General features: G+C 37.3%; 4 protein-coding genes, 1 non-coding gene and 1 pseudogene across 6 annotated transcripts; 4 read left to right on the top strand and 2 right to left on the bottom strand.

The window, feature by feature from the left end:
- The first annotated feature begins 11,754 nt into the window (after positions 1 to 11,754).
- Positions 11,755 to 13,284, top strand: LOC145089774 (AAA-ATPase At3g50940 pseudogene; annotated as a pseudogene).
- A 12,287-nt stretch (positions 13,285 to 25,571) lies between these two features.
- On the bottom strand, positions 25,572 to 25,678 carry LOC145091148 (small nucleolar RNA R71). The gene has a single exon (XR_013702036.1). It is a non-coding gene; the product is annotated as a small nucleolar RNA R71 (small nucleolar RNA).
- Positions 25,679 to 42,791: 17,113 nt separating this feature from the next.
- Positions 42,792 to 43,310, top strand: LOC145089773 (uncharacterized). The gene has a single exon (XM_079028170.1). It carries the CDS (start codon positions 42,792 to 42,794, stop codon positions 43,308 to 43,310), a length of 519 nt encoding a protein of 172 aa, XP_078884296.1.
- Positions 43,311 to 50,462: 7,152 nt separating this feature from the next.
- Positions 50,463 to 52,506, top strand: LOC145087340 (AAA-ATPase At3g50940-like). Of its 2 annotated transcripts, none has more exons than XM_079025284.1 (2): positions 50,463 to 51,491; positions 51,574 to 52,506. In XM_079025284.1, exons 1-2 carry the CDS (start codon positions 50,463 to 50,465, stop codon positions 52,012 to 52,014), a joined length of 1,470 nt encoding a protein of 489 aa, XP_078881410.1. In that variant the 3' UTR covers positions 52,015 to 52,506. The 2 variants fall into 2 exon arrangements, with proteins under 2 accessions (XP_078881410.1, XP_078881409.1); XM_079025283.1 differs by having other exon boundaries at positions 51,571 to 52,506.
- Positions 52,507 to 55,644: 3,138 nt separating this feature from the next.
- On the top strand, positions 55,645 to 57,946 carry LOC145087339 (AAA-ATPase At3g50940-like). The gene is made up of 2 exons (XM_079025282.1): positions 55,645 to 56,747; positions 57,338 to 57,946. The coding sequence occupies exons 1-2, from the start codon at positions 55,713 to 55,715 to the stop codon at positions 57,812 to 57,814; spliced, it is 1,512 nt and encodes a 503-aa protein (XP_078881408.1). The 5' UTR covers positions 55,645 to 55,712; the 3' UTR covers positions 57,815 to 57,946.
- A 2,752-nt stretch (positions 57,947 to 60,698) lies between these two features.
- On the bottom strand, positions 60,699 to 61,073 carry LOC145089772 (uncharacterized). The gene has a single exon (XM_079028169.1). It carries the CDS (start codon positions 61,071 to 61,073, stop codon positions 60,699 to 60,701), a length of 375 nt encoding a protein of 124 aa, XP_078884295.1.
- Between the last annotated feature and the right edge of the window lie 11,016 nt (positions 61,074 to 72,089).

The raw sequence follows: 72,089 nt of genomic DNA, 5'->3' as shown, positions 1-72,089 counted from the left end.
TTGGAGGACATCCCCTCCAGATCAGGTTACTTCGGATACAGTAACTGTAGCATGTATGTGTAAGATGCAGTAGTGCCTTACTACTTGCGGAAGGCGTTAGTCGGGTAATGATCAGTTATATTTTCAGTAGTGATAACCCAGAGTTTTTAGTGGAGTAGCTAGCGGTCAGTAAGGAAGTGGGTTGGGGATGTGCACCCCAAACGCAGATTCTCGGGATGTAATCCCTAAAGCAAATACATTTAAGGATCGAAGGGTGCTCAGTCAGATAGCAAGAAGGGTGCGGATCTGGTAAGAGTTAGTTGGAGCGCTGGCAAGGGTAAACGTAGGCGGACAGCATATCACCCTTTTAATGGAAGGAAGGATGGAAATCCTTTCGACCAGTGAGCAGTAAGGATCTAGCCGAATCCAAGTGGGGGAGAACCCTCCGAGTATACAAGGATAAGAGCCACGTAGACTCAGAATGAGTGCGCGGCCTCCGAGAAGAAATGATAGTAGCACAGTGATCGATGGATTGAGAAGTTCAGAATTGGGAGTTCGAGGACCTTCCCAGCAGTTAGTTCATGTAATCGAGATGGTTAGAAGCTGGTTGAGAATCCAGGATTGGAGGACCACCTGTAGGGGCTCAAGTGAGTCGGAATGAGGATCCTATGAACGGTTAGCAAGAGATGTTTTCGTATTAGTAGCCAATGACATAGTCAACATGCAGGATTGTGTAGATTCAGGAGTTGGGAGTTTGGAAACTTCCCAACAATAGCTTCTTTTATCCGGATTAGTAGACGGTTGGTTTGGGAACCAAGCCGAAGAGTTCCTTGACAAAGCGCTAAGTATATCAAGGATATAAGATGTCGAGGATGATGCAGTATTCAAAGACTGAGGGCTGGTTTTGAGAAATCAGGATGAGGAATCACTAGCGGGACTAGGGATAGTCAGGATGTCCTCGGGATAGTAGTAGTAGTGTTGTAAGTCTGCGGGGGTAGCCGTAGCATTCACTAGCAGTCAGATAGTAGTAGTAGTGTTGTACGTCTGCGGGGGTAGCCGTAGCATTCACTAGCAGTCAGGTAGTAGTAGTGGTGTTGTAAGTCTACGGGGGTAGCCGTAGCATTCACTAGCAGCCAGATAATATTAGAGAGTTGTAAGTCCGCGAGCGTAGCCGCAGCCTTTATCAGATTGGTAGGCAGCATGAGCGCGTTGTTGGACGCGGGAAAGCAGTAGTACCCACCAGTTCGGGTGCAGTAGTGAGGATATGGGAATCCACGGGTTAGATTTCGGATTTCCAAGTATTTCAGTTATGGTTAAGTCGGCGATTTGTCAGTAGATCGTCACCTCAGTTATGAGATCAGAGTAGTAGTGGACCGTTGGGGTTCGGGTATGTTAAGGGCCACCGTCAGTTTGGGAGCCATCATATTGTTAGTCGTGGAATTGATGATGTCAGGATGTGACGTAAGGACCTGATCGGTGGATCGGGAGGTTGTTAAAGTTACAGTGTCAGGATGACTGGTGGAAACTAGTTCCAGAGGAAGATTTCGTTTAGAAGTTGTGGGAAGCAGCCATTCAGCCAGTTCAGTGATTCAGTCAGCTCAGTGTTTCAGCCAGTTCAGTGTATCAGGCAGTTCAGTGTTTCAATCAGTTCAGTGTTTCGGGCAGCTCAGTGTTCCAGGCAGTTTAGAGTTTCAGGCATGTTCAGTATTGCAGGCAGTTCAGTGTTTGGATAGTTTCAGAGTTTTGGACAGTATTAGTATTTGTGTTGGAATGCAGGTGTTGACGGTATAGTTGGTTTGGAAACGACAAATCCCTCTCAGCAGGATCAGTTGAGCCCTTTTGCCAAGTATAAGTGATATGTAAGGATAGCTAGGCAGGTAGCTTTTCTATCAGGATGAAAGGCTTGAGTTAGTAGGAGTTGAGTAATCAGGTGAGAGATAAGCAGGCTGGTTCCAGCAGCATCGATTCAGTATGGATGGCAGAATGGATAGAACAGTTGTAGATAGTCGAAGTATCTTCCGGAGTCGCTGGGAGCGACTAGGAGATTGCGATGGAGTGTAGTGACCGGTGGGAGTCCGGTAACTCAAATATTGGCAGAATAGTTGGACCAGGGTGGTCTCATTGCATCCGGTAGGCGGTTGAGGGGTAATAAAATTTTCAGTCAGAGGAAGTAACATTGAGAAAATTATGGAAAAGAGAAGGATTCAGTATGTACCAACAGTAGCGACCAGCATTCTAAGTGGCTGGAGTGATGGACAAAACGGTGTTAACTTTCCCAGACAGAGAGTTAAAGGCAGTTCGCAGGACAGTTGGCCATAGCAAACTTCGAGGACGAAGTTTAGTTTAAGTGGGGGAGAGTTGTAACACCCAAGATCAGAAAGGCCAAGAAAAAGAAAGAAACCCTAAGTCAAGGAGTGGACTCGTCGATCCCGGGGAGGAACTCGACGAGTCGGAGCGGGATCCGGGGAATCGAGTAAGTGACCAACTCGGCGAGTCGGCTCGTGAACTCGGCGAGTTGGGTCTGAACGAGGAAACCCTAATTTCAGGAATTGGTACCCTATTTAAGCAACTTATTCTCTTCCCTAGGGCTCATTTGCGGCCCTATAGTCCAGAACCAGAAACCCTAAGCCTCCATTGTTGCTCATTCAAGCTTTCTTGCCATTTTGGGTGATTTGAAGGAAGAAGGAAGAAGGCACTCATTGGGGATTCAAGAATTGGCAGTAGATCCAGAGTTGTGAGGTCTTCCAGATCATTTGAAGGTAATGAGTCGCTACCTTCCCTCTTTTGCATATAGATCAACCTTTATCTTGGGATTTGGGACTTTTAGGGCAAGTTTATGAGCTATTCCGAGTTAGAAGCCTAGATCTGAAGTTGCTACTTCAGATCTATGTGTATCTTAGCCTAGAGAATCATAAAGCATCAGTCTATGGGTTGATTGTTGAGCCCCTTTGTCTCAAACCCTAGTTTATAGTGATTTGAGCCTAGATCTCGTTAGCTACACGTAAAGTTTGCCACTTTACGTAAGGAATAGGCTTTAGAAGAGTGGATCTATAGTTTGGAGTCCATGCATGACTCTAAAGTCCTTTGCATGTATGTAGATCTGTTGGGACTCGGCGAGTAGCTTGAAGATGAGGAGGAACTCGACGAGTCGGATGAACAGCTCGTCGAGTCGGATGAAGTTAGGCATGAACTCGACAAGTTGGAAGAACAACTCGACGAGTTGGTTGAAGATTGCCTTGGGCTCGGTGAGTCTATTCTTGGACTCAGCGAGTCAGGTCGTGAAACCCCAAACCCTTCGAGTTGAAACTCGAATCAGTGAGTCGGGTGGAGACTCAGCGAGTTGGACAGGTTAGGACTTGGGAATAGTTGACTCGGCGAGTCATGGACTGACTCGGCGAGCCGAGTCGCGAATAGAAAGACCCTGAGCATATGAACTCGGCGAGTTATTAGGTGCACTCGGCGAGTAGGGTTGACCTGGAAGGTTGACTTTGACCATGATTTTGACCTTGACTAGAGTTGACCTAGTTGACCTTTGTAGGTCAGTTGGACTAAGTGTTATATTGACATTGGTAGCTCGAGGAGCTAGTGGAGCAGCAGTTCGGAGTCAGAGGTCAAGTAGCAGTCAAAAGGATTAGCAACATCTGATCAGCAGTCTCAGGTGAGTTTCCTTCCAGTAGGAACGGGTCTACGGCCACAATGCCGACCCGTTTAGCTAGTAGTAGTTTCCGGATTTTGATCCGATGCAGTAGTTAGTATGTTTGATGCCTTCGTTGCTCAGACAGGATTTATGTGTTATGTGTTCCGGGCTACGACCCGATGTAGTATGCAGTATATGTGTGTTCATGCTAGTTGATATGTTTATGTTATGTTCTGTTCAGTTAGTTCCGGACTTCGGTCCGATGCAGGGGGCAAGGCCCCAGTTAGTCCGGACTTCGGTCCGATGCAGGGGACAAGGTCCCAGTTAGTCCGGACTTCGGTCCGATGTAGGGGACAAGGTCCCAGTTAGTCCGGACTTCGGTCCGATGCAGGGGGCAAGGCCACAGTTAGTCCGGACTTCGGTCCGATGCAGGGGACAAGGTCCCAGTTAGTCCGGACTTCGGTCCGATGCAGGGGACAAGGTCCCAGTCAGTATCCGGACTTCGGTCCGATGCAGTGGGCAAGGCCCAGTATGTGCTTTATATGTTATTGTATGGTATGTGGTAGATTGGGGGAGCTCACTAAACTTCGTGCTTACGGTTTTCAGTTTTGGTTTCAGGTACTCAGTTTTCAAAGGAGGAGCTCGGGAAGATTGCAGTGCACACACCATAGACAGTTAGCCTGGGAATGTTTGACTCTGATAATGATGATATGTTTTGAATTAATACTCAAAAATTATGTTATGACTTATGATACAGTTTTTATAAATATGATTTAGTAATGTTTTTAAAGAAATTTTTAGTTGTGATTTTTGGGTCGTTACAGAGTCGTTCAGGATCCACAACACGTTCCATATTTCGCAGTTGCAAAAGTGAATCATGGACCAGGAGGCAGTAGTATCACTGGATGATATTCAGGTCGATGAGCGCCTGAATTACGTGGAGAGGCCTGTGGCCATCTTGGAGAGGAAGAAGAAGATTTTACGGAACAAAGAAATACCTTTGGTGGAAGTGCAGTGGGAACATCGGAGGGGATCCAAGTGGACATGGGAGCTGGAAGCGGAAATGCGAGAGAATTACCCGGCGTTGTTTATTCCACCAGACTTCGAGGGCAAAGTCTAGTTCAAGTGGGGGAGAATTGTAACGCCCCGATTCTCATGTATTAATTAAATATGAATCTCTTTGATTTTAAGGTCTACTCGACGAGTTGGTTGTCCTACTCGCGGAGTAGCAGCGGGTTGGGGACGCGTATTTAGTGGCCTACTCGCCGAGTCCATGAAGGGACTCAACGAGTAGGAGATGGCAGATTAAACCCTAAATCCCAGGGTTTTGCACCCTATTTAAGGAGGCTTAAGCCTCCTTTAGCCTCTTTACAGTTCTAGAGAGCTCTTAAGAAACCCTAATTTGTGTGGTGCTCTATTGTGTGTGTATTAAGCTTGGGAGGAAGATCTTTGGAGAGAAGCAACTTGGAAGGCAAGGGGATTGGAGCAAGGAAAGTGTGGGAGTCAGAATCTACCTAAGTTAGCATCTTCCAGAGGTGGTGGAGTTTGTGGCAGTGATGCGAGGGTTGAAGTTTATCTACCGAGTCGACATCTGCAAGGTGAGTTATCCTCACTATATCAATAGGGTCTAAGGCACCAAGGTCGACCCTTTAGTTGTTATGGTTATGATAAGATATATGTGGTTATGATCTGATAGATCGGAATCAGGATAGACAGTATGTTATGCTTTTATGATCCTTAGGGATTGGTATGTTAGTGGCCTGCTAGGTTGGTGCGCTAGTTATGAGAGATTGCTATGATTGATGACCAGTAAGATATATATATATATATATATATATATATATATATATATATATATATATATATATATATGATGTCCGTATATGCTAGTATATGTTAGTTAGGCGCACATGATTATTTGATCGTTGGTTGGGTTGAGGCGGTCCTGTTTTGTGCTGAAGGCCAACATACCCTATGAGCGGTCCGGGGAGACTATAGGCCCATATGGTGGTCCATTCATGTCGAAGGCTCGGTATAGATTCAATTAGACTGTAGGCCCTGTAGGGCGGTCCAGTCAGGCCGATGGCCCAGTATGCATGATGATTTATTGATTATTACTGATATGGTTTTATCAGTGTGGTATTGGTATTTTGGGGGTAGCTTACTAAGCCCTCGGACTTACGGTTTTTAGTTATTGTTTCAGGTACTTTAGGAGATCATGGCAAGGAGAAGGTGTGACCGTACCGCTCCTCATCCTTATGATCTGGTTATTGGGACACTCTGATGAATAATGATTGAAAACATTTTTCTAAACAAATACTATTTGGCGTTATTTATGATTAAAAAAGTTTAAATTTGGCATAAAATTTTGGATGTTACAGAAAATAACGGTAGAAAATGTTGTGCCATCACGTCGGGCCCTTCCCCTTAGTACCTGAAGTACATGTAACTATAAACATAATCTGTAAGAAAACGTTTAGTAATTTTTCCCCAAAGTATCACATACAAACATATAATTCATTGTTATGGGCCAAATCATAATCTTACGTATAATGCTTGCGGAGGGCCAAATCCTGGTATTCCATGTGATTGCTAGGGGCAAAACCCTAGTCTTTCATTCAACTGTCAGGGGCCAGATCCTGGTATTTCATACAGGTGCCAGGGGCCAAACCGTGGTCTTTCATTCACATATCACACAAGTAATCCTTATCCTATAATACAAATAATGGGTCGGCCTTGGTGCCTTCAATCCATTGATGCAGTGAGAAAACTCACCTCAGTCTGTTGGTAACATAATACGCTCGGTTGCTGAACAAAAAAGTCCCACACTATCATAAACAAATAACCCTAATAAGCATTAGGTCATAATCCCAAATCATGGGCCTAAACCCTAAGTCCAACTCCTAAGATAAGGGCCCAAATGCATTTCCTATAATGGGCCTAACCGTTCTTGGCCTAAACAAAATAATGAGCTCCAAGGCCCACAAAGGCCCAACTACAACACTTAAGGCCCATAAGTAGAAGTCAAATACCCGCCTAATCTAAATAGATCAAGGCATAAAACCAACTAAGGCCCAATGACCCAAAAGCCCAACAAAAGTCCAAAATCTCACTTGGATCGTACGCACGACGTAATCTAAGTACGCTCGACGTACCCGGTTGCCATGTAGTACGCGTTGCATACACCTTGGTACGCTCAGCATACTAAGTTGCTCAGCACTCAACCATTTGGTGCTTAATCCGTGAATTCACTTCTTCTAACTTCCAGATCTCGGTCATTAAGAGGGTCCTAGGGCATAAAGTTGGCAATTTTATGCCTTAGCATGTCTTATGAGAGTCCAACATCCATTTTTGTTCATCCAAGCTCACATAAAGGACCTAGATTCATGCATGGATTCATATCAAACACCAAGATAACATTTGTATGCATCTAACATGCCAAAGGGACTAAGATCTACCATTTCCAACTTCTGGAGTTGCCCAAACTCCCAAAAGAGAACCAATGGACCAAAAATGAGCTTATAAACAAACCCTAACTCTAACTATCAAAAGGATCAACAAGGTATGAGCTTTTTACCTTCATCAGCTTCCTAAGATGATGTAGATTCAGTATCTTGAAGCTCAACCACGTCCAAGGCTTGATCACCATCTTCTTCTTCTTGAAACCACACCAGAAAGGCCACCAAAGTTACTTCCAAGCTCAAATATCACACTCAAAGGCAAACTAGGATTTTAGGGATGTTAAGAGTTGTGGAGGCTGATAAGGGTGAGGGTCTAAAGGTCGTAAGTGTGCTTAAATAAGGCTCATGCCCTAAAATTAGGGTTTTAGCATTTGGCCACATACACCCCACATACATGGCTCATGGTCCCGACTCCGCATGCCCATGTACACTAAGCGTACATAGACGTATGCTCAACGTATGAAGGGACCTCATTTGTAATTATAAATTTAATCCAAGGAGCAAAAGGAAAAATACATGAACCCGAGTGTTACACAATAGAGTCAGTGGAGCAATGATTATTACTTAAAGTTTGATTTATAAAATAAGTACTTACAAATCTACTCTTAAAATCTTTTTCTAAAAAATCAACGTTATAGAATGTTTGTTTAGTCTCAATAATTTTTGCTAAGGAAACAACACCTTCTATATCACATCCAAGAGTTTTCACACATTAATCTGGAATCTGAGAATTAATAATTCTTGTAACATTATAGTGAGAAGAAGCCCAGTTTTTTTTAAATAAGTTGAATGCTTCTAGCATGATCAACAACTTTTTCTTTTTCAGAGTGAAGAAAACTGTTGGTCAGCAAGATACACGTATTTTCCTTCTTTAAAAGAAAAAAAGATTTTTCGAAAGAGGAGAGTTTACCTCTGAGTTTTTTTTTAACTCAAGTCTATGAGAAGATCTTTCTTTGTGTTGAAACAGATAAATCGAAGCGTAAGTGATCAATCATGTTAATTTTTTTTATGTTATCAAAAGAAGAGTAGTTAACAAGATTTTTTACCTGATACGCTGAGGTTGCGTCCCATTCCTTAAGGTCTGTATCAACTTGAGAAGGATCAATATCAAGAGTTCAATGTTGTCATTTGATGTTTCAACATTAGATTCAATGATCTGGGTCATGAGACACTTACCTTTTGAAGCTACGTCATCTGAGAGGTTTTCTTTTTCAAAAGCAGGTGATAGTGTGATCATCATCTCTTGAGCAGATGAGTAGTTTTGAATCAAACGATAGACATATTAAGGGGGTGAGTTTCCAATGGTAACTCTCGCCTTTACATCAAGATTTATCACCCTTTTTTATTCCTTTTTGTATCACGTCACAAATTTCCTTTTTAGCTTATTATCAGATTCACCATCATTGGATGATTGATGCATAACAACTATGATACCTTTGTTGATGATGTTGAGCATGTCAAAGTCCATGATCTCAAGAACATCAATGGCCTTTGATTTCCAAGCAGTGAAGTTAAGTTCATCAAACGAAGGAATCTTGTTGCAAGCAGTCGGTTTTAGATTGTATGAGGTTGTCATGATTATTTGAGTGTATAAAAAACCCGTTCTGATACCAATTGAAGGTTTGTATCGATCAAATACACTTCAATTATAATACACAAGAACAGAATAAACAAAGAAAGAAAAGAACAGAAAAAGTAATTAAAGAACACGAAGAATTCACCAAATTGTCTTTCATCAAGAAAAGGGTTGTTTTCACTAAGAAAATAAGTTTTCACAAAGATGGTCACCATGACGTTCATATTAGGGTTTCACCCTAATGTTGAATATATACTAAACTATACAAGTATATCCTTTGATTCAAGGGATTGTATCTAATCTATACTAAGAATCGATCCTCATCACAAAGATATCAGATCTTCTATCTATTCTATACATATCAGTATAATTACCTAATATACAAAGATCACATAAGATAACTATCTACACACTGATGCTGATAAGGCTTCAGGCGCTGGCGTTGATGTTGATGTTGGTGTTGGCGTTGGTAGTCAACGTACAGAGTGTTTGACTCATCAGATCATAAGGTGTGACCTTACAGTCTTCTAGGGTTTCTAGAAGCCTCCTAAAGGATAATTAGGAACTAGATAAATACTAGATTTGAATTAATATTATTTATTTCAAATTAGGGTTTCTAGGGCTTCATGATCATCTATAAATAGGACCCTTGAGATCCTTATTTTTGTGCACTCTCATAACCTAACGATAGCCGACATTTCAACATGCATCTCCTCTCTCTTCAAGCCTTCTTGTTACTAGGGTTTGGGTACAAACCATCAAAGACATTAGATTTTTGGTTCTTGGTTTCCAAGATTTTTGAGGAAGGATTTATTTTTATTATTTGCTATAATAATCAAAAGGTATGTAAACCCTAACCTTCTTGTAACTTCTAACTTACCTAGGGTTTGCTAGGGTTCTTGATGTTCATAGTTTATTGCTATCAATAAAGAAAACATAGATCCAAAGGACCAAATAGGTTGCATTTGAACTTAATAGTTAAGTGTTTTTCCACCTCATGCATAGATTTATAATCTATAAAACCCATCAAGCACTACTTTAAAATGCTCTTGAATGGGGAATGAATTCTCGAGAGTTTAGAGATAAAGTATGGAGAAAATAGGCAATAAATGAAGGAGGATTCGACTCTTGTTTATAACACTTTTTGACATGCACGTCGCACCGTGGTGCTATAGATTTTTCTCATTGGTGTCACATGTTGCTTTCACCCTAGGCCACGTCATCGAGGTTGGTAGAAGGATTGTTCTCTAGCTCTACCACATGGCACACTCTGGTTCCACCATTTCATCCCTTTGCAATTATTTTTTGTAATCTTCGAAAAACCATATCTCTTGCATGCGAGCGACGTTTTAGATGCTCTTTATATCCACATATTCGTATCAACAATTACTACAACTTTTTTTTTTAAATCTCAACAGATAATTCACATTTTATTTCCATTTTACAGTTTATAAAGATTACACTCTAAAAGACTTTGAAAAATTCATATCTTTTTCATACGAGCTGCGTTCTCGATGTTTTTTATATTGATGGATTTGTATTTACGAGGACATACACCCTCGTTTACATTGTATTGGATAACAAGTAACCTATTTTTTTCGTATTTTATTAAACACACTGATGTACAGTATCAAACACGAAACTTCAAAAAATCATAATTTCTTCATACGAAGTCAGATTTTGACATTCTTTATGTTAATAGGTTTATAATTTATGATTACTACAACTTTCGTTAAGATTATTTATCCTAAATAATCTTCTATGTAAAAATGTTATTTTATCGTTTTTCGATAAATTTAAAAAAAAAAGGTTTATACAAATATCATATACACGTAATATTATCCACATAAAACATATATAATAAATAAGTATTTATATAACTTGTAACACATACAAAGAACAATTATCCTAATCGAGGATTTTAATTATTTAATAAAAATTGATAATCATAACCATTATCCCTTAATCGTTTAGCCCAAATTCGTAGGCATTACACAAAAAATACCCTAAATCGATGCTCCTGGTAGCAAACCATCTAGTCCTACGGAGGGTGTAATTGCAAGCCATTACGAATAAGACAACAACAATTAAACCGTAAATTAGTACAAAAATATATGTATATGTGTAAAGGCATTAGAGGTTTCTATGAGGTGTAGCTCTAATAGTAAAATTGAGAGAGATGAGAAGAGGTCAGGTCGTTCGAGGCGATCAGTGATCAATGTGTATATTATGCGATAATCATTATCAAGTTATCAAAATCTCAATTACATCCCTGATTTAATGGGATTACAATAAATTAGATTAAAATTGACACATAATAAAGGTTTAGGTTTGGGGGGAAAATATTGAGGAAGGCTAATAAACTGTCGGGTGACATAAAAATTATTCTTTTATTAGAAAAGAAAAAAGAAAAAAATAAGAAGATATTTATGATTATTTCGGTATCTAGCAAAACCTCAATATAAATCGTTTTTATTTTTATCAAATTTTAAGTCTATTGCTCTATTTATACATTTTTTTTGTAATTAATATAAATACATTAATTTAAATACTTAAAATATATGTCTTAATTTTAAAGAATGCATTGTCAAAAAGATCTCATAAATAAATTCAGAATATATCAATTTCGCCTATACCTTCATAGTTATGTAAAAATATTTTATCATTAAAGGTTATTAAAAAATTGTATTTATAAAATTTGAAATAGAAACACATAAGTTTATATTTTGTTTTCTGATTTTCAGTTCCGTCATTTAGTATTTACCAGGCCCTTATCTATTATTTTATTTTGTTTGGCGAAACCTTATATTTAAAACGATTATCACAGTGATGAAAAACGAAAAATGGAGTAAAATTGTTGTTATACAAATGATAAAATAAATTATATTTTAAATAACAAAATATACCAAAAATCCACTTAGTGAAAAATATATTTTTTGAAATCTAAAAGTAATCATCACACACATTATATTTAAAAAAGAGAAATATATTTTTAAAATATTAATGATAGAATCCTTTTGTATTAATCAGCTATATAGGGAGCTTTTATATCAGGCGTGTTAGTAGTCGCCAGTCGGTGTAGATAAAAACCCCATGCAATTAAACCTTCAACACTTGAACCCTTCGTTTCTAAAATGCCCTCTAAAGTGAAGACCATCATCTCAACCATCGGCTCTGTCGCCGCCGCCACTATGGTGGTACGCAAGATGGCCCGTCGTTACTTGCCATCTGAATTCCAAGACTACATTTATATCGGTTTACGAAACTTCATAAAGAAAAAGTTCTCCAAACACTTGACCATGGTAATCTATGAATCCGATGGGTTTCACGAAAACGAAATATATAATGCCTTTCAATCCTATGTTGCTGCTAGAATGTCCACAGACATCCATCGAGTGAAGGTCAGCAAAACTCGTAACGACAACAACATCGCGGTTGCCATGGAAGTCAACGAGGAGTTCACCGATATTTACAAGGGTGTCCAACTCTACTGGTCTTCGGTTTCCAAGAAGACACCGACTAAACAATATAGCAGTCATAATGACATGAAATCTTCTTCCCGAAAAACTAAACATTCGTTGGAACTCACGTTTCATCAAGATTACAAAGATCTGGTGTTGAACGACTACTTGCCGTTTGTACTTAAGTCTGCAGAGATGATGAAACAGGAACAAAAAACCTTGAAGTTATTCACGGTGTCGTTGTATTCAAGACCACCGAATTGGATGTCGGTGAATCTTGACCATCCGGCGAACTTTACCACGTTGGCAATGGATTCCGGTATAAAGGAGAAAGTGATGAAGGATTTGGATAGATTTGTGGAGAGAAGAGAGTATTATCGGAAAATAGGAAAGGCATGGAAAAGAGGTTACCTGTTGTATGGTCCACCGGGGACAGGAAAATCAAGCTTGATTGCGGCCATGGCTAATTACTTGAATTTTGACATCTATGACTTGGAGTTGACTGACGTTAAGTCAAATTCGGATCTACAGACGTTGTTGGCGACGGCTAACCGATCTATACTAGTGGTGGAGGACATTGATTGCTCGGTGGCGTTGCACGATCGGGGGGCCAGAGAGGCGGTGAAAGACTCATCTCTCATGAGGCTTTACCCAAAGGAAAATAAAGTTAATATCCAAAACCATTTAGCTTTTTTCATTTTCATTTTGATTTAGATTTACATATTTGTGTATTATGTCAATTACTATGATCAGGTAAACTTATCCGGATTTCTCAATTTAATTGACGGGTTATGGTCAAGTTGTGGAGACGAACGAATCATCATCTTCACCACAAACCGTAAGAACAAACTTGGTCATGCTCTTCTTCGTCCTGGTCGTATGGATGTTCATATACGCATGTCTTTAACACCATGTGGATTTCGTCAATTGGTTTTTAACTATCTTGGAATCACACAACATAGTCTCCTAAAACAAATAGAGGATTTTATGTGTGAGATAAAAGTTACACCCGCTGAAATAGCAGAGCAATTACTCAAGGATGATGATCCAGATATCGTTTTGAGTGGTCTCATCGAGTTCTTTGATGTTAAGAGGAAGGCAAAGGCGAAAAAGGGAAAAGAGAAAGAATTGGGTGTAAAAGAGGACGAAAGCAGCCTACAAAGTGCTTAAGATTAACTTTTTCTTGCATTAAAAAATTAGTAACTTCGGTGTTTTATACTTATGAGAATAATGTGTGTGACCACTTTACATATTCCTACACGGAACATTTCTGGAATCTATAACAATAATCTGATATCATAAAAATAATCCATGTTAAATGTGAGTAAATGATATATACTTAGTGGCATTTGTTGGTTTTGGGGTTGATTTGACATCTCTAATGGCCTCTACATTTTTTACTGATTTATAGCAGATGAGGATGTTGTTACTTCTTCGTCTATTGTTATAAATTTAGTTTTAGATTTTAGTTTTTTTTTTTTACAGTTTGTTGAAATCATGATCTTGATTCAAATACTTGTTACAAATAATCTAGACATTGCTCCTTAGTTTCAGCAAAGATCAAAATTATGTACAAAACTTCAAGTATTAGTACGCAACATAGGTTAAGATTATCCATGTTCGAAATTGAGAGCAAAAGAGTAGTCTTTATAGCATCAACATATGTAAATTTTAAAGTCGCGTAATATTTCATAAGTGAACCCTCGATCTTCATCACATAAGAGGACATAAAAAGTTGAATAGAGAATATGCTAACTCTTCTGTATACCGAATTAAAACGTAAAACAGTTGTCAGAGGGGAGGGGGGGTTGCAGAGTCGTTAGATATGTCAGATTGGACTGTGCAAAACAAGTTACACTAACAATAGTTTTTTTTTTAACCTTTAAATTTTATTGAAAAAGGTTAGCAAAAAGCTAACAAAGAATTAGATAAGAATCAATAAAATAGGGTTTAATAACCAAGACAATCTACTAAGAATTAACTTCATATTCCTATTTACAAACCAATTGTAGGAATGTTCAACCAATCTATGATTAACAAATTCCTTTTAGTATTTTGGTCATTAAAAATGTTGGAATTTTTAAAATTCCAAAGAAATCACCACAGCGTATAATTAAAATGACATATGAAACACTAATTTACTCATATATGTCATTAACCCTATGTACAAGGTAATAAAATCATTGTACTTAGGTTGACATTTTTTTAATTAGAAGTCATACCTAATTTCATTCCTAATAAAACCATCCTTGAATTTTCTTTTTATTACCAAAAATATTAGTCTCGACATTAGACACTTTTTACCACATGCCGACTTAGTATTTAGTTTTGTTGATGTGCCCAATTAGGTAGAATCCTCGTTAATATCTTCACTAATTAATGAAGGTTTTTCGTCACATGTCAATCTTTTATGAGTTTTGACATTTGTCATTTTGTGGTATTTTTAAAATAAATATTATTCACTTGTCAATTTTTGGTTTGTTTCGATTTTTAAAATTAAAGTCTTATACTTATATATGTAAAGTATTAAATATCATATATATATATATATATATACATATATATATATATATATATATATATATATATATATGATATTTAATACTTTACATATATAATTATATGACTTTAATTTTAAAAATTGAAACAAACCAAAAATTGACAAGTGAATAATATTTATTTTAAAAATACCATAAAATGACAAGTGTCAAAACTCATAAGAAATTGACTTGTGGCAAAAAACCTTCCTTTATTAAGGATGATATTTAATGTTTACATTTTATGTTTAATCTTTTTTTTAAATCAACTCGTGTAATACACAGGTCTCACACCTAGTATGAATTATATTTTCTTCTTCGATTAAGGAAAGGAATGTGTACTATTGGTTCATTTTTATTCTTATTTCCATTGTTTTTGGTTTCACATTTGATGACGTAATCTTCAAGTAAAAGAACTACTCAACTTAAAAGCCTAAATTTGTCGAATGTGTTTGTGGTGTTGAGTGTAGGTATATGTGTTCGAGCTCGTCTATTAGTTTAAGGGGTATGGTCACATCCAACCTACACAATAAGTGACGTCATATTAGTGCTACATTACCTCCACTACCAACCCACTAACCCTTCGAAATAGTTACCACTCCACATCATTTTTTTATTTTTTATTTTTTTGACAATATTAGATTAAATTTAAAAAAAAATAACTCAAATAAAACATACATTAAAAACACTAAATGAAAACACATTACATTAATTTTAAAACACGCAAAATCAAATCCTAAAATATTTAAAAAAAACAAAAAAAAATCCTAAATTGCTTATTTTTCCTAAAATACTTTTAAAAAATCCTAAATTATTTATTACATATATATATATATATATATATATATATATATATATATATATATATATATATATATATATATATATATATATATATACTAATTTAGAACTATCCCATGAATAGTACTTTGGTTTAACTTTACCCGTCTACTTGCTTTGAGAGTGTTCCTGTACACGTGTTGGCATCTGGATACCCAATAGCTACGTGTTTTAGTGTTATCTGATCCACCACCTCAAATATATTTTTTTTGTTCCTCTTTTGTCTACAATTTTCCACCGCTTCGTCTTCCAATAACAAAACAACACTATGACATCCACCGCCTACCAGACGAACCCACCACCGATCCATATGTTGGTCGATTTCATTCTCCATTTTTCATTGTCTTCCCCCTTCTTCGCTCTGTAAATCGATTGAACCCTCGACTGACTTCATCCTCTTTGCATCGTCGCCTTTGTTGTGTCTACTGTTCCTTAAATTGATGATTCACCGCCTTACTAACACTTTTCCGTCACTGCCTCTGTCGTTCCTGCAAAGGCAGTTGCTTTGGAAGTACCCCTTTTCCACCACAGTCTTTCTCTGTTTCTGCCTCGCTTCGGACCTCTCATGTTCCTGCTTCTCTTCTCTTCTTACTGTCGCTTCCTTCGTACCACCAGACTAAGTCATGAACACCGTTATTGCTCTATAAGTCAAATGCACAACGGATCGATTCCCATTTTTGTCACTTCATGGAGTCGCAGACATGACTTATGTTTGCTTCAGTCAAATCATATATGACTCTCACTTCATTTATATAGAAAAGAATAAAGAATGAAATCAAGGAATCATAATCAAACCGGAGCCTCCATCTCCATTCTCAACTAAAGTCGATGAAGGTATGTCTGAATTGGAAGCGGAGTTGGCGAAAGAGGAAACAGTCTGGTTTGGCGGAAGAGGCGGCGGCTATTAGGGATTTGACTTCTGCTATTAGGTCTACTGAGGCCCCTACCATGATGTACCTTTAAAGAGAAATCAAGACAGCGTTCGTGTCTTTGTTGGAACCTACTGAGGAGGTAAGATAATGCTTCGATTCTGATTCGACCAGGATACCGATTATGTTTTGTAATTTTTTATATATGTGAATCTATCACTTCTTTTGTTGTTATTCACCCTCTACCTTCGATTTATCTAAAATTAGAGAATGAGATTCAATAATTGTGCTTGATTAGTGGATTTTCTAAGAAGATTTAGAATGTTTTGATGTGGGTGTTGTTTCATTGTCTTCATCAGGAGGTATAGCTCACGTGGCGCGTTATTGGCCCTCACTACCTCCATGTCATCGCAAACGAATATAATATATTCTTCTACTATGAACCAGTAGAATGTAGATCAAAAACACCCGTTGCTTTTCCCGACGACGTTTACAAACCCTAGATTTATGCTTCATCTTATATGATTTCCTTGAACTCAAAAATATTTTGTTCTTTTGCATACTGTTGAATTTCATCAGAATTTGTGTTTATGATAGTTGTTGTGAGGAGGATTTGACCGAATTTTGCGGACTTCAGATTTGAGTCAAAGATCTGTTCTTCATATCTCCGTTATTAGCGTAAATGTAAGTATTCCTGAGAAAATGAGTCAAATGAAAGTACAATAAGGTTTTGGATAATTGTGGTGACCTTATTTTGCTGATGATTCACTTGGTTTTGAGATAAATGATAGATTTTGTCGCAACTAGGAATTCTATGCTTTTGTAACAATAATGATGATAACATTTGTAACTAAAACATGAAAGCATGCATGATGTTTATTCAATGACAACAAAATTCCATCAAACACTCTATACAAACACTTCAAATAGTCAACAAAGGATTGGAAACCCTAAAATCCCGGTTTAAGTCCAATATGGACTAGGATTTTCTTATTGGGCCTAATGGACCAATAAGTCTCCAATTTGACTAGTTTGGGCTTAGAACTCTTAATTGGGCTCTAATTCAATCCACCTTCATGAGATTTAACATTTTGGGTCTTATTGGGCCTAAAATGGAATAAACTACTCCAGTAGTGGAATCATAGGGGTAAGCTTGGATTTTCAGTCCATAATGGAGTTTACCACGTTTACTAGACGAGTTCGGAAAAAAAGGAGGGGTTGGTCAAGCTAAGTTTTTATAAACAAATTTTCGTGAAATTATTTTAAATAATATATTGTTTTCACAAATTTAATTCAGCATATCAACAGAAAGTATCACTACATCGGACATAAGTTTGAATTAGGTCATCTCCTAGTGAAGTGAGTATCATTAGTAGACAATCCTACAGATCCTTTCATGAAGGCTCTAAGTAGGGTTAAACACAACCATCATGCTAGGAGCATTGGCTTAAGAGATGATGTTAGTTTTAGTAGTTAGTTGATAGTTTTGAAACTTTGTAATTAAATAAATGTAAATTGTAACGACCATAAAAATTCAACCAATTTTAACTTTTCAAAAACAACCCATTTTCTCAATGTTATTACAAAAAGGTTTTCGATACAATTATTATCAGAGTCTTCCCAGAATCACATCATAAAACGTAATCATGAGGAGCGGTACGATCATGCCTTTGCCTTGCTACGGTCTCCTGAAGAACCTAAAAAACATTAAACCACAACTGTAAGCCCGAAAGCTTAGTGAGATACCCCCAAAATACCAACCACATATACCATACACACATAACATGCCATATCATATCAGAACACAAAACAGCCATGCACTTCGGGTCTACTGTGTGACTGGTCCGCCGCACCGGCCAACAGTCCACATGGTCCACCCTCCGAGTCTAGCCATATATATCGAGTCTGCAGTGTGATTGGTCTGCCCGCATCGGGCCTTCAATCCACCTGGTCCACTCTCTGAGTTTACAATATGACTGGTCCGCCCGCACCGGGCCTTCAGTCGGCTTGGTCCACTCTCCGAGCCTCGGCACGTCTGGTCCGCCCTCTTGGGGCCTACAGCCTATCCGGACCGCTCGTTGGGCCTTCGGGACAACCGGTCCGCCCTAGGTATCTTGGCCTACAGCACAAAGCAGGACCCGCCTCCACCCAACTCCAGTCCAAACAACCATGTGCACATAAACATACAATCATATAACAATTCACAGTCAACAAGCCGATCTAGCAGATCACATAACATATCCTCATCCTAACCAGGATACCGACCTAACCGGTCACTAGCATAGCATCATCCTACATAACAGGATACCGACCATAACCAAGTCTCTAACATATACCATCCTAGCTACCAGAATGCAACCATATCAAAGCAATAACATAACAACATTACCCGGATCTCAATCTGATAAAGGGCCGGTCTTGGTGCCTTAGACCCTGTTGATATAGTGAGGATAACTCACCTTGCCACTGCCGAAACTCTGAACTGAAGAAGCAAATTCTCGAATCACCGACTCACCGAAAATCCCGAACTAGCCAACATAGCACAAATAATCATTAGGCTAAACACAATACCCTTCCAAGGGTAAATTGACCATTTTACCCTTAACTCAATCCGGCCCAACACTAGGTAAGCTCTCAAGCCCACTGATGGCCCAAAGACCAAAAGTCCGAAGCAAAGCCCACTATTGGCCCAATTTACTAAATTGGGCCCACCACACCAAATGGGCCTAGACCCATGGTCCATAACAACTAATGGGTCCACAATACTCCATCCATAATGTCCAGTCACAGCCCAAATCCAGCAGCCCAATAACAGCCCAATCCCTAAGGCCCAAAATGAAAAACCCAACAGAGGGAGTACGCTGAGCGTACCCTCCTTGGTATGCTGGGCGTACACGCTGATTCACAACTGGGGATCGGGGCACTGACCCGCTACGCGGGGCGTAACTTTGCTGCTCATTAAGTCCTTATAACTTCTTAATGGCTTAAGCTCTTAAGCCCAAACTTCAGATCCTTAGACCAAATATGCCTAAGATTCATAAAGTCTCAAAATTTATCACTTGGGACGTCCATAAAGCTCTTAATCCAAGGTCTTAATCCATTAAGACCTACTTATCTCACACATGGAACAACCACAGCCCTTGGGACCTCATTTTTCTCACTCAAGACCTCTCCAAAGGTCTGAAAGGACAGATAATCTCGACCAACTCAAAACATGCATCAAGATGAGGACTTTTGGGACAAGAATGATGCCAAAACTTCACAACACTTAGATCTATGTAATATAAATGACAAGCAAGAAGCTTTATACCTTAGATAGGCTCCAAAGGATGATATATTTCCAGATCTATAAGCTCCAGCCACTCAACTCCTTCTTTGACAACTTCCTTTTTCTTCTTCTAGCCTCTCCTTTGCCAAAATAAGCTTTCCAAGGCCAAACACACCCAACGATGGAGGTAGAACGGCTAACAAGGGTTTATGAGGTTAAGAGAGAGCTTATGGAGGCTAGGGTATGAACCAACATGTTCCTTATATAGTGGTGGGCCCTAATTTTAGGGTTTTAGAACTCTGAGAGTATGCTGGGCGTACTCAACCTTGCACCCGCGTCCAATTACGCACTTACACTGGGCGTAATCCCAGCTTACGCTGGGCGTACTCGGCGTGTCCCAAATTTTCATATTTGGCCTTCTTTTCCCACTTTCCCATAAAAAGGACCAAAATACTCTTCCTCTTAAATCTCGGGGACTCACAAATAAGTACTTTTAGGAACGGGGCGTTACATAAATGAATTTGGTGCTTAAACAATAGAGAACTATTTATGAGTATTGTACTGCCTTCTTTAATTATTTACTCTTATGTTTCACTTTTCTTGTTTTACTTCCCGAATAATATGATTATCCAAAATTCCTGATATTAGCATATTTAATCATATAATTCATGCATTATCTTAATATTGTAACACTCTAAAAATTTCAACCAATTTAAACTTTTCAAAAACACCCCAGTTTCATTAAGTTATTACAAAAAGGTTTTCAGTACAATTATTATCAGAGTCTTCCCAGAACCATAACATAAAACATAATCATGAGGAGCGGTACGATCATGCATTTGCCTTGCCACGGTCTCCTGAAGTACCTGAAGCATATAAACCACAACTGTAAGCCTGAAAGCTTAGTGAGATACCCCCAAGATACCAATCACATATACCATACACATAACATGCCATATCATAACAGAACACAGAATAGTCATGCACTCCGGGTCTACTGTGTGACTGGTCCGCCGTACCGGGCCTTCAGTCCACCTGGTCCACCCTCCGAGTCTATCCATATACATCAAGTCTACAGTGTGATTGGTCCGCCTGCACCGGGCCTTCAATCTACCTGGTCCACTCTTTGAGTCTACAGTATGACTGGTCCGCCCACACCGGGCCTTCAGTCGGCCTGGTCCACTCTCCGAGCCTCGGCACGTCTGGACCGCCCTATTGGGGCCTACAGCCTATCCGGACCGCTCGCTGGGCCTACGAGATAACCGGTCCGCCGTGGGTATGTTGGCCTACAACACAAAGCAGGACCCGCCTCAACCCAACCCCAGTCCAACAACCATGTGCACATAAACATTCAATCATATAACAATTCACATCCAATCAAACCGATCTAGCAGATCACATAACATAACATCATCCTAACCAGGATACCGACCTAACTGGTCACTAGCATAGCATCATCCTATATACCAGGATACCGACCTTAACCAGGTCTCTAACATATACCATCCTAACTACCAGGATGCAAACATAGCAACGCAATAACATACAACAATACCCGGATTACAATCCGATAAAGGGCCGGCCTTGGTGTCGTAGACCCTGTCGATATAGTGAGGATAACTCACCTCGCAACTGCCGACTGAAGAGCTAAGATCACGCTGCTCCAACCCCTGACACGAACTTCACCACTGATCAAATACCAAAACACTGAACTCAATAAATACCAAAATACCCCTGGGAAACAACTAGTCAACTCCTATTCAAAGCCAAAGTCCTCAGTCAAAGTCAAACTTCCTAAATGACTCTACTCACCGAGTCAGCCCGCTGACTCGTCGAGTCCCCATGCTCAGAAAACTCCCACAACACGACTCAAATCGTTGAGTCGCCCCAAGACTCGCCGAGTTCCCAACTTTGAGTCTAATCGCACTCAACTCACTGAGTCATCCCTTGACTCACCAATTCACAGTTCAACCAGGAAAGGTTAGGACCTCACGACCATACTCGCCGAGTCCAAGAACAGACTCGCCGAGTCCAAGGCTATCTTCAACCAACTCGCCGAGTTGTTCTTCCAACTCGTCGAGTTGCTGCCTATCTTCATGCAACTCGCCGAGTACACCCATGTGACTCGCCGAGTACAACTAGCTCTTAACCCATACAGAGGCTTTCCAAGCCATGCAGGGTCTCCAATCCATAGATCTACTCTTCTACAAGCCACCCATCACGTAAAGTGGAAAACTTTACGTGAATCCAAGGAGATCTAAGCATAAACACTCTAGGGCTAGGGTTTGGGACAAAAAGGCTTCATCAACAACTCTTGAACAGGGACTTTATGCTCTTTTGGATCATCAATACACTAGATCTGAGGTAGCAACCTCAGATCCAACCTCCAAACTCAAGATAGCACTAGATAAACTCCCACAAATCCCATAATCGATAGATCTAGATGGACAACAGCTCAAGCAACGAATCTTTACCTCAAGAGAAGACTCCAACAGAAGAATAAGCCAAAACCTTGCAAAGCCCATTGCTCCAAGCCTCTTAGTCTTCAAAGATCTCTTCCACAAACACTCCTCCAAGGTCTAAATGCTCTCTAATTCACTCACAAACGAGTATTAGGGTTTCTGGACTTCAAGGGAGAGTAAAGAGGCTGGGGAGAGGGTATTATGTCCTTATATAGGTCTCAACCCCCGGAATTAGGGTTTTCTCCACACAGCACCAACTCGCCGAGTCCAGCCGCCGACTCGCCGAGTTGGCCACTTAACACGCAACCAGAATCGCAACCCTACTCGTCGAGTCTACCCATGGACTCGCCGAGCTGACCATCCACATTTTCACTTGAACCCTGAACTTGCACTCCTGAACTCGAGATGTTACAAATATTTTATGTTGCATTTGTTTCAATTATTGAACAAAAGGTACTTAATTAGTTGAAAATTTCTTTTGCAACAAAAAAGACATGGTCGGAAGGAAAAGGAAGCGGAATTGGCAAATGAAAGCTTGGGTCTGGGATTTTTAAGAAGAAGAAGAAATTTAAGAAGAACACAGTGTGTTGTATTGGAAAATCGCGATGGAACTTGCCTTGCCGATTACATGTTTTTAATGAAGAACACGGCGTGTTGGCGTCTAAACACGTCGTGTTGCACCATTTTTCAGAATCTATATATGAATCGTTTCTCTTCGAAACCCTAACTTATGCTCAAGGTTTTTATTGACTTTTGGAGACCATAGACATCGCTAAGGAATACATAATTTGACTAGAAGCTTGTTCTTGAAGAGATCAAAGGCAATTTATCATTACTTTACCTAATTCCTTTGTTTACATCATGTTTGCAATGTTGAATTTTGTCTTTCTGATTACATTTGCTGAAGTCATGGGCTAAAAACCTTGCTTTCATTTAGAGTAGAGGATCTTATGACTATGTGTTGATTTAGTGGTTTTGGATTATGTTGATTTGATTATTTCTCATGCTAAGCTTGTTAAAAGAACCTTATGTATTAATGAGAATTGTTTTCTATTAATTACTAAGTTAATTAAGATTGTGTGAGCATCTTCTTAATTGCTTGCATCTTATAATTTTGTGACCATTAAGATTTTAAGCCTAGTGTTTTGAACAAAACCTAGGGTTAACTATAGAATAAGTAAATTGATGTGTGAGCTATATATGATGACCAACCATATATGAATTAATTTAATCAACCAACTGAATTAATCACCATTACAAGTCTTGCATGATTCGAACTTAATACTAGTAAACTTATTAGTTTAATCAACTAATTATTGATTGAAGTGATTTATTTGCTAAAGGATTAGTAATAGTGAACATGAACCTAATCACATTAGAAATCAGTAATTTATGACACATTAATCCATTGCACTTTCCACAAAATCAATCATAGGAGTAAGTGAATCGTATCGAAAAGGAAGTCTCTTTAATATTCTTGATTCAAGGTGTCTTTTGTTCTTTAATTAGTTGTTAATTGTCTCTTTGCTAAGTGTTTAATTGATTATCTAAGTTTCTAGTCTTGTAAAACTAGAGAAAAACCCCTCTTTAATCATTGTTTAAATTACTTAACATTAGTAGTAGTTTTAATTATTATTATTGTTCCCTATGTTCAATACTTTACTTACCTACACTAAACTACTATTCGATTCGGTACACTGTCTATCGTGTGTTGGTTTTTGTCTAAGTTAGGATTAAAACTTGTATATTTAACACGTATCAATTCCATGGTCTCTCATACTTTTGGAAGTAAATAGTGAATAAAGACTGTCATGAATGGATTGTAGATTGTCCATGGAGATTAGGCATTGCAATGGGATTGCTACAATATTCATGAGTACCGTGAAATGAAGATATGAGTATTGGATAAACCCATGCTTAGAGATTACTTCATTGATTGAATCACGAGTAATTTTAAGATGATAATATATTATATTCTTCAAACGAAGATATATAAAGTTGTGATTTGCAAACCGATTGTGCATTGGTGTTGTGAAAATGCTTCAGTAACATGATTTTATAAGACATAGTGTCATATATGATTTGGTGAGTAAAGGACGCAGTTATACAGTCAATGTTTATTCGTTCCCTTTGCCCTAACGGGAAAAGCGATATCTTTGGCCCCTCGACGATATGAAAGTAATATACGAAGAACAATCATATATTGTATTGATGTTTATAAAGAATTTATATCAATCAAAATGACAAGTCTTCCATAATTCGAACTTAACACTAGTTTTCTTGTTTATTTTTTCACTTGATCACTAAATGAATGAATTCGTTAACCTAAAGGATTAGTGTTTTGATCATAATTCTAATCAATCTAGGAATTGGTAAACAACCACACTATAATCCATTGCACCTTCCATGAAATCAACCATAGGAGCAAGTGAATCGCATCTAAAAATTAAAGTCTCTTTCCTATCTTGAATTAAAAACATTTTCTTGTTTCTTTTGTAGTTTAATGTGCTTCTTGTTAATTTCTTTTAATTTTCTAGACTTGCAAAACTAGAAAAAAAACCTTTTTATTTGCTTAATTTATTTAGATATATTAAGTAGGTAATTTTATCTATTATTTCTCTTCCCTGTGTTCGATACCCGACTTACCTTAAATACTTTATTAGTCGACTAAGTACACTGCCTATCACGTATTAGTTTATCTAGATTAGTTGGTTTTAAAACTAGTAATTATAATATACATCAAGTTACGTATGTTTCGTTTTACATTTTTTTTCTATTTTTAATTTTCCCTCCTTTCAGTAACCACGCCGTGGCACACCTTGCCCACGTCGTGGCCAACGTTCAAACAATTTAGCTTTTTATTGTATTTGTTCTTTTTATGCATTTGTTTTCTGTTTTTTACAGTTAGTTTATGACCCGAGCATGTTCATCCACTACAGTACTAGGCTTGAAAGATCCTAAGTCTATTTTTCGCAAAAGCAATAAAGAAAGGAGAAAATAAAAGAAAACAAGCCAAAACAAGAAGTGAAACCAAAACGAAGTAGAGAGTGAATACATGACAGATTCAGAATCTGAAAAGGAAAGCGAACCTGAAGACAAGATAGGCAACATTGCGAAATTGTCCAGGGAGAAATACAAGAAAAGGATGTGAGATAACGAGTCGGGTCTTGTGCAACCCGAAATTCCAAACACCACCAAGTTCGAACTAAAAGGGCATATACTTGCTATGTTGAAAGACATCCCCTTCTATGGGAAAGATCACGAAGATGCCTACAAGCATCTCGATAAAGTAAAAGACATTGCAAATTGCTTCAACATTCATAATATCCCATGAGAAACGATGTTGTTGTGGATTCTTCCGGTTACTTTTAGAAAGGCGGCGAAAGATTGGCTCAAAGCACTTCCACCTGGGGCCATCACAACTTGGGCACAACTTTGTGAAGAATTCATCCAACAATTCATCCCACTATAAAAAGTTGCAAAATTGAAGAAAAACATAGCCAACTTCGAACAACAAAGTGGAGAATCTTTGTATGAAGGGTGGGACAGGTAAAAGGGATTACTCAGAAACTGCCCGCAATATGACCTCAATGTGCAACAAGAGGTCTCAATCTTTTATGACAGGGTAAACATGACAACTAGACAACTCCTTGACTTTCAAGGACCATTAATGAAGAAAGCTCCAATATCAATTAAGGATTTAATTGAAGAAATTTCGAAGCACTCAAGGGAGTATCACAACCCTCGAGAATACAAGACAAGATGATACAAGGATGGAAGTGGAGGTTCTAAAGATTTGGCTGCAGTAATGAAAAAGTTGGAGCCAATAGACTGTAGGATGAAAAAGATGGATCAATCCATCCACGAAATTCGTCTTAGATGTGATAACTTTGGCAAACCTCATTTAACCAAGGAATATGACAATCGGAAAGTTCAAGCTTGCTATTTAAGTGGAGATAGGTATGATGAAGATTGGAAGAAAACAAAGAAGGAATGGTTGCCCTATGATGGGTACAAGAAGGGAAAAGAGGAAAAGTATAGGCAACAAGGTCACAAATTTTATCAAAAGGAGCAATCAGATCCTGAAAAGAAGAATGATTTTGAAGCGATGCTTGCCCGATTTGTAGCTACATCGGAAAGAGACATATGAAACCAATGTTGTCCTTCGAAATCAACAAGCCTCAAACTGTAATATTGAGCAACAAATCGATCAATTCTCGAGGCAATTCAGCTAACGGTTACCGGATACACTTTCAAGCAGCAAGAAACAAAATCCAAATGTGAAATTTGTGATCGTCCTTCAGTACCATAGAAGGCTACGGCGTGGAGTATGTTCAGATTGAATTTCGAGTTGTTGTTTCATCACCATATTAGAAGTCCATTTCCTTGGAAATTCAAATATCATTCATGTAGTAGTCCAGAGTCTTTCATTCCAACTATTTCATGATATGTCAGCCACACAACATTCAAGTTCGACCTCGCCACTTCTATCCCAGGGGATTTTGTTCCAATTTATCTCTTTTCTTTTAAGTTATTTAATTGTTTTAAGCATGCAATTAGGAAAATTTGCATAAAATAGGTGTGGGGTAGGGGGTCGAACATAGGAATGCAAGCATGCCAAAAAAATGACTAGGATTAAAAATTTGTAGAATATAAAGACTTGAAAAATGGTCTAGTTTTGAAATCTAGTTAATAAATTGTGACATTGTTGTGTTGGGACCTAGGTTCCTAGTGTTGTGTAGGATGATCTGATGTGAGCTTTGATGTTTATTTGAGCCAACATATGTTCAAGTGTATATATGGCTTGCCTCTCCTAGTGAAATCATAAGACAATAACACAGTCTTGCCCTGTTTGAGGGATGTAAAAAGCGTTGCTTTCGGAAAACTTAAAACTAATAAAAAACTTATCAGTGACTAATTTATCTCCTGGGTCCTTTCTTTCAAATCAAAGCGAGTTAATTTTCCAAGTTTATCTGTTTACTTTTCTACATTGTTGAGTCTAGCTATTATAAAATAAAATAACAGTTCAGGAGTGGAGTCAATTTGTAACCTTTGGGACTTGGCCAATATTCCCCGAGGAATATTTTATATCAGTCCACCTATAGTACATTAACGCAGATCATAACGGGAATAATACCGCTACATGGGTTTCATGAAAAGGCATGGGCTCCATTAGAGACCTAATAGATTTTGAGTACTCCAATGAATCTTTTAGAAAGTCACGAACTATAGTATTAATAAAGTTGCAACTAAGTTAATGTTTTAAGTTATTTATTTGCTTATCTGTGATAATTGAAAGTTCAACCATTGAGAAAAGATAAAAAATAATAAAATAATAAAAAAAAAGTAGAAAATGAAAAAAAAAAAAAAAAAAAAAAAAAAAAGCAAAGGAAAAGAGCTCCACAAAAAAGATAAAGTAGCAACAACAAAAATTGTAGTTATATTTTTAGGATAATTATTTATATAGTATTTTTCTTTTAAATTTGAGTCATATGGAATTTGGCGATAACTTTTGAGATAAAAGGGGGTAAATAAAAAAGGTATAGGAGGTAAGAATGCCAAAAATGAATGTTGTTCAAATTTATTGGGAAATGTTTTTGAAGATTGTGAGTATTTTGGATTAGGGAAGTTTTTTGGAATATTAGACACAAATGTATGCATTGCGGTCTTGATATAATGGATGAGCTCAAAACGGATTGACTTGTGCGATGTTGGTGACTAGGGTTTTGATGTGATGATATAATAATAAAAATCAATTTTGCTTGGGGGTAAGCAAAAGTCAAGTGTGGGCTATTTTAATATGTGCATAATTAATCATATATTTTGTATATTTTCTTTATATTTTTAGCTACAATTGGGCTCATTAAAGGACAAAAGGTATTTATTTTGTTTAAATTCTACTTTGTAGCAAAGAAGACATGCACGAGATAAAAACAAATCAAATGTGGAACTAGAAGATGGAATATTGGACCAAGTCAATTGAAGTCAAAGGAATCTGGGAATTTGAAACCAACGACGTGTAGATGTCTAGCCAGGTCGTGGCGAGTTGGTTTATCGCGACCTGATCTGAGCCTTGGAGAATACGCGTTTTAGTGGTCGCCACCCCATGGAGTCTATTTACCACGGCATGGGAAGCAATTTTTGGTAACTATATATATTTTGTTTTGGCTCTCAACCGTAACTTATGTTGGAAGCTATTGACGACTTTTGACGATAAGAAACATCCCTTGGAGATTTTGGAGTGCATAAATCGTTTGATGCTTGATTTTGGAGAGATCTAAAGGCAACATTATTTCTAGTCACTCTAATTCTTTATTTTGATCATGATATTCAATGTGATTTTCATTTTTACTTGTTTGTTTCTAGTAGTTATGGCTAAACACCCTAACTTTCATTTAGGATAGATGATCTTGCATACTATGTGTTGATTGAGTGGTTTTGGATTATAGCTAAGTGCTTATTTATTATGGTTGCATGTTAAAAAAACCTTTTATTATTAATGACAACTTCTTTTCTGTTTATTGTTGAGTGTAATTCAAATTTGATGAATTATCTTTTTTTGTTGGCTTGAATCTCGTGATTTTGTGAGTAACAAGGTTGTAGGACTAGTGTGATGACCAATAACCTATGTTTAAATAGAAAATTTAGTAAATTGGTATGAAAGTTAATGTATGAAGAGCAAACATATTATGTATTGATGTTTATAAATTATTTATATATCAATTAAAATTACGAGTCTTCCATAATTCGAACTTAACACTAGTTTCGTTTTCATTTGTTCACTTGATCACTGAATGAATGAATTCGTTAAGCTAAAGGATTAGTCTTTTAATCATAACTTTAATCAATCTAGGATCTAGTAAACAAGCACACTATAATGCATTTCACTTTCCACGAAATCAACCATAGGAGCAAGTGAATCGCATTTAAACGAAAGTCTCTTTAATATCTTGAATTAATTTTTTTTCTTGTTTCTTCTTTAGGTTAAAGTGCTTCTTGCTAGTTACTTTTAAGTTTCCAGACTTCCAAAACTAGACCCCCCCCCCACACACACACACACTTTATTTACTTATATTATTTAGATAAATTTAGTAGGTAATTTTATCTGTTATTTCTGCTCCATGTGTTCGATACTCAACTTACCTAAACTACTCTATTAATCGACCAGGTACACTGCCTATCGCGTATTAGTTAGTCTAGATTAGTTAGTTTTAAAACTAGTACTTATAATACACATCATTCATCATAAATCGGGAAATGGGGAAACAAAATATTGGACAATGAGATTGATTGTAATCCATGTCTCTATGATATCTTGAAGAATGAAGGAAGATTTGATCACTTATCTTAGGGACAATGTCTAACTGGATCAGAGTTTGATGGTGACATTAGGAAGCACTCTTCGTTGTTTGGTTATACTTGTAATTGTAGTTATAAACTTATCAAAGTGGTAGACTGTTGGATTAAGGTATCTAAGATTATAACTAAATTGGTATAAAGTGTCAAATGGAAGCAAAGTCCTTTTTGGGTTGCCCTAAGAATTAGTAATAATGTAGAATGATATTTGGAGAGAGTGGTTGATTTGTTGGTTTATTATATGATTAATAAACAACAATAAATTATTTGTTTATATATTATGAGATTAATATATTAATTAAAAATAGCATTGTTTAATTAATAATTAATATGAAATTAATTGAAATTAATTTTGGGATTAACTAGATTAATTAAAAGTGCAAAGACTGAAGGTGCAATTGTTCAATTGTTGAACAATAGAGAAGTTCTAGAAGTTTCCTTAAAGGGGATGATTTTAGGGGGTCTTTGAAGCTTTGTATCGATAGGATACACTTCAAGTATAATAAACAAGAACACACTAAATAAAGAAAATAAAGAATAGAAAAAGTAAAGAACATGAAGAATTCACCAACAAACGGGTTGTTTTCACCAAGAAAACAGGATGTCACAAAGACAGTCACCAAGATGTTCACATTAGGGTTTCACCAAAATGTTGAATATATACTAGAGTATACAAGTATATCCCTTGATTGAAGGGATTGTATCTAATCTATACTAAGAATCGATCCTCATCACAAAGATATCAAATCTGCTATCTATTCTATACAAATCCCTATAATTCCCTAATATACACAGATTACATAAGATAACTATCTACACTCTGATGCCGGTAAGGCTTGAGGCACTGACGTTGATGTTGATATTGGTGCTGGCGTTGGCAGTCAACATATAGAGTGTTTGACTTATAAGATCATAAGATGTGGCCTTACAATCTCCCCTTATCTGATGATGTCAAAACTAATCTTCAATAAATTCTATGATCCCCCTAAGATTAAGATTGAAACTTTAAGTTCTTCAGTATTAACGAATGCTCCCCCTAAGAAATTGTATTACTCCATATTTTTTTATCAGTAGTACAGGCAACATTTATGAGTAGTAACAGACAAATACATTGATATTGGTATCAACTATCAGCTTGGATCCCCTTTAGATTTTGCTTCTCCTCAGATTAATAACACTTGATAGTTTGTGAGTTTCTCCCCCTTTTTACATCAAAAACAAATATGAAACTTGGAGGAAGAGTGGTATGATGTGTGTAATACATTATGGTATGAAATGTACCCATCGACAAAGATTTTTCGAATTCTTAATCAACGTCTTGCATCATACGCTGAATCATACAATTCTAAAGAAGAATATATAGAGATAATAGATTGTTTTAGTGACGCTGAGGTGGAATCAGCGTGAATTGTCAACGGTGATAACCTATCATCAAGAATTGGTTTAATATTTGCATCATAGAGTTAGTTGGAGTCTAGAATCATAGATCTCTCGTTAATTCGTAATGGTACCATGTCATACCTCAGACTAGGAGGTCATGGACATGAATAACCCTTTTTCATTTAATGACCAAAAAAGTAACTCTTACACTGATGACTATGCAATTGGGGTAAGACATTGGGTTATGCTCAATGTTTTAGCCAAACATAAGACTTGATGCATACAGCAAGCATGCTTCCAGGGATAGAGTCGGGAAAGATACTTAATTAAAAATAGACACCCAAGCTTTTCTATAATTTTTTCTTTAATTTGGACTAGGCAATCTCACTTAGAAAGCTTAGACAATGTTAGACAATTAGCATGAGGGGGTGACTCAATGTCATCTCAACAAGTGGTCTCGTTGATGAGATACTTAAGAGAGATTTAGGCACATACAACAACATGCTTCTAGGGACAATCATGTTTCAAAGTTTATATACGTGTCTTAATAAATGCCACCGTCAAATCTTAAAAATGGTATAATACAAAATAATAAGAATACAAACAAAAAAGTTAGTCAACAAAGAAAGTGATATCTTAGAGCTTTTTCGGTGGTTCTTTATGTAGCCTTTTCAAAAGAATCATAAAGGCAAAAAATCTTTTGAGTAAAATCTAAAAAAAAGAATCTTTTGAAATAAATACTCATTAATTAGTTTCCTCTCTTTAAAAAATTTGATCTTCAAATCTAGCTATAAAAGAAAACACAATCAAGAACAAACACATTAATATAGAATACAATTTGATACGAACCAAGAATGATGAAGCCATTTATATTTGAGATGTTGCAGATGAATTCCAAGCTTCTTGTTCATCAAGATTAAGAGAGGAAAAAGAACTAGTCTTTGTAACCAACGTGTTAACTGGCTCAAATCCATGAAACCAACGAGTTGACAAGATCAACACGAGGGAACTCGAGGTTTTATCGGATTATGAGTCAGTAGGTTAAAGTAAGACTCGTAGTATTGATGGAGGCATCTTGCATCCATAACAGTGAGTGGAGGAGAGAAAGAGTATTGTCAACACGAAGAAGACTTTATGCCAATATTTTTCTCAACAACGAGAGCTTTCAGAACATTATGGATGACTGCAACACTTTCTAACTCTTGAAGGAAGAGGTGCAAATAAAACAAAGCTAGTGCTGAAAGATAGATGATACAAAGAAAAGAGAATACTTGTAAACATTATAATCAAAGCTTAAGAAAACTATATAAGGTTCTAAAAAATAATAAAAGCAGCACTTGTTTTTGTGTTTGAGAAAGCAAAAAGAAGCAAATTTAATTCAAACAATTAAGTTGCTGAAAGCATACTAAGATTTGCAATCAATTTGTTTAGAGTCTTCTCATCCAATGCCTTAGTGAAAATGCTAGCCAGTTGATCAGTGAAAGGGATATAAAACAGCTCAACTTTTCCTTTTTGAACAATGTCCCTGATGAAGTGATGATGGATATCAATGTGCTTGGTTTCGGAATCCTGCACTGAATTTTGTATCATTTTAATGGAACTAGTGTTCTCACAACATATGCGAGTATTAGAGAAGTTTAGACCATAATCTCAGAGTTGATTCTAAATCCATAGAATCTGAGTACTACACCTTCCAACAACTACATATTCAGCTTCAACGGTAGAGCAAGCCACTGATGTATGCTTCTTGCTGGACCAGCTAACCAACCTATCTCCAAGCATTTGAGCCCCTCCTTATGTACTTTTACAATCAATGACACATCCTCATGATTAGAGCCAGTGTATCCCACCAACTTGAACTTTGAATCATAAGAATACCATAACTGAAGATTGGGTGTAGCTTTATGTAAAGAAAAATCCTTTTTACAATGAGAAGATGAGATTCCTTAGGACTGGCTAGATAACTAGCACACAATATGGTAAAAAACATGATGTCAGGATGGTTTTCAGTAGGATAGAGCAACGAGCCTATCATTCCTCGATACAATGTTGCAGTCATATCAGCACCAGTAGGATCATCGCTAATAGATGCTAATGAGGACATTAGAGTCTTTGTTCGCTTGAAATCAGAAAAACCAGACTTCTTCAGCTTATTTGCAATGCATTTAGCTTGACCAACAAAAATACCATTAGTTATTTGTTTAACCTGCAGACCTAAAATGAAAGTTAGTTCACCCATCATGCTCATCTAGAACTTTTTAGCCATGATCTCAGCGAATTCAAAACACAGTTTTTCATCAGTGGATCTGAAAATGATATCATAAACATATACTTGAGCAAGAATAATGTGAGATCTTGAGTTCTTGATTAACAAATTGTTATCAATATTTCCTTGTTTCTATCCTCTTGCAATAATATAGCTAGCCAATATGTCATACCATGCTCTAGGTTCCTGCTTTAAACCATATACCGCTTTATCAAGACGATATACATGAGTTGGAAACTCTTCTTTTTCAAAACCTGGAGGTTGCTTTAGAAAGACTTCTTCTTGAATCACTCCATGTAAGAAAGTAGTCTTAACATCGATTTGATAGACTTTGAAATTTTTGAATGAAGCAAAGGCTAGAAATAGACGAATTGCTTCAAGTCTAGCAACAAGAGCAAACGTTTCATCATAGTCTAACCCTTCCAGTTGAAAAAAACCTTGAGCCACAAGTCTTGCTTTGTTTCTTATGACGATTCCATCTTCATCCATCTTATTTCTAACCCACTGGTCAATTCATCTCTACTCGACGAGTTGGGGCACCCACTCGTTGAGTTGCTCACTTAACTCATATATATATATATATATATATATATATATATATATATATATATATATATATATAATACCTGGGAGTCGGGATGTTACACTATTTTTTTCTTTTTGTCATAGCTCCCGTTCTCCTGCTTCCAGCTCCTTGTTTTCTTACTTTTTGTCTCAAGCATGTCTTTGCAACTATAAAATAAATTTCAAACATAATAAGTATCTTTTGTCCAAAACTAAGTATGATTTTAGCTAAAAATATTATAAATATGTATGAAATATATGATTAAATATGTGCATATCACGGTATAATTATATTTTATATGAAACATTATATATTTTAATGAAAATTAAAGTGAAAATAAAAAATATTAAAAATATTATATCTTTCACCCTCGTTTTGAAGAAAATTTCATAATTCCCAGTTTGATTTAAGTCTAGTGTCGGATCATGTGGGTTTCTTCCCCGAAACCCCAGTCACCTGCCTAGCCTCCGCCTTCCTCTTCCGGATGTGCTGTATATCAATCTCCCTCTCTCTCACCCTGGCTATCATGTCCTCCAAAGTCGGGCATGATGAGTAGTTGACATGTTTCCTGATGTCAGCTCTCAACATGTCATAGTATCGGGTCTTCTTCATCTCCTCGTCCCTCGCGTACTGAGGCACCAGTAATGCCCTCTCCCTGAACTTGGTGGCAATCTCTGCCACCGACTCAGTCGTCTGTCTCATGTTAAGAAACTCCCCGCGCAGCTGTTAAATCTTCATAGTTAGCGCAAACTCAGCCCTAAACCAGGTCATAAAGTCCAACCAGGTCATAGCCTCAATGGCTGGGGCTCCCAAGGAATCTCTGACTGCCTCCCACCAATCCTGAGCTCGGTCTCTTAAACAACCTGCAGCGTATCGAACCTTCGACCTCTCAGGGCAGAAGCTCATCAAATATGCAGACTCGATGTCTGCAATCCACCTCCTGGCCATAATGGGGTCCTTCACCCGGTGCAAATCTGGTGCACCACATCCCCTGAAATCCTTGAAGGAGAGTGTGCGTCTCCCTGACTGGCCAGATGACATGTCGCTCCTGAACGCCATGACACGCTCCCCCATTAGCTCGATGATCCCTTCCTTGATCGACCCAAAAATTATCGGGGTCGCCTCAAGGATGTCTCTCGTAATCTGAGACGCAATGAACTCACGTAGTTCATCATCAACCGGCTCAGAACCTGCACCCAAACCTAAACCTGATCCTGACCCAGACCCTGAACCTCCTGCTCCGTGATGTGTCACCACCATTCTAAAACAAAACACATAATCGTCAGGGTCTTACATAACCACGAGAGGTCTCACATATTATACAAGTGGGATCATAGTGTTGAGAAGCCTAGATAAGTCTTATCAAAGCATCTTGTATTAGAAATCTGAACTTTGGTGAGAAACTTAATAAGTATTGATTTCTAGAAGTCTAGTTGATTTCTAGGTACATGTCAAAGCTAGTGAGAGCATAAGTGTTATGTTTGTAAGTATGTAATCATTATGCTAGTGTGAGCATAATTATTACATTGAGTGTTGCAAGTTAGTAATGATATATATATATATATATATATATATATATATATATATATATATATATATATATATAGGAAATAAATTTTAATTTGCAAAGTTGTAGAGGTTGAAAAGTTATTTTGCTATAGTAAAATTTAAAGGAGAGGGCAATCATACTTCATTTTGAATCTAAAATCATATATTGAAATTTTAATGGGACTTAGTTATGGATATATATGAATGTAAAGTTGAAATGTTTCAACATAGGAAATTCTATATATATGGAAATATTATAGTAAGAGACTGGTCTAATATGGCAATTATGGAAAAGTTTCCATAATAGGAGTTGGATATTAAGAATCTAAGTGTGAAGTTGGAAACTTTATTGCAACAAGGATGTTCAAGGAATACTTTTTGAATGTGAGACTTCAATTCCAGGGAATTTTCTTGTAACATTCTCAAATGGACTACGTTGTAATTTCGTTGTCCAAGTCTCTGTGACTTTGGTGCCTCGACATTACAAAAGGAAAATTGCGTAAAATTTTAGACTCTAATGGATTCTATTGGTGGCAAGGATTTTGTATTCTTACACTTATAATAAGGATTAGGGAATTGTGAAATCAGCATCATTGGAAATGTGTTCAATTGATCTATTTCACAAGGTGAGGACGATAGGTAAAACATAGTATGCATGCTTGGAGCATGGGATAACTGTTGTTTTAATTCAAGTGTTAAGTTGATTAATCAAAACATTATACAATGAATAATGTGTAATCAATACGGTTGAGTCCATATTGGATTGGATTATTCTTGTGTTTCACTTTGCATGTTTTACTTCCCGAATAATAAGATTATTCAAACATCCACAATCAATCATAATTTGGAAGTAAGTAATGAGATAAGACTATCATGAATCCGACTGTAGATTGTCTAAGCGTTTAGACATAGCACAAGTTTGCTACAGTGTTCATGAGTACTCATGTAATAAGATTTGAGTATTGGATTAAACTCACACTAATCTGAATCACTTCATGGATTTTCTCACGAGTGATTGTGAGATGATAATAACTTATATTCTTGAAACGGAGAGATATAAGTTGTTGTTCACAAGTCGGTTGCACATTGATAATACGTAAACGCATTAGTAACTTGATGTTATAAAACGTATTGTTGTGTGTGATTTGATGAGTAAATAGTACAATCATATGAATCAACGTTTATCCTTTCCTTTTACCCTAAGAGGGATAAAAGCAATATTAGTGTGGCCCTCGATGATTTATTGATGACACCCTAAGTGCTTGGCCACCCTGGACTAAGTTGATGTGTTCAATGTAGTCTGTTGTCAATCGTCATAAATTAGAAGTTGGGAAACAACACATGGACAGAGAGAATGATTATAATCCATGTCTCAGTCCATACGATATCTTGTAGAATGGAGGAATATTTGATCCCTTATCTAAAGGATGCGTTATTGATCAGAGTTCAACAGCGGCTTTTGAGAGCTACGATTGCTAATCGGATTCTGAAGTCGTACTTGAAGTAATAGTTATTAAACTTATCCAAGTGGAAGACTGTTGGATTATGTGTCTAAGCCCATAAATATAATTGGTATGTACTTGACCCGATAGTAGCATGGTCCATTTTGGGTTGCATTCACCAAAACAATTTGATAGGATGGATATTTGAGAAAGAGATTATTTGTGATTTATTAATATATTATAAGTATAATATATTAATTGAGAAATCATATTATTTAATTAGTATTGATCAAGAATTAATTTAGTGATTCAAAGAGACTGATTAAATTAACGGGACTGATTATGTAAATCAGTGACACATATGGTTTGGGCTAATGATCCATGATTGTTTTGTGATGGACTAAGCTTATGAGATAGTCCATGAAGTGTTAGTCTAAATCAATTGTTGGATCATAAGCCTAAGTGTAAGAATTAGGGTTTACAAGTGACTCTTGGAATTCTACACTATATATGTAACCTCTAAGCCCCTAAAATCGGACCAAGAGTATTCTAAGAGGATATAGATGGTTTTTTGGAGCTCCAAGCTCTCTCTCATTGTCATCCAATTGTTGGTGGTTTCTTGTGAAACATTTGAGGCATCACACTTGAGGTGCTAAGCTCTTGAAAGGCCAACTTCTACAAGCTACAATAAGAGGTAATCATCTAACTTGTTTTTATGATTCAAATATCAAATTTGTATATTAGTTAGGCTTCATGCTTTGGAAAAAGAATATTGCATGTATAACTAGAGAAAACTTAGATCCAAAGCATTAGGGTTGTATGTGCACCATAGGGATGCTATAGGGCTCAAAACCCATCACTAGTCCCCTTCCTACCACTATCTCATAATATCATAGCATACTAGCACAAATAACATAACAGATAGTGGCATACCAGACAATTATCACAAAGACATTCATGTCTACTATAATCAACTACTAGTGGGTCGGCGTTGGTGCCTTCGACCCACTCCTACTTGAAGGTAACTCACCTCAATGTCGCGTAGTAGCTAAACTGTCCTCGGTGCTGGGATCAAATCTTCTCAAACTCCTACACATAACAAACTCCTTTAACTACCCTTTCATACTCATAACCCCTTTAAGGGTCAACTCTGGTCAATGATCAAAATCAAAGTCAACATCCTGGTTGACTCAACTCGCCAAGTTGGTCCATCAACTCCTCGAGTTCCATAATCCATAAAAACATGAAATATCGATCCTATTCGTCGAGTTCTTTCATGAACTCGTCAAGTTCCATGATTCATAAAACTCTTGAAACTTCAATCCTACTTGTCGAGTTCACGCATCGAGTTCTTCCTCATAACATAGTCGGGACCTTTTTACTAACAACTCGTCGAGTTCTCCCTCATACAGAGTCGGGACATTTCGCTCACAACTTGTCGAGTTCCTCAATCTTCATAACATATTCAGGACCTTTCACTCACAACTCGCCAAGTCCTTCCTTGAACTCATCGATTTCCTCAATCTTCATAACCCAAAACCATGGCCAAGTCGCTGAGTCATCTCCTATACTCAACGAGTTTACTCAGTAACATAAAAGGTTGGGGGACCACGACCCAACTCGCCGAGTCGTATGAACAACTCGTCGAGTCCCCCATAGCATATATCAATTAAGTCAAATTCTGTTGGGCTTAATGCATCCAGATCATATATCTGGTTCCCTAGGGTCGATATCTCACGTAAAGTTTCTAACTTTACGTCCACGCATGGGTTATTTAGCTCAAAAAGCCCTAAAAAGTGGTTCACAAGTTGCATGGGACTCCTATGGCCATAAAGCTGGCACCTTTATGCCATGGAGTCCCTCAAAGGCTCTAGATCCGAAATCATGACTCCAAAACATGCTTGCATCCATGAATGGTCCCAAAATAGGCTCCTTAAAACCCTAAACTACTCCATGAAGATCTAGTAAATGAATGATCAAGGTACAGACTTTATACCTCAATAAGGTTGCTTTGACAACAAAATCTTTGGATCCACGGCTTTTTCTACAACCAAGCACTTCTAGCCTCCACTCCTTCAAGGAAATACCAAAGAATCACTCTCTTTTCACTCACACGCACTCAAAAGGCTCAAGATAACGAATTAGGGTTTTTCTTGACTGAGGGAGGCCACAATGAAGTGTTACGGTCCTTAAATAGAGTGTAAACCCTGAAAATTAGGGTTTCAATCTGGCAGCCTTACTCGTCAAGTAGGCTTCAAGTTCCGCGTCCAAAAATCTATTTCTACTCGACTAGTTCGGGGCCTCCAACTCGTCGAGTCCTGTAACACCCCAATTTTTCTCGGTACATTTGGTTATTTTAATTTAATTATCCTTGTAACCTTGGGTTAATTTATTTAACCAATGTCTGATTTCTTATGTTATTGGACCCTTTTGATCATCTTGTAAACTCCTTTTATTGAAGTCCATAGGCTATGGGCCTATTTGCAAAGTCCATCTAGTAAATAGTACTTAATGTGTAAATTGAATCATTTGGAACACACACAAGGAAAACACTCTAAACCCTCCCTCTCTCTCTCAAAAATCGTCCCTCTCTCTCCCTTTGGGATCAAGAGCAGCCAAGGGGCTGTTTGGAGCTTAATTCTTGTTCATTTCCAGCCTTGATTCGTATTGGTATGAACCTCCTTATCATTTCTTACAACTTGATTCATAACCTTGTTCTATTTTTATGATTTCATCTTCACTTCTTCTCCTTCTTATTTGATTTGTAATTGTATGTTATACATCATCTCAAGATCCTATCTTCAACCCCATATATGGTGGATGATGGATCTAGGGGATTACATGTGGCAAAAGATCATGGAAACCCTAAAAGGGAGAATGATGATTTTATGTGCTTATGTTTATTTTCATGTTGATTATTATTACATCCTTGTGGCTAAATGAAATCCTAATGATCCCTAACCCTTTTTAGTACCACCATTATCATGGGGACTGAATTGGGATGATGAGCACATCTTAAAATGTGTTTCAAAAGGAGAAGGATGGATAAGCCAAAAAGGAATCACGGGTGGCTACGATTCTGTTTTCCATCAGATCTGTAGTCATTTTGTAAATATCATATCTGGAGCTCTAGAACTCAAACGGACCCCAAACCAGTTCCAAAAGTTCACAAATTGAGTTGGATAACTTTCTTAAGCAGGCCAACCTCGCTGATAAGGGCTTTATCTATGTGAAAGAATGGCATCTTTGCTGTTAGGTCTGATCCGGGTCTGTTCTGATATGTCATTTTTTTTTCATCATTTCTAAGGCTTGGAAAAGGATCCAGAGTGATTCCAAGTTTCTATATGTTCCTTATATTATGAATTTAAGATCTGGAGAATATGGGTTGTTATTTCCAATTATAAATTGGTTAGAATGGATCCACACTCCAGGTCAGTGGGCAGTCACCAGCTTTTTCTAGTGCTGTGATTGTCCACAATGTGGATTTTATATCTGGAGTTTGAGAGATGCTTTTCATTCAATTCCAACTCTGAGACTTTCACTTGTATGTCCTTTACTTCTCTTAATTTTTTTTTGGACGAATTTTACTCACAAGTTGGGTAGAATTGGCCAACATCACTTGACTGTATTGTTGGAGACAGAAGTGATACACCATTTTGTAAAATTCATATTTAATTCATCTTTTGGAGTTAGAATGAGTTCTTTATAGTTGTGGAATCCTGAGCAATCATAGTTTCCTATAAAATTTAGTTAAAGCTATGTTTCTGTTTTAGATTTTGGAGTAAATCCGTTTTGAACAGCAGGTCTGTTTTAGAGACCTTGCTGTGATTACTCTTTTCTCAACTCATAGCTTCATTACTTCTCCTTTCTAACCTTTGGTCCTTCTTAGGTGAGGTTTTGAAGTTTTCTCAAGCTTGGTAGCATTATTTGATTGTTAGCCATCCTTAATACTCACTCAAGGTGAGTTCTCTCACACCGTTGTATTGATGATTGTGTTTGTTAGTTAGCTCGTGTGTGATTATTTGAATTCATTATAAAAGCATGCTATATAACTATTGTTTTAATTCGTACATGTGCACTGTATGTAACTAATCATGGATATGGGAACACCACCAAAGGATATGGATTTACCGGTGCGGTGGGTAGGTAAGATCACCAACGTAATACTCATCGTGAGGTGCGGTGATTAGGGCCAAATGATACGGGATCTTCCCGGTGCGGTTCAAACCTACAAGTCCTTCTTGTATTATAGGCATTGATTCGTTCTTTGCCCTTATCATATAATTATAATTGGAAAATGGATTAGGGTTAGTAAATATGAATGTTAGTACAATGTCTGTGTTTGAATTCACTAAGCTTCGTGCTTACGTTTTTCCCTTATAACTTTTCAGGTGTTAAGATTAAAGAGGCTAAGGCTTGACATGGATCATCGGGACATCGCTACTAGTTATTTTTGTTGGGACCTTATTATTATTATTACTTCCGCACTTATTTTATATGATTATTAAGTTGATGGATTATGTTATGACTATTTCTGTTGTTTTAATTTAAATTAAGATGGGTTTTAAAAGTTTAAAATTTTTGTAAAAATTTGGGTGTCACAAGTTGGTATCAGAGCCACAGTTTGAGGGAACTAGGCATTCTTGTGGATGTTCTAGACTCAAATTTGAGGCTCTATAAGAGTTTATTTTCTTTTTAAAATATTTTTCAAACCTTCTGAAGACTAGTAGTGGAAGATGTCGCGGTGTGCCAGTCAGCCAGCCAAGTAAGCCTTATTTCTTATGTTAAATTGTTTATGTTAAATTGTTGACTATGAATTGGATTCTACTAGCCTTAAAATATTCGATTACACACTTAGTTAGTGTTAACATGTGAGAGAGTTGTAAAAATTAATGGCTAGAGCGAACTGGAAATTTTGAAACTAGACGCGAATGCGAAATTGGAACTTGTGTGGAAGGTAGTAGAAGGGCCCCTACTATTTGAAACATCGGTGCCGGTTTCGAGTCGGGGCAAGGTTGAAAAATTTTCGGCAAGCTGAGTGTTTTGTCTTCCTAGAAATATCTAGGCTGAATTGTTTCTAAGATTTTCTTTCTTCTGTGGATACCAATGGCTTCGCCTGCTCGACTTAATCAGCTCCAAATGGAGCAAGTTAGGGATATTGTCGCTAAGGAATTCAATAACGGTTTCAACGAACTAATCTCGGGTGCGACCAACGACATAATCAACCAATTCGGTGCTCTTCTGGATGAGCGCCTCGCGGCTATTCCCGGGGAAGCGTTACTGGCTCTGCCTGTTCAGGATTCGGCATACTACTTCGAGAAGTTCAACAAGTGTAGCCCTCCTCTTTGGAATGGTGAATCCAACCCAGTTGCTGCTAAGCCCTGGGTGTCAAATGTGGACGGCGCCTTCATAAGTGTTGGGTGTCCGGACCAGTACAAAGTAGTGATCGCCATGAATCAGTTGTGAAAAAGGGGAAAGCCATGGTGGAACACCATCACCGCTTTATTGAACGAAGAAGAAGTGAGGGCCATGTCTTGGGCCCAATTTGTGGAGAGGTTCGAGGCACAATATGTGCCTAAGGTGGAGCAGCAGCGGATGCAGCAAGAGTTCATGGCCTTAAAGCAGACTACGGAGTCCATTAGTGACCTGAACGCCAAGTTCTTGGAGATGCTATCTTTTTGCCCCTCGTTTGCTGGGAACGAGGCCTTGTTAGTCAGCTGGTACACGGCCATCCTACGTACCGAGATTCGGGAATTCGTTAGCATGCAGGAGTTCTCGACTTTATCTGCGATCATGAAGGTAGCGAGGAGGAGGGAAATCGAGTTGCAGACCCAATCCAAGAGGAAGGCCAATGACACCTCTTCCAAGACATCCAGAGATGCCCAGAAAAAGAAAAAGTAGGGTAGTAAGTCAAGGTATGAGTATAGGACGTCTTCAGGGCGAGAAAAATCTGTTAATATGCTACAACTGCAAAAAGCCAGGGCATCATTGGAAGAATTGTAGGGATCTCCCTGCGAGTGCAGTACCTCATATTACTTCTGCAGTTCCCGTCTGCTATCACTGCAACGAGACGGAACACAAGAAGCCTGAATGCCCGAAGTTGAAGACTGGTAAAGGAGACGGGGGTACAAATCTTGCAATTGCATGGTGACACGAGGTCGTGCTCACCAGATGACTGTGGAGGAACCGGTGATTACAACGACAGTGGCAGGCACGTATTTGCTAGATTCTGAGCCTGATGTTGTTATGTTTGATAGCGGTGCTACCCATTCTTTTGTATCTCACACGTTTATTAATCGTTTGGGGCGTAGTATCGGAAAAATGGCTCACCCAATGGTTGTCGATGTTGCCGACAACCGCACTATTTATGTCACCAATGTTTATCGGGGTTACACTCTCGATTTTTCTTCTGGAGTTGAATTCCCTATTGATCTTATCCCTATTGCGATGCGAGAGCTCTGCGTTATCGTAGGCATGGATTGGCTTGATGCGTTTGATGCGGAAATCCACTGTCGTAAGAAGCAAGTTCGTGTTCGAAACCCTAGAGGTGGAGGACTTATTATTCAGGGGGACATTCCCCGCCTGGCTATGGCTTCTTGCTCTTCTGCTATAGCACTAGACGACGTTCCTATTGTTTCCGACTTCAGCGATGTCTTTCCGTAGGAACTCCCTGGCTTGCCACCTATTCGGCAAGTGGAGTTTCGCATTGATTTGGTGCCGGGTGCGACTCCGGTAGCGAAATCTCCTTACCGCTTGGCACCAACTGAAATGAAAGAGCTCCAAGATCAACTTCAAGAACTAAGTGATAAAGGGTTTATGCGGCCAAGCTGCTCACCTTGGGGTGCTCCTATTCTCTTTGTGAAGAAGAAAGATGGATCCCAGCGAATGTGTATTGATTATAGGGAGCTAAACAAGCGCACGATAAAGAATAGGTACCCGTTGCCATGTAATGACAATCTTTTCGATCAGCTTCAGGGAGCATCTTGGTTTTCCAAGATTGATTTACGTTACAGTTACCATCAGATGCGGGTTCGTGAAGAAGACATTGAGAAAACAGCATTCCGTACTCGATATGGGCACTTTGAATTCGTGGTGATGCCTTTTGGGCTCACCAATGCACCCGCAGTGTTTATGGATCTCATGAACCGGGCGTGTAGCCTGATGCTTTACCGTTTGGTCATAGTGTTCATAAATGATATCTTAGTCTATTCTAAGAGCAAAGAGGAGCATCAGCAACACCTTCGGGAGATTCTGGAAACTCTGGCAAGAGAAAGGCTTTATGCTAAATTCTCAAAATGTGAATTTTGGTTGGAAGAAGTTCATTTCTTGGGGCATGTGGTAAACAAACATGGTATTAAGGTCGATCAAGCCAAGGTTAATGCGGTTAAACAATGGAAGATTCCAAAAACACCTTCTGAAATTCGCAGTTTCTTGGGTTTAGCCGGTTATTACCGGAGGTTCATTGAAAATTTCTCTAAAATCGCCTTACCACTCACCCGATTGACCAAGAAATCAATGAATTTCGTTTGGGGCACGGAGCAGTAGCTGGCGTTTGATGAGTTAAGGAAACGATTGTGTGATGCTCCGATTTTGGCCTTACCTGATGGGGTTGAGGATATGGTGGTTTACTATGATGCATCGCTTCAGGGTCTTGGTGCCGTGTTAATGCAACGAGATAGGGTGATAGCCTATGCCTCCCGACAGCTGAAACCCCACGAACGAAACTACCCCACTCATGAGTTGGAGCTTGGGGCTGTTGTTTTCGCTCTTAAGATTTGGAGACACTATCTCTATGGAGTGAAGTTTATCATATACACTGACCATAAGAGTCTGAAATATTTGTTCGAGCAGTGGGATTTGAACATGAGGCAGATCCGATGGTTGGATGTTGTAAAAGATTATGATTGTGAAATTCACTACCACCCCGGTAAAGCTAATGTGGTAGCTGATGCTCTCAGTCGTAAACAATCTGCCGAACCGATTCGAGCTAAGTGTCTCCGGACCACGATGGTGTCGTCTTTGTTAGATCTAATCCGGGACGCCCAAAAGACGGCAATACTGGAGGAAAACATCAGGCGTGAGAAGATTGGGAAAGAGTTGCCTAAGATGGAACGAGATGGGCGGGGTTTGCTGACTCGTTACGGTAGGGTTTGGGTTCCATATACCGGAGGAAATCGGAAAACCCTAATGGATGAGTCTCATAAGTCAAAATTTTCTATCCATCCTGGTGCTACTAAAATGTATCGGGACCTTCGGGAGGCTTACTGGTGGCATGGAATGAAGAATGATGTGGCTCGATTTGTGGAAGAATGTATCACCTGTCAGAAGGTCAAGAGGGAACACCAGAAACCGCATGGGAAGTTGCAACCATTGGAGATTCCTGAATGGAAATGGTAGCATCTAACCATGGACTTCATTACAAAACTTCCTAGAACTGCCCGAGGAGCCGATACGATATGGGTGATTGTTGATCGTTTGACTAAGAGTGCTCACTTTCTGGCTATAAAGGAGAGCTCATCGGCGGAGAAATTAGCCGAGATCTTTGTTCGGGAGATTATCTCATTACACGGGGTGCCTGTTTCTATCGTCTCCGATCGGGACACCCGATTTACTTCTCGGTTCTAGAGGAAGTTTCAAGAGGAGTTGGGCACACGATTACATTTTAGCACTGTCTTCCATCCGCAGACAGACGGGCAGAGTGAGCGGACAATTCAGACCTTTGAGGACATGCTTAGGACATGTGCGATTGATTTTGGGGGTAGTTGGGATGACCATCTACATCTAGCTGAGTTTTCATATAACAACAGCTATCACTCGAGCATTAAAATGCCTCCGTATGAAGCCTTGTACGGGAGGAATTGCAGGACTCCCGTTTGTTGGGGCGAGGTTGGGTAGAGGGTACTTGGGAGTACCGATATCGTGCTACGGACTACAGAGAAAATCCAAGTGATTCGGGAACATTTGGTTACAACAACCAGTCGTCAGAAAAGTTATGCTGACAAAAGACGCTCCAATCTTGAGTTCCAAGTGGGAGATTATGTGTTGCTTAAAGTCTCCCCCTGGAAAGGTGTGATTCGATTTCGGAAGCGGGGAAAGCTCGGACCCCGATTCATTGGACCCTACAAGGTCATAGCCCGTGTGGGGAAGGTGGCTTACCATTTATAGCTTCCTGACGAGCTTAGTCTAATTCATAATATGTTCCACGTGTCTAAGTTACAAAAATGCGTTGTTGATGAGACCGTTGTGATACCACTGGAGGACATACAGATTGACGAGCGTCTTAATTATGTTGAGAAACCAATCGCTATTTTAGAACGAAAGACGAAAGCTCTCCGCAACAAGACTATAAACCTGGTTAAGGTGCAGTGGCAACATAGAAAGGGTTCGGAATGGACTTGGGAACTGGAATGCGAGATGCGGGCTCATTATCCGGATTTGTTTCTAGGCGTTGACTTCGAGGACGAAGTCCGTTCATAGCGGGGGAGAGTTGTAACACCCCAATTTTTCTCGGTACATTTGGTTATTTTAATTTAATTATCCTTGTAACCTTGGGTTAATTTATTTAACCAATGTCTGATTTCTTATGTTATTGGACTCTTTTGATCATCTTGTAAACTCCTTTTATTGAAGTCCATGGGCTATGGGCCTATTTGCAAAGTCCATCTAGTAAATAGTACTTAATGTGTAAATTGAATCATTTGGAACACACACAAGGAAAACACTCTAAACCCTCACTCTCTCTCTCAAAAATCGTCCCTCTCTCTCCCTTTGGGATCAAGAGCAGCCAAGGGGCTATTTGGAGCTTAATTCTTGTTCATTTCCAGCCTTGATTCGTATTGGTATGAACCTCCTTATCATTTCTTACAACTTGATTCATAACCTTGTTCTATTTTTATGATTTCATCTTCACTTCTTCTCCTTCTTATTTGATTTGTAATTGTATGTTATACATCATCTCAAGATCCTATCTTCACCCCATATATGGTGGATGATGGATCTAGGGGATTACATGTGGCAAAAGATCATGGAAACCCTAAAAGGGAGAATGATGATTTTATGTGCTTATGTTTATTTTCATGTTGATTATTATTACATCCTTGTGGCTAAATGAAATCCTAATGATCCCTAACCCTTTTTAGTACCACCATTATCATGGGGACTGAATTGGGATGATGAGCACATCTTAAAATGTGTTTCAAAAGGAGAAGGATGGATAAGCCAAAAAGGAATCACGGGTGGCTACGATTCTGTTTTCCATCAGATCTGTAGTCATTTTGTAAATATCATATCTGGAGCTCTAGAACTCAAACGGACCCCAAACCAGTTCCAAAAGTTCACAAATTGAGTTGGATAACTTTCTTAAGCAGGCCAACCTCGCTGATAAGGGCTTTATCTATGTGAAAGAATGGCATCTTTGCTGTTAGGTCTGATCCGGGTCTGTTCTGATATGTCATTTTGTTTTCATCATTTCTAAGGCTTGGAAAAGGATACAGAGTGATTCCAAGTTTCTATATGTTCCTTATATTATGAATTTAAGATCTGGAGAATATGGGTTGTTATTTCCAATTATAAATTGGTTAGAATGGATCCACACTCCAGGTCAGTGGGCAGTCACCAGCTTTTTCTAGTGCTGTGATTGTCCACAATGTGGATTTTATATCTGGAGTTTGAGAGATGCTTTTCATTCAATTCCAACTCTGAGACTTTCACTTGTATGTCCTTTACTTCTCTTAATTTTGTTTTGGACGAATTCTACTCACAAGTTGGGTAGAATTGGCCAACATCACTTGACTATATTGTTGGAGACAGAAGTGATACACTATTTTGTAAAATTCATATTTAATTCATCTTTTGGAGTTAGAATGAGTTCTTTATAGTTGTGGAATCCTGAGCAATCATAGTTTCCTATAAAATTTAGTTAAAGCTATGTTTCTGTTTTAGATTTTGGAGTAAATCCGTTTTGAACAGCAGGTCTGTTTTAGAGACCTTGCTGTGATTACTCTTTTCTCAACTCATAGCTTCATTACTTCTCCTTTCTAACCTTTGGTCCTTCTTAGGTGAGGTTTTGAAGTTTTCTCAAGCTTGGTAGCATTATTTGATTGTTAGCCATCCTTAATACTCACTCAAGGTGAGTTCTCTCACACCGTTGTATTGATGATTGTGTTTGTTAGTTAGCTCGTGTGTGATTATTTGAATTCATTATAAAAGCATGCTATATAACTATTGTTTTAATTCGTACATGTGCACTGTATGTAACTAATCATGGATATGGGGACACCACCAAAGGATACGGATTTACCGGTGCGGTGGGTAGGTAAGATCACCAACGTAATACTCATCGTGAGGTGCGGTGATTAGGGCCAAATGATACGGGATCTTCCCGGTGCGGTTCAAACCTACAAGTCCTTCTTGTATTATAGGCATTGATTCGTTCTTTGCCCTTATCATATAATTATAATTGGAAAATGGATTAGGGTTAGTAAATATGAATGTTAGTACAATGTCTGTGTTTGAATTCACTAAGCTTCGTGCTTATGTTTTTCCCTTATAACTTTTCAGGTGTTAAGATTAAAGAGGCTAAGGCTTGACATGGAGCATCGGGACATCGCTACTAGTTATTTTTGTTGGGACCTTATTATTATTATTACTTCCGCACTTATTTTATATGATTATTAAGTTGATGGATTATGTTATGACTATTTCTGTTGTTTTAATTTAAATTAAGATGGGTTTTAAAAGTTTAAAATTTTTGCAAGATTTGGGTGTCACAAGTCCCTTTGCAAAAATGATCAATTCGGCTTAAAATACATACTAGGAATCGGGCGTTACATGGCAGTTGCGCCTAAAGGATAATATCGGTAGTTGCGCCTAATAGAGAACATCATAACCCTAGCAGTTGCGCCAAAATGATAATATTGACAGTTGTGCCTAATAGATAGCACTGACAGTTGTGTCATTGGCAGCGATGGACTTCGTGTCTATTCCTTAGGACAGTCCTTAGGAATGAATGAGTGAATGATAGATGATTCATAGGGTAGATCCTTAAGAAATAAAGGAGATAATGGGGAAGGGAAATTGAGTTAATTGTTTGATGATTAAACATAATAATTATATTATTGTGAGTTGAAAACCCTATGTACTCACCAGGTTTTCCAATCTGACTCACTCAATTTATTTGTATCACATGTAACGGTACGAAGCTACATTACACTAAGAGATTAAAGGAGATGTAAATCATTAGTGTTTACGAATGTAAGGTTTGTTTATGTTTATGTTTCTGTATTGACAATGACATCCCAATGTTTTAAAATGAATAAAATGCATTTCGTTGGAAATGCTTTGATAATGTATTTATCATGTTTTTCTGGGAACAAATTCCGCAATAATATTCTTTAAAAATGGATACTCTTATTTTCAAATAAGCATAAATAAAATTTTTAAAATGACCGTGAATTTGGGGATGTCACATCTCATATGGTTGATTTCTTGTGGATATAATATATTGATTACCAATACGCTAACTAGTTATTATGATAAAATATCTAGACTTATCAATTTATGAATTACCGTGTAATGATCTAGCATAAGTTAAACACCAAATCGATAATGAGCATAAGTTGAACTATGGATGATAATAGTTACTTTCCTATGATCAGGTTGAGCAACCAAGCACAAATTAATTATGCTCTCTAACACAGTTAAAGTTACTAGCTTTAATTACTTTATCTAAGATATAATTAATTTTAACTCTAATTATTTAATGATCATAAACAATTACTCACAAATTCATGCAATTCGAGTGATCAACTATCACACAGATTCTGATTTATAAGCAATATAAACTAGAACTAGAACATGCTTGGGTTTAATTATCAAACACAAGCAAAAAATCAATATCTAATATCCATAAATTGAAATCAAAACTATAAGATTAGGTTCATCTTCACCAAACAGAAATATAAGGTTTTTAGCTTCTTATAGTAGCTGGAAAAACATAAAATCCATGCAAACTAGACTAGACATTAGTATATCTAGCAAACCGAATGGATATAGGTAGAATTCTTCTATATCTTTTTCAACTCTTGAGCTCCAGTTGACTCTCGATCTTCTTCTGAGTTTCCAGAAGTTTTTAGTTGCAATTCTCTTTAGAAAACCGACCCCATGTCCCCCATTCGACCTAATATTCGGATATTTATAGTTGCAATTTATCTGATCACCACATTGTGGTTGAAATGCACCATGTCGTGTTCTGCATGCATATCACATATTCTCCAAGTCGGCTCATTGGTCAAGAATCTTTCGTTTACCATGTCGTTGTGGACGATCACCATGTCGTGGTTCTCTGTCTTCAAGTCTATTTTTTTTCTTCTTTTTGTCATAGCTCTCGTTTTCTTGCTGCGAGCTCGTTGTTTGCTTACTTTTTGTCTCAAACATGTCTTTGCAACTATAAAATAAATTTCAAACATAATAAGTATGTTTTGTCCAAAACTAAGTATGATTTTAGATAAAAAAAAAATATTAAAAATATATATGAAATACATGATTAAATATGCGCAGGGTATAATTATATTTTATATGAAACTATTATTTTAATGAAAATTACAGTGAAAATAAGAAATAAAAACATCATATCTATCACTCTCGTGTAGAAGAAAATTTCATAATCCCCAGTTTGATTTTAGTCTTTATTACGTCAGTAAGCAACGTCATGAAATCCAAGGCCGCCACTATAAAAACCCTTTACCATCCAAAACCATAGGCAAACCTTCACCACTTGAACCTCCCTCAACCAAAACCCACCCTTTAATTTCTAAAATGTCCACTAAAAGTAAATCAAAACTTCCCACAGTGAAAACCATCGTCTCCACCATCGGCTCAGTCGCCGCCGCAGCTATGGTGGTACGCAGCGTGGCCCGCGATTACTTGCCACCTGAATTCCAAAATTACCTTTATCTCGGTTTACGCAATTTCATCAACAAATTCTCCACACACTTGACTTTGGTCATCTATGAATCCGATGGGTTTCAAGACAACGCAATCTACAACGCCATGGAACATTACGTCGCTGCCAGGATGTCTACCGAAATCCACCGTATGAAGGTCACCAAAACTCCTAACCAGAACAACATCGCACTTACCATGGAAGTCAACGAGGAGTTCACCGATGTTTACAACGGAGTCAAACTCTACTGGTCTTCAGTTTCCAAGAAGACTCCGACAAGACAATATCGCAGTCACGATGACTCGAATTATTCTTACCGAACCGATCAACGATCGTTGGAACTCACTTTTCATCGGGAACACAAAGATCTGGTGATGAACGAGTACTTTCCTTTTGTTCTTAAGGAGGCAGAGATAAAGAAACAGGAACAGAAAACCTTGAAGCTATTCACAGTCACCCAAAGCTCGTCGTATTCGAGACCCACAAAGTGGACATCGGTGAATCTTGATCATCCGGCTAATTTCACCACTCTAGCGATGGATTCTGATATAAAGGAGAAAGTGATGAAGGATTTGGATAGATTTGTGGAGAGGAGAGAGTATTATCGGAAAGTAGGAAAGGCATGGAAGAGAGGTTACCTGTTGTATGGTCCACCGGGTACCGGAAAATCAAGCTTGATCGCCGCCATGGCGAATTACCTGAATTTTGACATATATGACTTGGAGTTGACCGACGTTAAGTCAAATTCAGAGCTGCGGACGTTGTTGGTGGCGACAGCTAACCGGTCAATACTGGTGGTGGAGGACATCGATTGCTCTGTGGAATTGCACGATCGGGAGGCCGGAGAGGCGGCAAAAGCTGTATCCCGGAAAAACGGGAAGATGTACCCAGAAGAAAAAAAGGTTCGTAATTCCATAACCATGTAGCTCTCTTCCTGTCGTTTTAGATTTACTTATTTGCCTGATATGTCAAATGTTTTAGCAGGTTACTTTATCGGGTTTTCTCAATTTTATTGATGGGTTATGGTCAAGTTGTGGAGATGAACGAATCATCATATTCACTACAAACAGGAAGGAGAAACTCGATCCTGCTCTTATTCGTCCTGGTCGTATGGACGTTCACATACACATGTCATATTGTACGCCATGTGGATTTCGTCAGCTGGTTTCTAACTATCTTGGAATCACTCATCATACTCTTTTTAAACAAATTGAGGATTTGATGTGCGAGATTAAAGTCACTCCTGCTGAAATAGCAGAGCAACTGCTTAAGGATGATGATCCAGATGTTGTTTTCAATGGTCTCATTGAGTTTTTTGATGTAAAGAGGAAGGAGAATGAGGAGGTTGAGGCTAAGGAGAAAAAGAAGAAAGAGGAGATAGAATTGGCTCTAAAAGAGATTGAAAAGAGCGAACAAAGTGACTAAAAATTGAAATGGTTTTCGTATTAAAAATTAGTATTTTTGGGTATTTCATATTTGGGAAAATGACTCTTGAGGGTAATTAATTTTTGCGTTTGTACTCATTTGGTCCCTTTTTTTTGTATTCAATATACCATCGAACTTGTTGTTGGTGTTTACCATAGCCCTTTTGACCGGCTTTTGACCTGTGATAGCCGGTCAAAGGGTTATGGTGAACACAAACAACAAGTTCGATGGTATATTGAGTACAAAAAAAAGGAAAGGGACCAAATGAGAACAAACGCAACAGTTGGTTACCCTCCTGATTCATTTTCCCTTTACTCATTTACAACAAATCACACATCATCTCCTACTGATATTAATGACTTTATGAGATTCATTATTGCTTCTCTTCAAAACATAACTCACGAAAGGACATTATTCATGCATGTACAACTTTGTAATACACTTGAATATTTATTAGGGAAATCTTGACTAAGTAGGCGCATTTCATGACTACATTTACATTTGCAATCAAATGATTTGTCGTATCATGGATTCTAGACAAGTCTACAAGCGAGTGGAATTACAAGTGCTATGATTTTTGAGTTTACTTAACTTTAAGATCGAACTCATGAGATAAGATACAACATCAATATGTACAATATTATGGTGATGTGTCTGCAAAAGCAGCATGATATTGTACATATTGATGTTGTATCTTATCCCATGAGTTCGATCTTAAAGTTAAGTAAACTCAAAAATCATAGCACTTGTGATTCCACTCGTTTGTAGACTTGTCTAGAATCCATGATACGATAAATCATTTGATTGGAAATGTAAATGTAGTCATGAAATGTGTCTGTTTAGTCAATATTCCCCTAATAAATATTCAAGTGCATTACAAAGTTGTACATGCATGAATAATGTCCTTTCGTAGGTTATGTTTTGAAGAGAAGCAAGAATGAATCTCATAAAGTCATTAACATTAGTAGGAGATGATGTGGGATTTGTTGTAAATGAGTAAAGAGAAAATGAATCAGGAGGGTAACCAACTGTTGCGTTTGTTCTCATTTGGTCCCTTTCCTTTTTTTGTACTCAATATACCATCGAACTTGTTGTTTGTGTTCACCATAACCCTTTGACCGGCTATCACAGGTCAAAAGCCGGTCACCAACAACAAAGTCGATGGTATATTGAATAAAAAAAAGGGACCAAATGAATACAAACGCAAAAGTTAATTACCCTCAAGAGTCATTTTCCCTTCATATTTAAGAAAAAAATGATTGAGCATTGTACAGTAATATTTTATGAACTGACATTCATATCATTAAAACTATATATATATATATATATATATATATATATATATATATATATATATATATATATATATATATATATATATATATATATATATATATATGGGAGAGTTCAATTGAGAAAAAAAAGTTGAGAATGAGGGAATCATTCTCAGCCACTCATTTATTTTTGCCGCAAAAGCCTCCATCGTACCAGCGGAAATGGGAAAAAATAGACATGTGTTTTCTAACAAAACATGTTTCCTTAAACTATGCTAAACATTACCTTAATATATACAAAAACATAGTGTTTTTCGTTTTTTTATTTTTAAGAAGCTATTTTTATTGAAAAATTATTTTAAATATACCAAAATTCATGATTTTTTATTCTCTACAAATAGACATCCATATTGATATAGTTTTAAAATAAAAGAAAAAAATTATTCTTTTTATATTTTCAGCTATCGTTATTCATAAGTGAATAAAAATGAATCAAGTTTTTTCTACAGTACATTCGTTATTCACTTATGAATAAAAATTATGATTAATTTTTTTTACATTTTAAGTATCATTCATATATGAATATATCATATACTAAACATAGTATATTCATATTTAAATATTTGACGATTCATTCACTTGTGAATATTACATAGTATATTCACTTGTGAATATTAGATGATATATTCACTTATGAATATTAGATAATATTTTCATATATGAATATTACATAGTATTACATGGTATATCATATGTGAATATTACATAGTATATTCACTTGTGAATATTAGATTATATATTTACTTATGAATATTACACAGTATATTCACATATGAATATTACAATGTGTTTTCACAAATATATATAATTTTTATATGTTATTCACATATGAATAACATACAGACTTGCATATTCGTTTTTTTGTTTTAATAATCATATACAAATTCAAGTGAGAAAACATATTCATATATGAATATAACGTGGTAATTTAGTTTATGCATTTCATCGAACAGTTGGAGTGCATACAAGTTAACTATTTTAAAAATGTTAAAAATATCAAGTTATCAATTCCAAATCATCACATACTTCCGATTTCGACTTCAGATGCGACACCTATGTCTGATCGATTTCTCATTTTGATTTTGATTTCCAAAAATCCGATTGGGAACCTGTGAGTACCGATTCTGAAGCCTTCAATGTCGACCGTGACTGCGAGTCCAGAACTTCGATTCCAATTTCATGAACAGCGAAGAAATTCCGATTCCAACTGATTTCGTTTGCGAATCTGGGAAATTCCAGTTCCAAACTTTAACAAATTGATTAAATTGATGAATTTGGGTTGTGAATTTGTCTTGAACGACGAACCTCCCAGCTACGAATATTGATGATTGATTAACACTGGATGACATTGATGATGGTTTAGTTGAAGAAATTTAGATGACTGTTGAAGGTTGGAGGAGAAATTTTGAGGATAAACGAACTGTTATCGAATTCTCTATAGCTACGTATTTGACATTGAAGGTTATTAACATATTTACAAGTTTGTCACCGTGTCTTTTTATGCTTAGATAAATGAGTGGCTGAGAATGATTCCCCCATTCTCAACCTTTTTTATTTTCTCAATTGAACCCACCTCTCTCTCTCTCTCTCTCTCTATATATATATATATATATATATATATATATATATATATATATATATATATATATGGGAAAAGTATCATTAAGGGTATATAAGTTTAGGTACCCAAACCCATCATAATACATCATTTTGTTTGATATATTCATTATGAAGTTCTTAAATTTCAACCGTTAACTTGATTTACTTTCAAAATTTTCGAAAATTCACTATTATATTCCTCTTACATCACATCTTTTTGCCGAACACCTACTAGGCTATATAAATTATAGTTGAAAATGAAAATTATGTAAGAGGAAAATAAATATGAAATTTATAAAAATTTTGAAAGTAAATCAAGTTATAGTTGAATTATAAGAACATTGGACAATTACAATGTATATATATGATACAAAACGGCCTAGTATAGTGGGTTTTGATAGTTAAACTTATATATCCTTAATGTTATATATCCTTAATGGTATATTCACTTTATTTATATATATATATATATATATATATATATATATATATATATATATATATATATATATATATATATATATATATATATATATATATATATATTGGGTGGGTTCCACATTGTAGTTTCCAGGAAAAAGAACATACGTCAAAATTCAAAACTCTCCAAGTCCGAATCCAAACCTTTACTTTCAAAGTAAACGAAGTCAATTCCCATCATACCCTGCCATACGGCCCCCCTACACTATATAAACCCCTACCATTCCTACAATAATTTTCATTTTTACCAACCCCTAAATTAATCCAAAGCCCTTTATTTCCAAAATGTCACCGTCACCAGAAACCAAAATAGCCATGGCCAAAACAGTCATCTCCACCATAGGTTCTGTCGCCGCTGCAGCGATGGTGCTTCGCAGCGTCGCACGCGATTACTTGCCACCAGAATTCCAAGACTACCTCGTTTACGGCTTCCGCAGTTTCATCAGCAAGTTCTCCACACAACTAACCATGGTGATCTACGAATCTGATGGGTTTCGTGATAACGAGATTTACAACGCCACAGAAATTTACCTCGCCACCCGAATATCTCACGAGATCCATCGTCTGAAGATCACCAAAAACCCCAGCGAGAAAAAGATCAACGTAGCCATGGAAATCAACGAGGAGTTTACCGACGTTTACAATGGAGTGAAATTCAGGTGGTCTTTGGTTTCTAAGAAAACGCCGACGAGAGAATATTACAACAACGATGATATGAGCGGATCTTCCCGATCCGATATTCGATTTCTCGAGCTTTCATTTCATCGGAAACACAAGGATCTGGTGTTGAACGAGTACCTTCCATTTATAATCAATGACGCGAAAACGAGGAAACAAGAAGAGAGAAGCGTGAAGCTATTCACCATCGATACGAAGACGGTGTATTCCAGCTACCCAACGGTGTGGACGTCGGTGAATCTAGAACATCCGGCGAATTTTGACACGTTGGCGATGGATACAGATATTAAGGAGAAGGTGATGAAGGATTTGGATAGGTTTATCCAGAGAAGAGAATATTATCGGAAAGTCGGAAAGGCGTGGAAGAGAGGCTACCTGTTGTATGGTCCGCCGGGAACGGGGAAATCAAGCTTGATCGCTGCCATGGCGAATTACTTGAAATTTGACATATATGACTTGGAGTTGACTGATATAAAGTCAAACTCGGACCTGCGGCGGTTGTTGGTGGCGACGGCTAACCGATCCATACTGGTGGTGGAGGACATTGATTGCTCGGTGGAGTTGCATGACAGGGTTGAAGCAGAAGCGGCGAAATCTTTAGCGAAAGAAATGCGACGGCGAGGTTATGCGGAAGAACGTAAGGTTAGATATTCGAAACTTTTGCGTAAGTATGAATAACTTTATCAATTCTAGTATTAGTAAAGTAGCAAAATCTACACAATGAGTTTCCTTATAAAACTAGTAATCGTGATTTTAATTGTTAATGATAACTGAACTTAAAATTATATAATGAATTATATCCTTATAAAAATGCGATTTTGACCGATTGACGTTTTTTAATGTATAAATGCAAGAAAATCATATATGAATCTGAATATATCAAAATTTTCAGCATTTAAAGTTTTAAACTATATTTGTATAAAATATATAATATGAAAAGGTGATGTATGTTGTAATATTTAATACTAGTTTGGCCATAAATTACAAAAATAGTTTTTCTAAACGACCTACTCGATTTTAATGGAAAAAAAAAAACTATATTCAACTCAGTTAAAATGTAGTATATTGATTGTAATAATGAACAACTTTTCTCATTTTTTTTTTCATTCTAGTTAACTATTTGTTTTATTGTCATTCAATGATGATTTAAATATGGATACGTTGTTTCTTGAAAAAAAATGCTTAGAATTGAACATGGACATTATAAATTAATAACTATGTATTTTTTACAGGTAACTTTATCTGGATTTCTCAATTTTATTGACGGATTGTGGTCAAGTTGTGGTGATGAAAGGATTATCATATTTACCACAAACCGAAAAGATAAGCTCGACCCTGCACTTCTTCGCCCTGGTCGTATGGACATGCACATCAATATGTCATTCTGCACTCCATGCGGATTCCGGTTGCTGGCCTCTAACTATCTTGGGATCACTGAACATGGTCTTTTTGAACAAATTGAGGATTTGATTTGCAAGGTGGAGATTACCCCGGCTGAAGTAGCAGAGCAACTGTTGAAAGACGATGATCCTAACATTGCTCTTGAGGGCCTCATTGATTTTTTCGATGTGAAGAGGAAGGAGAATGAAGAGGCCAAAGCAAAGGCAAAAGAAGAAGAAGAATTGGCCAAAGCAAGGGAAAATGAAAAAGAAGAAGAAGAAGAAGGAGAAGAAGAATCGGCTGCAAAAGAGAATGGAAAGAAGAAATAAGTTCAAAAAATAGATGATTTTATATTTTAAAATATATGAGTTTAGTAAGTGCAAATCATATGCAAAATCTATTTTATAAATTAATATTAATTAATAACTGATTAGGTTAAATATTTCGTTTTCAAGTCCAAATTCACAGATCTATGATGATATAGTTTGAAGTTAATTTGTTTTAAATAGATATGTACTTGCATGAAATACAGTAAATGTGAACGTTAGGCTAAAGAACAATCCAATGTTAAAATTCATCTAAGCAATGAGTTAACACAAGAAGATGTTGCTATGTTAATTCCACAAATAAGAAAACACTCAACTCAAACATCTAATGCTAAGACAACTCACTTATCTATTGCCCCTTAAGCCGCTCAAAGGCTACTTTCTAAAAGTAATCCCTAAACATCAAACTTTTACTTTCTTAGGAATAAACTCCTAGTCAATTAATCTATTGACATCATTATTTTTAGCACTTACATGGTTTAAGCCTAAGTGCAACGTCAACATCTAAGTCACCTACCCCCATACTATTAGCTTTTTAAGGAAACAATTCCCAATTTGCTAATCACTTTAAGCATAATTTCTATAAGCATTACACCACTTTTAGGTCTAGGTATTACATCAATACCTAATTCACATCAACTGATGTTCAAATTCGAATGCTTAAATCTCTATAAATCCTAAGAAGTGGAAAAAGAAAATAGAATATGTATAATATCACTAAAATTGGAAATCGCATATAAAAAATCGATTTGGTTAAAATCCCAAATATTAGTCTAATAGAGCAGGCACAAAACAAATTCAACCATAAATAAATAATTGCACTAAGTCTTTCTTTACGTTTAATGCCGGAAGCGATAACTGTAAAATCCGCAACTTGCTATTATGTAATGTTTTCTTTTGTCCCGACTGGTTTCTTGCTAGTCCGGGTTATATTATATAAAATTGTCGTTCGAAAAAAAAATTGCAATGTATTAGACTATATCCTCAGACAACATAAAAAATAATATGGTGGTATGTGTGTTATGATGTTCCAAAATATATATATTTTTTTTTGCATAAACAATGTGTCGTTGTCACCGCAACTTTTAGCATGAAGTGTTACGTTTGACTATGTTGTATTAGGCATTATTTTCCTTTTATGCAATCTATTTTCCATTATTGTTGCATATTTATTAGTTTATATGGAATCTAAAAATATAATTAATTTTTGGATAACCAATGAGTTGTCAACCTATTTCTATTGTTGTTGCATATTTGACTGTATTGTATTAGGTATTATTTTCCATTATTGTGGCATTTGACTGTATTGTATTAGGTATTATTTTCCTTTTATGCAACCTATTTCTATTGTTGTTGCATATTTATCAGTTTATATGGAATCCGAAAATATCATTATTTTTTTGGATAAATAAGGTGTCGTTGCATAAATAATGTTTTGTTGTCGCCACAACTTTTAACAAGAAGTGTTGTGTTTGACTGTGTTGTATTAGGCATTAATTTCCTTTCATGCAACCTACTTTCCATTGTTGTTGCATATTTATAAGTTTATATAGAATCCGAAAACATCATTAATTTTATAGTTATTAGGACTCATAGTTTATTAGGAATGTTTTTTTCCCTATAGGGTTTTTGAGTATGATTAGTATTCTTGTGAGACTATTATATAAAGCCCGTTATATCATTTATTATCATTCATCATTATATATCTTTTTGTTCTCTCCTTGTAGATTTATCAGCCATATTACTGTCTAATAAGATTTTCGTTTTATAGTGGTTTTTTCAATTTTAGATTTCTACTTTATACCGTGGTGTTACATTGTTCTTCGTGTTAGTTTCTTGCGTTCCAAAGATCGTCATATTTATCTTAGGTGTTATTTGTGGCGTTACATTGGTATTCGTGTCAGTTACTCAATTTTTTATAAGACCATCCGTTATACCCACCACATACCACATATGTGTTGGGTGCCACATCAGCACCACATTCCATTACCACTAACATGGGATACTTACCACTAACACACTACTCCACATCATTTTTTTATTTTTTTTAATTCAAAAATACAATAAAATTACTTTTTTTTTAATTCAAAAATACAATAAAATTACTTTTTTTTAATTCAAAAATACAATAAAATTACTTTTTTTTTAATCCAAAAATTAAAATAAAATTACATTTTTTATAAGTAAAAAGCATTCATTTTTTTAAAACTATTTTTTCATTAATTATAAAAATAAAATAACAATTATAAACTACATTACTTAGTTAATCTAGAAAACAAACATTACATTAATAAGAAAACGAACAAACATACATATAAAAATCATAATCGTCGTTCATGCTATGTTGGTACAAATGTTCCGCGACATCTTCTCGAAGATTGAAACACGTTTCACTGTTATGCATTTCGACAACTCGCTCCAAAAAAGCATTCGTTCCAGGTACGAACTCCTCAATTGGAACGACAACGTCGTTCGGATCATACGTGCAAATCGTTCGACCTTCATCTTCAATAATCATATTATGCATTATAATACATGCTAGGACCATTCGCTTAATTCTTTCTTTATCCCAAAGTCGTGTAGCATATTTCACTACATGCCATGTTTGCTTAAGGACTCCAAATGCCCTCTCGATATCCTTTCTCGCTGATTCCTGTTTTTTTGTAAAAAATTTTGCTTTTTCACTTCGAGGAACTGAGTATGCCTTCATCAATGTAGAATAATCCGGGTATATCCCATCACCAAGGTAGTAACCATATTTGTACGCGTGCCCGTTTACCGTGAACGTCATATCAGGTGCTTTGCCGGTCCAAATATCGTTGAAAAGTGGAGACTGACCAAGAACATTAAGGTCGTTGTTAGACCCCGCTACTCCAAAAAAGGCATGTCATATCCACAAATCTTGAGATGCAACAGCTTCTAGGATGATAGTTGGTTCACCTATATCTCCTCGAGTGAACTGACCACGCCATGCAGTTGGACATTTTTCCCAAGCTACATGCGTACAATCTAGACTGCCAAGCATACCGGGAAATCCATGCCTCTCTTCATGAGCCGAATATAATCTCTCAATATCACGTTGAGTAGGTTTACGCAAATATTCTTCGTGAAAAACCTCATAAACACATGCAGAAAACCAATCTACACATTCAACCGCGGTCCTCTCGGATACTTTCAAGTATTCGTCAGATGCATCAAATGCTATACCGTATCCCAAATACCTAAGAGCAGCCGCACATTTTTGTATACTACTAAAACTCATTCTTCCTCTAGCGTCGGGTTTTTGTTTGAAAAAATCATAACGAGATTCTAAAGCATTACTAATACGTAAAAATATAGCCTTATTCAGACGAAAACGACGTTCGAACGAGTCGTCATTATAAAGACAATTATCGGCAAAGTAATCACGTACCAATAAGTCGTGTGCGGCTTGGCGATCACGATTGACGACCGCCCTTGTACACGCTGCATTCGAACTTTCTTCGGCGTGAACGTGTTACACAACATTGAAGAATGTCTCGACGAATTCTACGTCGTCATCCGAGTCAAAACTTTTTAAAAATTCCATATTTATCGAGGGATTCATGGGTGTAATTGAGTGTAGAATGTGTATGTATGTGTATGTGTTTTGGTATTAGAAGTGTTTTTATAATTGAGTTTGAAAAAAAAAAAAAAAAGAAAAGAAACGGCCAAAATAGCCGTTCAACGGCTCCAAAAAAACCAAACACCAATAGAAATGTTCGTTTGAATCCGTTGTCCCGACCACAACTTGCAACGACCACGGACGACCACGAGCCACCGGGACGGTGTGCACGTCCGTGGTTCGTGGCCAACTGGACCACGGTCCGCTTCGTGCTACGTATACCGGTTAGCCTAATGACAAAGAAAACTCATTCTCGTGGTTAATTGACAAATAATCCTTGATTTGTATCACGATAAAAAAACCCACCGAATTACTAAGTGGAAATTGTATTTTATAAAAAGTTGGCAGATTTTATTAATTAATACAATTGTATTTATATAACTAGTGAAGAGGCATTTGCGTTGCACGGGTCAGATTTTTTTTTCTTTTTGTTGATGTTTGGTGGGTCAGATATAAAATATAGTTAGCATTACAAAATAAAAGACACTTTCCATTATATCATGACAAAATAAACTTTAAAAATTAACAGAAAAAAGGAATGTAAAAGAATGGACACTAAAAGTAGGATGCTATAAAAAATCACAAAAACTACAAAATTATTTCTTATCCAAATAATGCATTATTTATAAAATTCGTAAAAGCACAAAAAAGGTTGCCTAGAATCCTCTGTCTCCGGAGGAAACCATTTGCTTCCTACACTTTGTTAATTTTAAACAAAAGTGCAAATATATCCCTACATTTTTAATGGATCTGATAGTTACCTTACCAGAAACTTGTCACAACATACATTATATTAGATTAGGTGTCTAAGCCAATGACTAAATTGGTATATACTTGAATTAAAAGCAAAGTCCTTTTGGGTTGCCCTCAAATCTAGCAATTGACTAGAATGACTTTTGGAGAGAGAGAGAGAGAGAGAGAGAGAGAGAGATTGATTTATTGGTTTATTATATGATTAATAAATAGCAATAAATGATTTATTAATATATTATGAGAATAATATATTAATTAGAAATAGTATTATTTAATTAAGAATTAATCAAAAATTAATTGAAATTAATTCTGGGATTAATTTGATTAATTAAAAGTGTAAGGACTAAAGCTGTAATTGTTCAATAGTTGAACAAGATAGAAATTCTAGAATATTCCTAGGGATGGCCGAAATTTGGAGGCTCCGTAGGGTTTCTGGATCCTTCCATATAGATAATATGGATAATTAGAAAATTAGATAATTTTGGATTTGAAATAATATTATTTTATTTCGAATTAGGGTTTCTAAGTTTTTCCTATCAGCTATAAATAAGGTCCTTTGGCTCCCTATTTTCGGCCACTCTTTCTACCAAAAGAATAGTCGAATTTCACCATCCCCTCTCATCTCTCCTCAAGTTTTTCTTAGTTGCTAGGGTTTGTGTGTGAATCATCAAAGGCACTAGATTTCTGATGCTCGCTTTCTGGAATCTTTTGAAGAAAGGATTTGATTGATTATTTGCAATAATAATCAACCGTATGTAAACCCTAAATCTTTTATGATTTTCGATAATCCTAGGGTTTCTGTAGGGTTCTTTGATGTTCATAGTTTATAACATTCAATAGTAAAAACATAGATCCAATAAAGTTGCATGTGAACTTAAAAGTTAAGTTATTTTCCGCCACATGAATTTTGTAACCTATAAAACCTATCACATTGTACTTTTGTTTTTTTTTCTAATTAGGGCATTATACTTTGAAAGGTTTATTCTAATTAGTGCATTGTACTTGCATTATTAATAAACTTACTTAAGTTCAAGATTCAACAAGTAACTTCAAATTTCATCATCTACACAACAAAATTGTTAACAACTTAGAAAATATATATGGTGGTGAAGGACAAAATTATAATTGTTTTTCTTTACATTTTAACCTTTAGGTGTTCAACGAATGAATTAGAGTAGAGTACATTTCATATTAGAGATTTTTTACTAAAAAATCTAAAAGTTTTTGAAGTCCTAAAATCTTAAAAGAAGCTTACCTCTCATCCTATCTAGTGTGCCCAAACTATCCCCTACTAATGTTTCTTTATGTAGTTTTAAAGTACAAGCCCAGGCTAAACTATACATGAGGAACACAAACCATAACAAATTGCACACAACAAAACTTTCAAAAAGAAAATATAAAAATCTTGATTTTAAAATTGTTAAATTTCATGAAGCAAAAAAACAATAACATCAACATCATTTATCAAATAACATCTGTATCAAGTAAAATAAACAGGTGGCGGTGGTGGCAATGCTGGTGGTGGTTGTGGAGATGGTGGTGGTGGCGGCGGCGGTGGGGGTGGGGATGTTGTAATTTTTGTGTCATCATTCACAGTAATGGCTTGAACTCTTTCTTCATCAACACTCACCGGTTAAAAGTTTGTGATCGAATCATTCTTAATTCTAAGCTTTAGATATGAACTTCTTGTGGAACTTCACCTGTAGTTTAACAGTAAAAAATAAATAAATAAATAAATAAAATAAAACTTTAAAGTGATAAAAATGAATTTTTGCGAAAGATAAAGATAGTAAATTGAGGTGAAAATGTACAAAATGCAGTCAAGTTAAAAACCCATAGATGAATTGAGGTCAAAATCAAGAAAGATACCGTTAGTTAGTTGATAAAATGAATTATTGGCACCAACAAAAAGAGAAATATGAATTGAGCTAAAACCGTACAAAGTACTCCATATAGAAACATAATTTAGCTCAATATTAACCAAAAATAAGCGAATATTTGATTAAAATGAAATTCTTAGAAACCAAGAAAGTAAATTTGGGTTAAAATGTACAAATTGCAGTGAAATTTGAGACGCACAAAAACAAATCCCTCTAAAAAGTTGCAAAATTCAATTACAATCGATATCAATGAATTATTTTCATAACCCAATAGAGAAAAATTATGCTAAAAGTTGCAAAATGAGGTAAATTTACAAACGTAGAAACTAAATTGAGCTAAAATCTACGTGTGGAAGAGTGAAATATTAGAACTGATTTGACGAAATCGAAACTAAAATTAGACAAATTCAAATACAAATTGATCGACGAAATCAAACCTTTGCCGACATAGAATACCCACATCATAGCTACAATGGACACAAGACATAAGAACAACATCCCGACTTTCTTTTTGTGAGCATATTTGAAAATCCACATGAACATATTCTCTTCTCTTTATTAATAAACATCTTCGATGTCTTCCTGGAAGCAATTATCGCCTAAAACTCACTTCAAATTAGACTGAAATCGTCATCTTTAAAGACGGAATCGAACAGAACTGCACTACAATGAAGCTGAAAAATCTTGAGATGGGTAAGGGTTACATCCAGGAAAGAAATGATTTATTGGAAAACTGTGATGGAGTGAATAAAAGCACAATCCAGTAGCAATTGAAAATCAGAAGAAGCCAGCCATGAGGGAAATGATAAATAGAAGCCGCAACGATTGTATAAAGTAAATATGACATCTACATTAGAGTCTGTGTTTTTGTTGAAGATTGCCAAGAGGTGGAGCAAACCTATTGGAGAGTTGATGTAACACCTAGTTTTAGTAATGTTCTAATTTCGATACATCTGGCCGAAATTTGATCAATTCATAGTGTTGGGCTCCAAGGGAATAGGGTTTAGGCCCTTTTTGGATGTTGGTAATGTTGGACTAAGTAATTAAAGTCCTCAATTTGTGCCTTGAAGCAAAGGGTAAAATTAGAAAGGTGATATCTCAGATTTATTGCATGAATTAGGGTTTTAGTACGATATGTGTTAATATAAAAGTAACTAGATAGGATTGTGGGGCTCTTCAATACCTTGTTGTGCATATAAAGAACGCCGAAAACAGAGTTGAAACGAAGAAATTATGGTTATTTAGAGTTGAGCTAGAAAATAGGAATTTTACCCTACATAGGGCGTACACTATGGCTAAGGGGAGTCAGCCTCGCTAAGGAGGTCGCCACCAGTCGTCAAGGGCGCTAAACACCGCCCCTTGGCCTGCGCCAAGAGGGTCGCCAGCAATAGCTCCCCAACACCATAACGAGAAGAGAGAGAAATTGATTTAGTGGTTATTGGCCTGTGGATGGCGTTATCTCTATCTACAATCGCTCTCTAGAACCCTCCTTTCTCCCAGCGTCTCCATCTCAATCAAGTCTCCTTCTCCAAAAAAAACCTCAAAGGTCTCACCGTTTTCTCGATTCTAGGGTTCCAATTTCGATTTACTTTAACTTCCTCTGATTCTTTATTTCTTTCCATTATTGGGTGTAACACCTGAAATCAGAAAGGCCAAGAAAGGAAATGTAACATCCCAAGTCAGAATCAAAAGTTCAGGAGGTAAAGTGTAAATAAAGAAGGGGACTCGATGAGTAGGTATTCTGACTCGCCGAGTCGGAGCGGGATTTTGGTTGCGAGTTAAGTGACCAACTCGTCGAGTTGGTGCTGAGGAGAGAAAAACCCTACTCCCAGGGTTGTGCCCTATATAAAGAATGTTATGTTCCTCCTTCAGCATCTTTACCTTCCCTTTGAGTTACAGAAACCCCAAAATTCGTGTGAGGCTTCATTGTTGAGGAGATTGGGGGCTTAGAAGAGGAAATTGGTGGAAGGAGCTTGAGAAATTGGACGTTAGCATTAAGGTCTTGTATAGATCTGCGATCTACATCAGTTTTGGGCACATCTCTGAGGTAAGGAGCCTTATCTTAAGTTATTCCCTTTTTGGTTTATCCTTGGTGGTTGTTTTGGGAGCCCTTTAGCTTGTTTTGAGACCTATCTCGGATTTGGGAGTTAGATCTGGGGTTGCTGCTCCAGATCTAGACTCATGATGACTTAGAATGTCATAAAGCTTCAGTTCTTGGGTTGTTGGTAAAGCCCCTTTTTCTAAAACCCAAGCCCTAGTGTGTTTTGGGCTTATATCTCCTTGGTATCACATAAAGTTTGCAACTTTACGTGAGGGATAGCTTGTAGAAGGGTAGATGTATGGATTGGAGACCCTACATGGCTTGAAAAGCCTCTGAACGGATTGAGAACTGGAGATACTCGGCGAGTCACATGAGTATACTCGACGAGTTGTATGAATATGTGCATGGACTCGGCGAGTTGGAAGAACAACTCAGCGAGTTTGTTGAAGATTGCCTTGGACTCGGCGAGTCTGGTCATGGAACCCTAACCTTTTCTGGTTAAGTCATGAATCGGTGAGTCGAGGGATGACTCGGTGAGTTGAGCAGGATGGGACTCGACGAGTCAGCGGGTTAACTTGGCGAGTAGAGTCAGTCAGGAAGTTTGACTTTGACTAAGGACTGTGACTTTGACCAAGAGTTGACCAGTTGACTTCTAGGGGTATTTTGGTATTTATTGAGTTCAGTTATTTGGTGTTGACCAGTGGAGGGGTCCGTGTCGGTGGTTGGAGCAGCGTGATCTTATTTCTTCAGCCGACAGTTGCAGGTGAGTCTTCTTACCATACCAATGGTTCTAAGGCACCAAGGTCGGCCCATCTTATGTTGTGTGATATGATAGTTAGCTTTATGCTAGGTGGTATGCTGGTAATTATGTGATATGCTAGTTGTCTTTGTGATACTTGCATTGAAGACCATGTGGGGTAGCCCATGGCATAATGGTATAAGACCCTGGGGTAGCCACGACATCCTTACAGGTTTATGTATGTGTTATGTGTAGATATTTATGTGATGCATGATATGCTATTTGGTTATATATGGTATTTGCAGGGAAGACCCTGGGGGAAGCCCGTGGCATTGGATGTAAGACCATGTGGGGTAGCCCATGGCAGTCCTAGGTAAAGACCATGTGGGGTAGCCCATGGCATTGGATGTAAGACCATATGGGGGAGCCCATGGCAGTCCTAGGTAAAGACCATGTGGGGTAGCCCATGGCACTATTACAGGTTTTATGTATGCATGTATTATGTGATATATGGTAGCTGTCACACCCCGAAACCGATGGCGGAAACATTCCGGGGCGGAGGACGTCATATACTATCACAACCAATGTACATAGTAAGCATAGTAAACACAACCATTACATTACATAGAAGTATTTACATTTCTTTGAAAACAAAGTTATACATGTTTATATATACATCCAAAATGAACAAAAATAAAGACGAGACTGCTAAAATGCTCCGTCTTCTCCAAAAGATCGCAGGGTGCCTGTCTAATGAGGACCTGAGAATACAAGCAGTTTTAAAAATATTAGCATAAAGTTGGTCAGTTCATAAGTGGTTTGTTTCTGGTAAAAGAACAAGTTTCCTTTGGTTTTCTGAAAGAGTTGTTATCCAAGAAAATCCCATATTTTCTTATAAGAAAAATCTAGTTATCCTTTGGTTACACAGCCTGGTTAAGAAAGTCAAGTTATCCCAGGAAAAACCCTTATTTTCCTTAAAAGTTGGTTGGTTATCCATGTACGAATATCGAATATCTACTATACTTAACAAGGATTTTATTTTCGAATCTCTAATTTCGCTCAGAGGAGTATATATTAATAGACGTATTTTCGAAACTCTAGTTTTACTCAGAGGAGGATATTAGACGAAATTTCGATGCTCTGGTGACACTCAAAGACGTACATTAGCTGTATTTTCGAAGTTATGGTGCCATACAAAGGCATATTTTAGACGTATTTTCGAAGCTCTGATGACACTCAAAGATGTACATTAGCTGTATTTTCGAAGTTCTGGTGCCATCCAAAGGCGTATTTTAGACGTATTTTCCGAAGCTCTGATGACACTCAAAGACGTACATTAGCTGTATTTTCGAAGCTCTGGTGCCATCCAAAGGCATATAATATTAGTAATAATCCTATTTTATGATTAGCATGAATCCTTCATAAATTATAAAATATAACATAAATTATCACATTTTATAATGAGATCTACAATTAGTCTGAAAGCTAACTCTGCAAGTTAAACGGTTGGTCAATACGGTTTCAGTGTTAAAAGCATACGGAATATGAAACATTTCAAATGAAATAATAAATTTGAGTACAAGGTTTCCTTGTACTATTGCTTGTATTCCCCCCTAAAAACATTGAAAAACACGGAAAAATGTGTAGGGGTATGAACTCACCAGTCGAGAAATGTGCCGATTAGGATGCTAAGTGTCAGTTCAGGGCTTGAACACACGCGAGGTTCCTATGTAATATGAATAGATACATAATTGTATCTAATTAGACATTGAACTACTAATTAAGTAAGAATATACACTCTGAGGCGCGAAAACACTTCAATTCAAGTGTTAGGAGTGGTCCGGGTTGCATCTAAGGAGGTGAAAGGCCTAGATATGGAGTTTGCTCTTCAAGAGAAACTCCTAAAGGAGATTATGGCCTAATGACCATATCCCCATGAGTTTACGGCCGTAAACTCATGGGTGGTGTGTTCTTGGATTCTTAATGGTCTTATAACACTAGTGGAATAAAGCTAGGTTAAGTTCTAAGGCATGCGAAGGGGTTAAAACATCAAAGGGACCACTTTAAGGAGTTTACGGTTGTAAACTAGGAGTTTACGGCCGTAAAATCTCATATACCCTTTCTTATTGTGTTTTGGTGGTCCTAGGTTAAGCATAAGTGGTTCTAGTCCAAAGTACAAGCCATGGAAGGAAGTTAGGGCACCATTTGACCACTTTATAGGATTTTACGGCCTAGGAACCATTCCTTGGGGGTTTTACGACCGTAATCTCCTAAGGAGGTGGTTTATCTCATGTTTAAGGTCCCTAACGCAAAGGTGGTTGATTCTAGACATTATTCCAATGCATAAGAGGTGTTTAAGGGGCATTTTCACACCTTAAAAGGTGTTTACGGCCTTAGAAGGGGTGTTTACGGTCTAAGCATGCTCTTGGTCCATAAAATCATGTTTACTCCCCAAATTTTAAGATTTTGGTGATCCAAGTCCATTCATGAAAGCCCCTAAGTCATACCTAAGCTCCATAAGTGGTTTGGAAGGGTTTTGGGGCTCCAAAACCCCATTTAAGGGTGTTTGCGGTTTGGGATAGTTCCTGGACCATAAACACATGTTCTTGGTTCTTTTGGATGATTTAGACACAGATTTGAAAGCTAAACAATGCTAAACTATAAGCTAGGATAGATCACTTACCAAATTGGAGCTTGAAAAGGATGGTTTTGGATCAAAACTTGGATTTGTAGAGAGAGAGTAGTGAGAGGAAGTGAAAAAGCTTCAAATGAGATCATATCAACTTTATATATGGTTTGAGTTTGAGACCTGGTGGAAATCTACCTGATACCGACGTTAAACGAGGCTTATGGTCGTACCCGATTTAGTTGTCGTAACCCGATGTGGTCGAAACTAAAAAAAATCTCCAATTAAGAATTTGGATGTTTTAACGTGTTTTTAAATGGGTTTGGACACTCATGAGATCATAATAAAGGTCTCAATTTAATTAACTTAACCCAAAAGTTAACGGAAAAATTGGAATACAAACGGGTTTTATTAACGGAAACGGGTTACAGTGACGAAAAATTTTTCGGATTGTCACATTATCCCCCCGTTAGAGGGAATTTCGTCCCGAAATTTAGAATTAAGATATAAATCATGGATTTGGAAAGAGATGCGGATATTTCTGTTTCATCGAGTCTTCGCGTTCCCAAGTGAATTCGGGTCCCCGCTTGGCATTCCAACAAACCTTCACTATCGGGATACGGCTTTGTTTCGTACGTTTGATCTCTCGATCCATGATTTCGATTGGTTCTTCTACGAAGTTCCGAATTTCGTTGATTTCGATCTCATCAAGAGGGATTCACGAGGGTTTCATCGGATAGACGCTTTTTAAGATTTAAGACGTGGAAGACAGGGTGGATGTTGCTAAACTCTTGAAGTAGTCGAAGTTTGTAATCTACGGGACCGATTCTAGCGAGGATTTCAAAAGGTCCTATGTACCTCGGGTTAGGTTTTCCGCGCTTTCCAAAGCATATCATGTCTTTCCAGGGTAAGACCTTCAACAGGACACAATTCCCAACAAAAGGGGGTACACCTTTCTGTGTCAGAGTGGTTAGGGGTTTGGCGATTCTGGAAAAATTCTAGATGAACCTGCGATAGTATCCAGCGAGACCCAAGAATTGACGGATTTCTGTGGGTGTCTTCGGTGCCGGCCAATTCTCTATCGCCTTGATTTTTGGACGGGTCCACGCGTATACCCTCCTTGTTTACCACGTGACCAAGGAAAGCTACCTTCCGAATCCAGAATTCGCACTTGGAAAATTTCGCGTACAGCTTCTCTGATCTAAGAGTTTCCAACACTATCCTCAAGTGTTGTTTGTGGTCCTCTTCGCTTCTGGAGTAGACAAGTATGTCATCAATGAACACGATGACGAACTTGTCTAGAAAAGGGGCGACATACCCGGTTCATCAGGTCCATGAACACAGCCGGTGCATTGGTTAGACCGAAGGGCATCACTACGAACTCGTAGTGACCGTATCAATGTTTTAGTTATATTAATAATGAAATTTTTACCCCTGATTTTTGGGACGTTACAAGTTGGTATCAGAGCCTTGGTTTGAGGGATTCGGACATACTTTCAGGTGTGTCTGAACTCAGACTGAGGATCTGGAAGGTTTTTTTAAAGGAAAATGTTTTCAAGGAAAAGTTTTCTAAGAAAAGAAAGGGTTTGGTGCATGCAATCGGCCGAGCTCAAGTAAGTTTCCCCAGAATACCCACATCTGTTATCTGTTATGCTTTGGTTATGAATCTGAATATCGCATGCTAGTTAGGGCTAGGAGGGATGCCTTTGTATGCTATATGAGCTCTTAGAATTGCATGCTAGTGCTGAGTAGACAACGATAGATTGGCCTGATATGTGATGTTGTAGCCTTGGGATGCTGGATGCCATGCTAGAATGAGAATGATTATTGATATTGGTAACTGCTACGTATATGTTTTAAAATTGTATACGGTTAGGATCTCATGGCCATAGAATAATTGGTGCGGCTCGTTTCTTGTTCTGTGTACAATTTGCATGTATAAGGTAGCCGTCAGCGAGGGTGGATGTGGACAACTTGGGTTGTGGTACGTGGGCCGGATATTTTATGATCGTTTGTGGGTCGGAAATTACCCTAGGATGAGCCTAGGATGAGATTAGTGTTAGGAGTGTGTCTGCACGAATGTTGCTTGCTTTGTGCTTTGTGGAACTCTTTAGTGATGGGAGTCAGCTACTAAGTAGATGTGACGATATCCAGGGAGTAGATGACTGGCATCGTGAGGAGTTCCTCAGCAGCTGATGGAAGGGCGAGGTCGGGAACCTAGGAAAGCCTATGATATGCTCCAGTGAGTAGTGAGGTGGTTGGGTGTGATTTGGAGCCTAGGGGGGACCTAGGAGGTAGGATATTGTGATGTTGTCTAGCAGACATTTAGTACATCAGGGAAGTAGGTGACTTATAGGATTTGGGATGATTCCGGAGGAAAGTATGGATAGGTGTGGAAGGTAGTATTGGGCCCGAAATACTGAAAGCACAGGATCCATACTCGAATCGGGGAAAGTCTCGAAGAATCCAGGAAACATGGGAAAGGAATTCGTGGTTACGAGTGGACTGTGGGGATAGCTGCAGTGCCATTAATGCGGATGAGCATGCAAGGGGAAGGACCAGGGTTTGGTCCTGGCTCCGGTAGAGAGCCAGTTAG

The sequence above is a fragment of the Lactuca serriola genome, chromosome 2 (assembly GCF_051521515.1).
Source record: "Lactuca serriola cultivar US96UC23 chromosome 2, Lser_US96UC23_V15, whole genome shotgun sequence".
Classification (NCBI taxonomy): Eukaryota; Viridiplantae; Streptophyta; class Magnoliopsida; order Asterales; family Asteraceae; genus Lactuca; species Lactuca serriola.
The sequence above is the reverse complement of the archived record's forward strand: the minus strand, read 5'-3'. Positions and strand labels throughout refer to the sequence as shown.

Coding starts and splice junctions, on each gene's coding strand:
- LOC145089773 (XM_079028170.1), top strand. CDS start 42,792: ATGGTGACACGAGGTCGTGCTCACCAGATGACTGTGGAGGAACCGGTG.
- LOC145087340 (XM_079025283.1), top strand. CDS start 50,463: ATGTCCACTAAAAGTAAATCAAAACTTCCCACAGTGAAAACCATCGTC. Junction 51,492..51,570: donor TGTACCCAGAAGAAAAAAAG/GTTCGTAATTCC, acceptor CAAATGTTTTAG/CAGGTTACTTTATCGGGTTT.
- LOC145087339 (XM_079025282.1), top strand. CDS start 55,713: ATGTCACCGTCACCAGAAACCAAAATAGCCATGGCCAAAACAGTCATC. Junction 56,748..57,337: donor GTTATGCGGAAGAACGTAAG/GTTAGATATTCG, acceptor TATTTTTTACAG/GTAACTTTATCTGGATTTCT.
- LOC145089772 (XM_079028169.1), bottom strand. CDS start 61,073: ATGAGTTTTAGTAGTATACAAAAATGTGCGGCTGCTCTTAGGTATTTG.